This window comes from Nerophis ophidion, linkage group LG28 (assembly GCF_033978795.1).
Source record: "Nerophis ophidion isolate RoL-2023_Sa linkage group LG28, RoL_Noph_v1.0, whole genome shotgun sequence".
Classification (NCBI taxonomy): domain Eukaryota; kingdom Metazoa; phylum Chordata; class Actinopteri; order Syngnathiformes; family Syngnathidae; genus Nerophis; species Nerophis ophidion.
Window position 1 is genome coordinate 5,163,501 of NC_084638.1, and position 72,089 is coordinate 5,235,589.

The window sequence follows — 72,089 nt, forward strand, 5'->3', positions numbered from 1 at the left end:
TAGTTTGTCTCAGAAGACGTTTCGACAGACTCATTCCATGTGTATCAGTTCTATCTGAGGCACTCAGAATGATTTTTAACCAACACAACATCCCAGTACACTTCAAACCAGGCAACACCCTGAGACAGAGACTAGTACACCCTAAAGACCGGACACGCCATACCCTAAAAAAACAAGGGTATTCAAATGATCGCAACTGGACTCATTAGTTTGTCTCAGGAGACGTTTCGAACAGACTCATTCCATGTGTATCAGTTCTATCTGAGGAACTCAGAATGATTTTTAACCAACACAACATCCCAGTACACTTCAAACCAGGCAACACCCAGAGACAGAAACTAGTGCATCCCAAAGACCGGACACGCCATACCCTAAAAAAACAAGGGTATTCAATTGATCGCAACTGGACTCATCAGTTTGTCTCAGAAGACGTTTCGACAGACTCATTCCATGTGTATCAGTTCTATCTGAGGAACTCAGAATGATTTTTAACCAACACAACATCCCAGGCAACACCCTGAGACAGAGACTAGTACATCCTAAAGACCGGACAAGACAGACCCACAAAATCAAGGGTATTCAATTGATTGCAACTGGACTGATTAGTTTGTCTCAGAAGACGTTTCGACAGACTCATTCCAAATGTATCAGTTCTATCTGAGAAACTCAGAATGATTTTTAACCAACACAACATCCCAGTACACTTCAAACCAGGCAACACCCTGAGACAGAGACTAGTGCATCCCAAAGACCGGACACGCCAGACCCACAAAATCAAGGGTATTCAATTGACAGCAACTGGATTGATTAGTTTGTCTCAGAAGACGTTTCGACAGACTCATTCCATGTGTATCAGTTCTATCTGAGGCACTCAGAATGATTTTTAACCAACACAACATCCCAGTACACTTCAAACCAGGCAACACCCTGAGACAGAGACTAGTACACCCTAAAGACCAGACACGCCATACCCTAAAAAAACAAGGGTATTCAATTGATCGCAACTGGACTCATCAGTTTGTCTCAGAAGACGTTTCGAACAGACTCATTTCATGTGTATCAGTTCTATCTGAGGAACTCAGAATGATTTTTAACCAACACAACATCCCAGTACACTTCAAACCAGGCAACATCCTGAGACAGAGACTAGTACATCCTAAAGACTGGACACGCGAGTCCCACAAAAACAAGGGTATTCAAATGATCACAACTGGACTGAATAGTTTTCTCAGAAGACATTTCGACAGACTCATTCCATGTGTATCAGTTCTATCTGAGGCACTCAGAATGATTTTTAACCAACACAACATCCCAGTACACTTCAAACCAGACAACACCTTAAGACAGAGACTAGTGCATCCCAAAGACCGAACACGCCATACCCACAAAAACAAGGGTATTCAAATGATCGCAACTGGACTCATTAGTTTGTCTCAGGAGACGTTTCGAACAGACTCATTCCATGTGTATCAGTTCTATCTGAGGAACTCAGAATGATTTTTAACCAACACAACATCCCAGTACACTTCAAACCAGGCAACACCCTGGGACAGAGACTAGTACATCCTAAAGACTGGACACGCCAGACCCACAAAAACAAGGGTATTCAATTGATCGCAACTGGACTCATCAGTTTGTCTCAGAAGACGTTTCGAACAGACTCATTCCATGTGTATCAGTTCTATCTGAGGCACTCAGAATGATTTTTAACCAACACAACATCCCAGTACACTTCAAACCAGGCAACACCCTGAGACAGAGACTAGTACACCCTAAAGACCAGACACGCCATATCCTAAAAAAACAAGGGTATTCAATTGATCGCAACTGGACTGATTAGTTTGTCTCAGAAGACGTTTCGACAGACTCATTCCATGTGTATCAGTTCTATCTGAGAAACTCAGAATGATTTTTAACCAACACAACATCCCAGTACACTTCAAACCAGGCAACACCCTGAGACAGAGACTAGTACATCCTAAAGACTGGACACGCGAGTCCCACAAAAACAAGGGTATTCAAATGATCACAACTGGACTGAACAGTTCGTCTCAGAAGACATTGACAGACTCATTCCATGTGTATCAGTTCTATCTGAGGAACTCAGAATGATTTTTAACCAACACAACATCCCAGTACACTTCAAACCAGACAACACCTTAAGACAGAGACTAGTGCATCCCAAAGACCGAACACGCCATACCCACAAAAACAAGGGTATTCAAATGATCGCAACTGGACTCATTAGTTTGTCTCAGGAGACGTTTCGAACAGACTCATTCCATGTGTATCAGTTCTATCTGAGGAACTCAGAATGATTTTTAACCAACACAACATCCCAGTACACTTCAAACCAGGCAACACCCTGGGACAGAGACTAGTACATCCTAAAGACTGGACACGCCAGACCCACAAAAACAAGGGTATTCAATTGATCGCAACTGGACTCATCAGTTTGTCTCAGAAGACGTTTCGAACAGACTCATTCCATGTGTATCAGTTCTATCTGAGGCACTCAGAATGATTTTTAACCAACACAACATCCCAGTACACTTCAAACCAGGCAACACCCTGGGACAGAGACTAGTACACCCTAAAGACCAGACACGCCATATCCTAAAAAAACAAGGGTATTCAATTGATCGCAACTGGACTGATTAGTTTGTCTCAGAAGACGTTTCGACAGACTCATTCCATGTGTATCAGTTCTATCTGAGAAACTCAGAATGATTTTTAACCAACACAACATCCCAGTACACTTCAAACCAGGCAACACCCTGAGACAGAGACTAGTACATCCTAAAGACTGGACACGCGAGTCCCACAAAAACAAGGGTATTCAAATGATCACAACTGGACTGAACAGTTCGTCTCAGAAGACATTGACAGACTCATTCCATGTGTATCAGTTCTATCTGAGGAACTCAGAATGATTTTTAACCAACACAACATCCCAGTACACTTCAAACCAGACAACACCTTAAGACAGAGACTAGTGCATCCCAAAGACCGAACACGCCATACCCACAAAAACAAGGGTATTCAAATGATCGCAACTGGACTCATTAGTTTGTCTCAGGAGACGTTTCGAACAGACTCATTCCATGTGTATCAGTTCTATCTGAGGAACTCAGAATGATTTTTAACCAACACAACAGCCCAGTACACTTCAAACCAGGCAACACCCAGAGACAGAAACTAGTGCATCCCAAAGACCGGACACGCCAGACCCACAAAATCAAGGGTATTCAATTGACAGCAACTGAACTCATTAGTTTGTCTCAGAAGACGTTTCGACAGACTCATTCCATGTGTATCAGTTCTATCTGAGGAACTCAGAATGATTTTTAACCAACACAACATCCCAGGCAACACCCTGAGACAGAGACTAGTACATCCTAAAGACCGGACAAGACAGACCCACAAAATCAAGGGTATTCAATTGATTGCAACTGGACTGATTAGTTTGTCTCAGAAGACGTTTCGACAGACTCATTCCAAATGTATCAGTTCTATCTGAGAAACTCAGAATGATTTTTAACCAACACAACATCCCAGTACACTTCAAACCAGGCAAAACCCTGAGACAGAGACTAGTACACCCTAAAGACCGGACACGCCATACCCTAAAAAAACAAGGGTATTCAATTGATCGCAACTGGACTCATCAGTTTGTCTCAGAAGACGTTTCGACAGACTCATTCCATGTGTATCAGTTCTATCTGAGAAACTCAGAATGATTTTTAACCAACACAACATCCCAGTACACTTCAAACCAGGCAACACCCTGAGACAGAGACTAGTACATCCTAAAGACTGGACACGCGAGTCCCACAAAAACAAGGATATTCAAATGATCACAACTGGACTGAACAGTTTGTCTCAGAAGACATTTCGACAGACTCATTCCATGTGTATCAGTTCTATCTGAGGAACTCAGAATGATTTTTAACCAACACAACATCCCAGTACACTTCAAACCAGACAACACCTTAAGACAGAGACTAGTACATCCCAAAGACCGAACACGCCATACCCACAAAAACAAGGGTATTCAAATGATCGCAACTGGACTCAGTTTGTCTCAGGAGACGTTTCGAACAGACTCATTCCATGTGTATCAGTTCTATCTGAGGAACTCAGAATGATTTTTAACCAACACAACATCCCAGTACACTTCAAACCAGACAACACCTTAAGACAGAGACTAGTACATCCCAAAGACCGAACACGCCATACCCACAAAAACAAGGGTATTCAATTGATCGCAACTGGACTCACTAGTTCGTCTCAGAAGACGTTTCGACAGACTCATTCCATGTGTATCAGTTAAATCTGAGGAACTCAGAATGATTTTTAACCAACACAACATCCCAGTACACTTCAAACCAGGCAACACCCAGAGACAGAAACTAGTGCATCCCAAAGACCGGACACGCCAGACCCACAAAAACAAGGTTATTCAATTGATCACAACTGAACTCATTAGTTTGTCTCAGAAGACGTTTCGACAGACTCATTCCATGTGTATCAGTTCTATCTGAGGAACTCAGAATGATTTTTAACCAACACAACATCCCAGGCAACACCCTGAGACAGAGACTAGTACATCCTAAAGACCGGACAAGACAGACCCACAAAATCAAGGGTATTCAATTGATTGCAACTGGACTGATTAGTTTGTCTCAGAAGACGTTTCGACAGACTCATTCCAAATGTATCAGTTCTATCTGAGAAACTCAGAATGATTTTTAACCAACACAACATCCCAGTACACTTCAAACCAGGCAACACCCTGAGACAGAGACTAGTGCATCCTAAAGACTGGACACGCGAGTCCCACAAAAACAAGGGTATTCAAATGATCACAACTGGACTGAACAGTTTGTCTCAGAAGACATTTCGACAGACTCATTCCATGTGTATCAGTTCTATCTGAGGCACTCAGAATGATTTTTAACCAACACAACATCCCAGTACACTTCAAACCAGACAACACCTTAAGACAGAGACTAGTGCATCCCAAAGACCGAACACGCCATACCCACAAAAACAAGGGTATTCAAATGATCGCAACTGGACTCATTAGTTTGTCTCTGGAGACGTTTCGAACAGACTCATTCCATGTGTATCAGTTCTATCTGAGGCACTCAGAATGATTTTTAACCAACACAACATCCCAGTACACTTCAAACCAGGCAACACCCTGAGACAGAGACTAGTACATCCTAAAGACTGGACACGCCAGACCCACAAAAACAAGGGTATTCAATTGATCGCAACTGGACTCATTAGTTTGTCTCAAAAGACGTTTCGACAGACTCATTCCATGTGTATCAGTTCTATCTGAGAAACTCAGAATGATTTTTAACCAACACAACATCCCAGTACACTTCAAACCAGGCAACACCCTCAGACAGAGACTAGTGCATCCTAAAGACCGGACACGCCAGACCCACAAAAACAAATCTGGTGTATGCTATCCAGTGTACCTGATTCATAAATTGGGGAAACAAAACAACCACTAAGCCGACGGGCAAACTCTTCAGGGCAAGACTCAGGTGTCTACCTGCACCACAGGGAGAAACGGCACTCCTTTGAGAACAAAAAATGTACAGATTCTGGACAAGGAGGACGGATGGTACGAAAAAGGAGTGAGGGAAACCATCTCTGAACAGAGGAGGGGGTGTGCGACACCACCTGTCTCCCACATTCAACACTGTCCTTTCAATTCCTAAAAGACTCTGATTTAGCCTTCAACAAGTAACATTCTGGTCACAGACAAACTTCCTTTTATTGTCACTCAAATCTGAACTTTACAGTACAGATAAGAACAAAATTTTGTTGCATTAGCTCGTCGTGCAGGATAAAAGAGCAATAAGGTGCAGATATAAATAAATTAATTACTGTACAGATAAATATATTGCACTTCTGCACATGCATGCACATTTATGGATGTATGTTGTATCGTCTTTATATTCCAGCGAGTTGATATGTTTTTGGGGGTAATTAAGGGGATTATTATTGTTAGAATAATTGTTTCGAAGTTATCACAAAACGTTTGTCTGGTGAGAAGCAAAAGCTGTCTACCAAGAGTAAGGCTCGTAAAACTCCAGTGTAGGGGGGGAAGCAAGATGAAGGTGTTCCTGTTTCTTTCATGTATTATAATCAAAGAGAAATATATTGTCTGACCCAAGGACTATAAAAGCGAAGCAGGACCAGAATCCCCTGCAGGCGACCTCTTTCAACGGTTTTACACACCTCTTTTTGAAATATTTTACGACCTCTTCGTTGAACTGTTTTACCGATCTTTACTGTAAAGTGATTACGACCTTTTTTTTTTTTAATTGTTCTGTAACCAAAGGCAACGCTGTTTACGACCAACTTCCCTTTTGGAAGCAGCTGTGGTCATGTGGTCGGGGAAAGTCAAATAAAAGGAGGAGGCGTACAATCTTTCGCCAGAGCGTGCTAGAGATCGTACAAGAGTACAGTGTCCCGACGTCTCTTCTCAATTGAGCCAAATTGAATTCTGTCTCTGTTTGATTCTTTGCTTCTTGTCTTGTTTAATAGATGTCGTTAGTGTTTGAACCTGACAATTATGATGCGTTCAAGAGTCTTACGGCCTGAGGGAAGAAGCTGTTACAATATGCTAGAGGTTCTGCTACGGACCCTCCTACTAGAGTCCAGCAGTGAAAACAGTCCTTGGTGGGAGTGGGAGGAGTCTCTGCAGATTGTATGAGCCCTGGTCAGGCAGTTGCTTTTTGCGATTTCCTGGATAGGAGGAAGAGGAGTCCTGATGATTTTTTCCGCCGTCCTCACCACTCTCTACAGAGACTTCCAGTCTGAGGAACTGCAGGCTCCAGTCCAGACAGAGATGCAGTTGATCAGTAGGGTCTCTATAGTGCCTCTGTAGAATGTGGTGATAATTGGGGGAATAGCTGTGCTCTTTTCATCCGACGCAAAAAGTGCATGCGCTGCTGAGCTCTTTTTAAAGAGCTCCGGTGTGTAGGGACCAGGTCATATTGTCAGTTATCTGCACCCCCAGGAGCTTGGTGCTGCTTACGATCTCCGCTACTGTGCCGTTGATGAAGACGCTGACCAGAATGCCATTTGTTTACAACTAAACGCAATGCTTAGGATGACTATTTTGGACTGGTCGTAATCGATCCAGAGCGATAGTTATGCCACACAATACCTCAACGCTAACGAGGGGAAATTACACTTGCACGACTGTCATTGGCTTTGATAGTAGGATTTCTGGTTTGCATCAAAACAGTTGTATTTTTCACTACGATAGGGCAAAACCACCATTACCCAGGCACACCCTCTTGGTTTTGGAGTATAAATATTTGGGGTTTTGGCAGCAGCCGCTGAACTAGATCTGACCAATCTAAGTCTATGAGTACGAACTGATGAAACCTACTCGGATGACCGGCGAAACGTCTTCTAAGACAAACCAAACAGTCCATTTGTGATCGATTGAATGCCCTGAGATGATTAAGACATTATTAATTTTTCAGGTGATAAAAAGCTGCGGATGTTATTGACTTATTGTGTATGTTTAATTTCAAGTCCGAGTCCGCTATTACCGATTAATTTCTAACCCGATTACTCGGTTTCAGGGAGAGGGTCTCAAACGGACTATAGTTTCTCTTTGCTCATGTGGGCCTCAGACAATGATTTCAGTCTTGTCTGAGTTGGGCTGAAGAAAACAGTTCTGCATCCACGGGATCTGTTCAAACGGATCAACAGGCCAACGTTCACCTGCCATCCGTGACAAGTTCTGTGTCATCTAAATCAGTGGTCCCCAGCCTTTTTTCCACCAGGGACCGGTTTAATGCATGCATTATTTTCACAGACCGGCGTTTCACATGTGGCAGATTAAAAACAGCAAAAAAATTAGCATGAAAAATCAACTCACTAATGCTCAATAATGGGAGCCCTGGGCTTGTTTTTTAGCAAAAAGATGGTCGCCGGCACATTGATGGCATATACTATAAACCAGTGTTTCTTAACCATAGGGCCGGGGCCCAGTGTTGAGCAGCAAGCGTCCCCTAGAATGTAAGATGTGTTTTTTTCAGCTGTGGTCTGCAAAGGCAGCAGCGGTACTTAGTTCTAATACTCTTTTCTACCACTTGTGGCAGTAATCCATCCATTTCCTACCGCTTGCCCCTTTTAGGGTTGCGGGGGGTGCTGGAGCCAGCTATCTCAGCTGCATTCAGGCAGAAGGCGGTGTACACCCTGGACAAGTCGCCACCTCATCACAGGGCCAATACAGATAGACATGACAATATAAAATAACCAAAGTGAAATTCATATAGAGATTTCTTAAGCGCAGAAATTATGACTAAAGTGGTATTTTCATTTGCAGTTTAATTTTATTGACAGTTGAGTTAAAAAAAAAAACATTATTCATTTAGTTTATTTGTTTTAGCAGAACAATGTATATAGTACGTACATTTATTTTATCTAATCAGTCTGACCTAAGTCTAAGGTTTATTTGGTTAATTAATAATTTAATCTTTGTGATTAGCACATGCTTTTATATCGTTTTACAAGGTAGGGAACTGTAAGTAGTGATTTGGAGGTGGCCCTGGGTCCCTCTGTAGTGTATGTATTTTTTCAACTGTCGTCCGCAAAGGCCACAGCGGTACTTAGTTGTAATACACTTTTCTACCACTTGTAGCAGTAATGACAATATAAAGACAACCAGCGTGAAATTTCTTCAGCGCAAAAATTATGACTATAGTGGTATTTTCATTCGCACTTTTGACAGTTTCGTTAAAAAACATTAATTTAGTTTATTTTATCATAACAATGTATATTGTATGTACAATTATTTTGTCTAAGTCAGTCTGACCTAAACTTAGTTTAGTTGGCAAATTAATAATTTAATCTTTGTGATTAACATATACTTTTATATTATTTTACAAGGTCGGGAACTGTACATAGGTCAGGTATGTTATTGTATTTAGCCTGTAGAGCAACGGTCCCCAAACTACGGCCCACGGGCCGCATCCAGCCTGCCAGTGTACAAATCCGGCACGCGGGAAGTCCAAAGTTAAAACATTTTTTTTTTTTATTGTTTTTTTCAAATCTGTCCTTTGTAATCCATTTTCTACCGCTTGTAACTCTCGGGCAAGTCGTATCTAAAACGCATTTTCCCATCCATATGGTGACATCATCGCACTCTGAATGAATATGAATATGTATATATATATATATATATATATATATATATATATATATATATATACACACACATACATATATATATACACACACACACACACACCCCGGCCCCGCTTAATTTTTTTAACAAAATGCGGCCCCCCTGAGTCAAAAAGTTTGGGGACCCTTGCTCTAAAGGCTTAGTGGCCACATGCGTGGACAGCACCTCTTAGCTCTTATTTCCAAAATTGTGTACACTACTGAATTGGGGTCTTACGGCTGCGTATGTGAAAACTTATACTGCCATCTGGTGGTATCAGAAGAGTATAACATACAATGGAATTTGGAAAAAAAAGTGTAAAAATAAAAATGAGCATGTCACTAAACATGAAGTACACATTTGTGTACTTATGGACTAGGTACATCATATCAAAATCTTACTTTTTATTCTAATTAGGATCCAATAAGCCCAAATAGCAAATAAAAATTAAAATAAGCATTTAAACAAACAGCATGGGCCTTAAGATGTTTATATGATCAAATCATGAGTAAGATTACTAACTCAGTTTTAATCTTGGAGTGGGCCCCGCATGCCTCTGTAGTGTAGGTCAAACAGATTAAGAACACCTGCTGTATACAATGACCCTGCATATGAAAATAAAACTATTAAGGCTACAACCTGACACATTACCGTTGTATATGTTCATTAATGTGCATTTAATGTACTGTAACAAATGGCGACTTCCTGTCAGGAGTTGTAATATACATCTATAAACAAGCTTATTGCTGTGTTTGGTGGGACAGACGGTAGTTAAGTTGGAGAAAATGTGTTACTGTATTTCCTTGAATTGCTGCCGGGGCGCTAATTAATTTAAAACCTCTTCTCAGTCCGGCGTTTACCAAAGGCATGCGGTAAAGGCAAGCATGCGCTAATTATTTTAAAACATCTTCTCACTCCGGCGCTTACCAAAGGCATGCGGTAAATTTAGGCCTGCGCTTATAACTGAGTGTGATGTAAGGATACCATCATGAAAAGCACATTTGATAAAAAAAAACGTTATTATGGTCTTACCTTTACTTATAAATAAAGTCCATGCGCAGCTCCTTCTTATAAACAGCATCGATAACTTGTTTATAGAAGTCTTCCTTATCTTTCTTCAGTTTTAAAAGTCTCTCTGTCTCGATGGAGATCTTCCTTTATTACCTCCTGCTTCGATTGAAAGTCCAGTTTAGAAAACTTTTTTATTTTAGATATGTAATTCTCCATGTTAAAAGTGCAAGCGAGAGGAAAAAATAAACGATCGCTGCTCACTCTTGCTGCTTGTTGTCACTTCTTCTGCAGCAGAGTAGTCGCAAGAAGGATCACTAGCGCCCTCTACCACCAGGAGGCGGGAGTCATTTAATGACTCATATTTGACACACGCAGCTACGGTATATCAATAAAACCAAGCTGCTTACTGTTCTTTTAAGCATATTTAATAGCTTGGACCTTAAATCCTACTGAATAGCTCTTAATCTTCCCTTTATGAGATTTCAAATGATTGAAATCAGCCTCCTCCTTTTTGAAAATGATGACAGGTGAAGTGTCACTCGTGACGTGACGAGTTTGACCCGGCGGAAATTCTAATCATGCGCTAATTATTTTTGCGAAACCGGTTTGACACAGCAGTAGTTCTAGGCAGGCGAATACTATATACCCGGCGGCAATTCAAAGAAATACGGTAGTTTATAAATCAATTCATGTTTCTGTGCGGCCCGGTTGCAAATACGTCACGGACCGGTGGTTGGGGCCCACTGATCTGCATAGTTGTGATAGGACACATTGAGTCATAAATATGTCACATCATCTCGTGATTCTACCCAGCACCACCGGGCGTCATAACCGAACAGAGTAGCCATCTTCTCATCCTCTTCTGTTGTGTCAACATGTGTCACTTGCAACTTCTCATCAGCGCGTACGTCTCTCGGCGTAGTCGTGCGTTGAAGTAAAACGCCGCCGATGGGATCGGCACATGTTTTTATGCCAAGTGATGGCAGAGTGTCGGAGCACGGACCCTGCGAGTCTGAGAAATTGCTCGGGCTTTCTTCAGCGCTACCCCGGTCTGAATGATCAGCGGGGGCGTGTAGAGCGCCATCTGATGATTCTCCGTTAAAGCTTCCAGGCGGATTTTCAGGGTAGGTTGACCTTGGAATGTCCCTGTAAGAATACATGTCAAGAAGGAATTGGGCCCACATTTGATTAAGGGGAACTGCACTTTTCCCTGAGTTGTGACTATAGTTCAAAATCCTTATGTAAGACCACAACTTTTTTTCATGCATTATAAACCATAAATAAACTCTAGCAAGAGACAGCCAACAATGGAGCGAATGGAATTCGCTCTATTCCACTAATTCAGGGGTGTGCAAAGTGCGGCCCGCAGTTCACTTTTTAACGGCCCCACAGCCCAGTTAAAAATACGATTGAAAAAAAAAATTAAAACATAAAAAGTCTAATGAAAGAGCAAACAGGTGGAAAATAACAATAAAATATTGCAAAGTTTACTCGAATAACACAAAGCTGCCATGCAGGATGTTTCTTTTTTGTGAATTGAATTATATATTTATATAGCGCTTTTCTCTAGTGACTCAAAGCGCTTTACATAGTGAAACCCAATATCTAAGTTACATTTAAACCAGTGTGGGTGGCACTGGGAGCAGGTGGGTGAAGTGTCTTGCCCAAGGACACAACGGCAGTGACTAGGATGGCGGAAGCGGGAATCGAACCTGCAACTCTCAAGTTGCTGGCATGGCCACTCTACCAACCGAGCTATACCGCCCTAAAATCTCTGTCATTATGAATTATTGACCTATTCAAGGCTCCAAAAAAATCACATTAAACATTCCATTTTGAGATATATGTTTTGGGGGAAATTTTGCATGTTTTGTGTTTCCCATATATAAACAACAATACAACTTATAACTGACGGATAGATCTGAAGGTGATCTTGAGATTATTGTGTTAAAAGCAAACAGTAAAAAAATATATATAATTTATGTTTTTAAACACTTCAATGAGTAGAACCCTTTTTGATCCCAATAATTTAAATGTCATTTGTTTTAATGTGTTATTGCTCAAAAATATAAAAAATAAAATCAATGGTGTTATGAGTAATTGACCTTTTTAAGGCTCCATTTCTTATATAATCTCAATTTTTCCACTTAAAAATTTTATTGGGTGAAAATCTTGCATATTTTGGTTTTTTTCCATTAAACAAAAAGGGTTTTCTTTGACACAAAGAGCATACAACTTAAATCTTTAAAAATGTTATATTGACAGAATGACCTAGTGTTGATCTGGACATTTAAAACTTGAAAAAGAATACAAATAATAATACTGAATAATGACACATTTTGAATATTTTTTTGACCAAAATCCTATGGGGACTGAGTGGAGGCCTAAATGTATATTTTTTATACACATATTGTATTGTTTATTTAAAATCAAAAAAATATCAAAATGGCCCCCGCTTGCTTTGATTTTTCAGTGAGCTGCCCTCAGTGGAAAAAGTTTGAACACCCCTGCACTAATTGCATGGATTTTACTGACGTCACATTCGGCTCAAGTCCCTCCCCCCGTTAAATATGCGCGGTGGTCAAGTTAGCTCTGTTCTCAAAAGGTACGAGAAGCTGGGTCGATAAAACTTTATCAATATGTTTAATTATTTGAATTTGTTTTAACTATTAAATTAACCTAAAATATGACTTATTTTATCTTTGTGGAAAATATTGGACACAATGTGTTGTCAAGCTCATGAGATGGGATGCAAGTGGATTATTATTCAGTTTTTAAATGTTTGTATTTTTTTTTTTTATAAATGGCTGTGATGATTATGTAAATTAGGGATTTCTAATCACTGTTATGTTGGAATCCTTATTAATTTTGATACGGTTGTTGATATGATTCATTTTTGTTTGACTACTTTTGTGTCATGTTTGTGTGTCCTCTCAATTGCTCTGTTGATTGCTATTCTGAATGTTGCTGGGCCGGGTTTGGTTTTGTAATTGTGTTATTATTTTGTTGGATTGATTAATGAATAAAAAAAAGAAAAAAGAAAAAGAAAAAAAGACAAAGAAAAAGCCTTATGTGGGACAACAAAACATGTTTTTCTTTTTTTCATGCATTATAAATCATAAACGCTACCAAGAGTCACGCAACAATGGAGGGAATGGGATTCGCTCTATTCTGCCTATTGCTTGGATTTTACACCCCCCCCCCCCCCAAATATGTGCGGTGGTCAAGCTAGCTCTGTTCTCAATAGGTACTAGAGCAGGGGTCACCAACCTTCTTGAAACCAAGAGCTACTTCTTGGGTACTGATTAATGCGAAGGGCTACCAGTTTGATACACACTTAAATTGCCAGAAATAGCCAATTTGCTCAATTTACCTTTAATAAATAAATATATATATATATATATATATATATATATATATATATATATATATATATATATATATAGATAGGTGTGGGAAAAATCACAAGACTACTTCATCTCTACAGAACTGTTTCATGAGGGGTTCCCTCAATCATAAGATGATTGAGGGAACCCCTCATGAAACAGTTCTGTAGAGATGAAGTAGTCTTGTGATTTTTCCCACACCTACATATTGCGCTCTACCACGTTATCGAGCACTATTCTCTGGATAATCCAATCAAAACATACATACATACATACATACATACATACATACATATATATACATACATATATATACATACATATATATATATACATATATACATACATACATATATACATACATACATATATATATATATATATATATATATATATATAAATAAAATGGGTATTTTTCTGTCTTCTGTCGTACATTTTTTTTCCTTTTACGGAAGGTTTTTTGTTGAGAATAAATGATGAAAAAACACTTAATTGAACGGTTTAAAAGAGGAGAAAACAGGAAAAAAATGAAAATTAAATTTTGAAACATAGTTTATATTCAATTTCGACTCTTTAAAATTGAAACGGAAAAAAATGGAGAAAAACTAGCTAATTTTAATCTTTTTGAAAAAATTTAAAAAAGAATTTATGGAACATCATTAGTCATTTTTCCTGATTAAGATTAATTTTAGAATTTTGATGACATGTTTTAAATAGGTTAAAATCCAATCTGCACTTTGGTAGAATATATAACAAATTGGACCAAGCTATATTTCTAACAAAGGAAAATCATTATTTCTTCTAGATTTTCCAGAACAAAAATTTTAAAAGAAATTCAAAAGACTTTGAAATAAGATTTAAATTTGATTCTACAGATTTTCAAGATTTGCCAGAATATTTTTTTTTAAATATTAATCATAATAAGTTTGAAGAAATATTTCACAAATATTCGTCGAAAAAACAGAAGCTAAAATGAAGAATTAAAATATATTTATTATTCTTTACAATAAAACACATAAACGTACTTGAACATTGATTTAAATTGCCAGGAAAGAAGAGGAAGGAATTTAAAAGGTAAAAAGGTATATGTGTTTAAAAATCCTAAAATCATTTTTAAGGTTGTATTTTTTTCTCTAAAATTGTCTTTCTGAAAGTTATAAGAAGCAAAGTAAAAAAAGAAAGGAATTTATTTAAACAAGTGAAGACCAAGTCTTTCAAATATTTTCTTGGATTTTCAAATTCTATTTGAGTTTTGGCTCTCTTAGAATTAAAAATGTCAAGCAAAGCGAGACCAGCGTGCTAGTAAATAAATAACATTTTAAAAATAGAGGCAGCTCACTGGTAAGTGCTGCTATTTGAGCTATTTTTAGAACAGGCCAGCGGGCGACTCATCTGGTCCTTACGGGCTACCTGGTGCCCGTGGGCGCCGCGCTGGTAACCCGTGTACTATAGGCTGGGCCGATAAAACTTTATCAATATATTTCATTATTTTAACTGGCTCTAACTACTAAATCAACCTAAAATATGACTTATTTTATCTTTGTGGAAAATATTTTGCACCTGCATGGCGATATTGAAGGTCCATGCTCCTCCGCCGTCACCAGGCTGCTCAGACTTCCTGTCAAACTGCTGTCACAGCTGGCCAGGGTGGCACGCTCCAGCATCAACCAACGCATGGCCTCGATGCCCTCGTGCACGGACACCAGCTGGCGCAGAATCCTCACATCTGCGGAACGCAACCATCTCTGAGCGGAGAGTGAAGAAGGGAGGGAATGAGTTTATTTCCATACAGTATTTCAGTGAAGACCTCCTGATTGACACCAATGTGAACAAACTACTTTATTATGTTTTTATGACATCAAATTGATCGCATCTGGACTGTTAAGATTGTCATAGAAGACCTATCCTCCACAGAAAATGCCGTCTCAAGATGGGCAATATGGTCTAAAACAGGGGTGTCAAACGTACGGCCTGCGGGCCAAACAGGTTTTTATCCGGCCCGCAAGATAATAAATATAAAAATGAACCGCATTTGATTTATGTAAGAAACCGCTGTTCTTAATGTGTCCATTGGATGTCGCAATAGCAATTCAAGTCCAACCCACGTCACACATGACACTGTTTCAAGACGACGTCGTCAGCGGACTTTCAGTGGATGGCGCTACTCCAATCAGCGCAGGCTGGCGCACAATACTTTATTTTTTATTAAGAATTATCCAGTCAACGGATAAATAACGAAAACGGTAAGATGCAAACACTTAAGTGTTCCGAGCCCATGTTGTGATATCCTTTACACACTAATGTCACTTTTTGATGCAGTACCGACTGAGGGATCGAAAGTCCGTCATATCATCGCTTACGTGTACGGATTTCTTAAAGGGGAACATTATCACCAGACCTATGTAAGCGTCAATATATACCTTGATGGTGCAGAAAAAAGACCATATATTTTTTTAACCGATTTCCGAACTCTAAATGGGTGAATTTTGGCGAATTAAACGCCTTTCTGTTTATCGCTCTGGAGGGGATGACGTCTGAATTCGACGTCGCCGAGATAATACAGCCGCCATTTTCATTTTCGACCCATTGTAAACATTGGGTCTCAGCTCTGTTATTTTCCGTTTTTTCGACTATTTTTGGAACCTTGGAGACATCATGCCTCGTCGGTGTGTTGTCGGAGGGTGTAACAACACTAACAGGGAGGGATTCAAGTTGCACCGACGATGCGAAAGTGTCTGCCGCCAGACCCCCAATGAATGTACCGAAGTGGCTCCACATTTTACCGGCGATGACAGACATGGCACAGAGATGTATGGATAACCTGCAGATGCATTTGCAACGATAAAGTCAACGAAATCACAAAAGGTGAGTTTTGTGTATGTTGTTGACTTATGTGCTAATCAGACAAATTTGGTCGCGGCGTGACTGCCAGCTAATCGATGCTAACATGCTACCCTAATCGACGCTAACATGCTATTTACCGGCGGTACTAAAGCAGACATGGCACAGAGATGTATGGATAACCTGCAGATGCATTTGTAACGATAAAGTCTCAGAAATCACAAAGGTGAGTTTTGTTGATGTTGACTGCCAGCTAATCGATGCTAACATGCTATTTACCGGTGGTGCTAAAGCAGACATAGCACAGAGATGTATGGATAACCTGCAGATGCATTTGCAACTATATTACGTTTCCTTCCACCCACATTTAATGCGAAAAAAACACTTACCAATCGAAGGATTTAAGTTGCTCCAGAGTCACAAGATGCGAAAGTCCTGATCGTTTGGTCCGCACATTTTACCGGCGATGCTAACGCAGCTATTCGGCCATGCTATGGCTATAAATAACGTCAATAGCTATTCGCTCAATAGCTTCAGTTTCTTCTTCAATACTTTCATACTCCAACTATCCGTTTCAATACATGCGTAATCTGTTGAATCGCTTAAGCCGCTGAAATCCGAGTCTGAATCCGAGCTAATGTCGCTATATCTTGCTGTGCTATTCGCCGTTGTTGACGTCACAGGGAAATGGATAGTGGCATCGCAAATAGCGAAAATCAAGAACTTTAAAGCTTTTTTTAGGGATATTCGGAGACCGGTAAAATTTTGAAAAAAAATTTAAAAAATACAACATGCCACTGGGAACTGATTTTTATTGTTTTTAACCCTTTTAAAATTGTGATAAATGTTCCCCTTTAAGATTATCTAAACCTTTTAATGATATTGCAGACCGTAGATCAGGGGTCGGGAACATTTTGGGTTGAAAGAGCCATGAAAGCCAAATATTTTAAAACGTATTTCCGTGAGAGCCATGTTATATTTTTAACACTGAATAAAACTGTCAGGTTCAAACACTGATGACATGTTTTAAACAGACAAGAAGCAAGGAATTCAACAGAGATTGGATTCAATTTAGCTCAATGAGGAGAAACCCTTGGACCTGTACCCTTGTACAGTGTCGTCCCACAAGAGAATTCGATGCCTCCTAACCAATAAATGCGTGCATCTCATTCTTTTTAATAACATTGTTATTCTGAAGTTAACCAATAATAAATAAAATACTCTTGACCATTAATGCGACTTCTCGAACAGGTGCGGTAGAAACCGGATGGATGGATTAAAATGCATGAGAATGTTTTATATTTTGAACGTTATTTTTAACACTGTGATTACCAGCAGAATTATTCATTACTTATCGTGTTAAGCAACGTCAGCTAAGATTAATCTGAGAGCCAGATGCAATCATCAAAAGAGCCACATCTGGCTCGAGAGCCTTATGTTCCCTACCCCTGCCGTAGATGGTGAAATCCCTAAATTCCTTGAAATAGCTCGTTGAGAAATGTTCTTAAACCGTCGGACAAATTGCTCACAAAGTGGTGACCCTTGCCACATCCTTTTTTATATTTCATGGAAGCTGCTTTTATACCCAATCATGGCACCCATCTGTTCCCAATTAGCCTGTTCCACATAAGTGTTTGATGAGCATTCCTCGACTTTCTCCATCTTTTTTGCCACCTGTGCCAGCTTTTTTGAAACAATTCCAAATGAGCTAATATCTCCAAAAAAATAACTAAGTATAAAGAAGCATATCATTGTATTTGCAGTCTATTCAATTGAATATAAGTTGAAAAGGATTTGCAAATCATTGTATTAAGAGATATTTACCATTTCTTGCTTTAAGATGCTCAATTTGGAGGAAAGATCATCAGGAGGATGGCGCCGGTCCTCTGTCTCGCCGACGTCCGAGTCCACGTCCTCCCTCATCCAAAGCAGAAGACTTTCAGGTGTTTTCCTGCCAACTTTACCTTCCAGCTCCTTTAAATGTGGAAATGTAACATAAACCTCAGAGTCCTCGTCGGCCATGTTGCTTTCTTCCTTCCCGTTATGACGAGGCAACGGCGCTCAATTGAACGCCAGCAGGTGAGTCCTTTACTAAAAGTCCATTGAACAGCTACGGCCACGTAGCGAAATAAAAGCTCTTGTGCCGCCATTGAGAGCGTAGAAGATGCTGGTTTTTATGAAAAAAGGCGGCAAACAATGGCAGAAGCTTCATTATTGACACCTGCTGCCGTGTGCATGTGAGGAGTGCGCATGCGCCAGTAATGTTTATGGTACTGTCACGTGTCTACAAGCTGGCAACAGTTTACGTAAACAGCGGGCCACGATACTTTTCACTCGACATTTTTCCTTTTTTCTGTTACTTTAATTTGTTGATTATGTTTGTACTCTGAATAAAAAAATGTTTTTAAGTGAACAACATTTTAAAATATTTTACACTATAGAAGGGTTCGGATTTGTTTACATTTCCCACAATGCATTGCAGGTAAGGGCGGAAGTTACATTCCTAAAATGTGCCGATGTCGTTTGTTTAAATGTGATAAAATAATACAATTCTTCCCTGATTCCCAACGGGCTTTATTCCCCTTATTCACTGAGTTTTTAAATGACATAATTCCAAAAATGTATACGATATTCCTGTAGAAGTGTTGAAGAAGATGCTAAAAAAACGTACATTACTACTACTGCAGTGTAGTAGTGAGGAACTTGTAGGCTGCAATACATTTTATTCAACAGCAGAGGGAGACAAACATTGCTGCATCCATGGAGAAAAGTAACACTAGTTGCCAACATCTACATAAAACAATATGCTGAGCGCGCATGCGCCATCTACATAAAACAATATGCTGAGCGCGCATGCGCCAGTAATGTATAAAATAGGGTCACGTGACTACAAAACATCACTCACAACAGTTTTATCCAAACCGCAGGCCACGATACTTTTTACTCGGCATATTTCAATAATATTGAATTGTTATAGGATTTTTGTCTTTAATTTGCTGATTATGTTACATCAATTTAACATATTTTACACTATAGAGCAGGGGTCACCAACGCAGTGACCCCTGCCCGCTGGCCTGTTCTAAAAATAGGTCAAATAGCAGCACTTACCAGTGAGCTGCCTTTATTTTTTAAATGTTATTTATTTACTAGCAAGCTGGTCTCGCTTTGCTGGACATTTTTAATTCTAAGAGAGACAAAACTCAAATAGAATTTGAAAATCCAAGAAAATATTTTGAAGACTTGGTCTTCACTTGTTTAAATAAATTCATTTATTTTTTCACTTTGCTTCTTATAACTTTCAGAAAGACAATTTTAGAGAAAAAGTACAACCTTAAAAATGATTTTAGGATTTTTAAACACATATACCTTTTTACCTTTTAAATTCCTTCCTCTTCTTTCCTGACAATTTAAATCAATGTTCAAGTATTTTTTTTTTTTTTTTGTAAAGAATAATAAAAACATTTTAATTTAATTCTTCATTTTAGCTTCGGTTTTTTCGACAAAGGATATTTGTGAAATATTTCTTAAAACTTACTATGATTAAAATTCTGGCAAATCGCCAAATCTTTACAATCAAATTTAAATCGTATTTCAGAGTCTTTTGAATTTCTTTTAAAATTGTTGTTCTGGAAAATCTAGAAGAAATAATGATTTGTCTTTGTTAGAAATATAGCTTGGTCCAATTTGTTATATATTCTAACAAAGTGCAGATTGGATTTTAACCTATTTAAAACATGTCATCAAAATTTAAAATTAATCTTAATCAGGAAAAATGACTAATGATGTTCCATAAATTCTTTTTTTTATTTTTTTCTAAAATGATTCGAATTAGCTAGTTTTTCTCTTCATTTTTTTTCAGTAGAATTTTGAAATGTAAAGAGTCAAAAGTGAAGCAAAACTATGTTTCAAAATTTAATTTTAATTTTTTTGTATTCTCCCCCCTTTTTAAACCATTCAATTAAGTGGAGTTTTTTTTCCATCCTTTATTCTCTACAAAAAAAACCTTCCGTAAAAGGAAAAAAAAATGTACGACGGAATGTAGTTTGTTTTTTCCCAAATTATTGGTCTTTGAAGGTGAAAAGCTTAGGCATAATTATTGTTCTTGATCATAATTTAAATATAATTGCCAATCCATCCAATACATTGTGGCATTTATCTATAATTTAATAGTGTTAATATGGACAAAACAGATAAAAGTTGAAAATAACTATCAAACTTTTGCATTTTTAACAGATATTCAGCTTGTTTATTTTCTTTTAGGTTTGAAATCATTGTCTTTCAGAAGAACAAATGGGTTCTCTTTAATAGATGAACATGTTCTTCTTATTTACTGTTACATATACTGTAATATTGTACATGGTAATTGTTATATATTATACAAAAATATATCAGTATATATTATATAATGTATATATAATATGTAAAGATTACATATGTTATATTTTATATTGCTACTTCGGTGCATTTTTAGTCTAATTCACACCTGCATTATTCTTTCCATCTGCGGGGAGGCGGAACCGACGGCGGCAAGGAGGCGGAGAATGCGGCGGAGCGGAGAGGCGGGGCGGGCTGGGAGCGACGCCGCCGCAATCTAAATCAGCACACACACTCCGGGACACAATTAATTCATCTCCTCCTGCTGTATAAAAAGGGGAGAAGGAGGAGCGATCAAGGCAGAAGGAGTAGGAGAACAAGCAGCAGAAAGTGACGAGCGAAAACGGCCGAGAGCGAGCCGAAGACAGAAAGCGAGGGGCGAGCAGCAGAGGAGGAGCTGAAAAGCAACCCGGCAAAAGACTTGATTATTGAAAAATAAAAGAGTCAAACCTGCTCAAGAGAGATGTCCTTCCTGGGTGGTCCATGCAACCCACACGACGACGGCTTGAATCTGTCACACCAGCCTTTGTAACTGAGCTACTTTGTGGAAAAATTTTCCTTGTGGATCATTTAAAGTTTGTCTAAGTTATTTAATAAACAATTTATGTCAGGATACCACATTGAGGCTGTTGGCTTGACCCAAGGATGCAGAGACGGTAGGGAAAAACAATTATCACGTTATTAAAAAAATATTTAAACAAATATATCATTTTAAAATATGTACATGTATATATGGGGAGCATGTGGAACAGGGGTAAGTGCCTGTGCCTCACAATACAAAAGTCCTGGGTTCGATCCCCGGGCTGTATAAAAAGGGGAGAAGGAGGAGCGATCAAGGCAGAAGGAGTAGGAGAACAAGCAGCAGAAAGTGACGGGCGAAAACGGCCGAGAGCGAGCCGAAGACAGAAAGCGAGGGGCGAGCAGCGGAGGAGGAGCTGAAAAGCAACCCGGCAAAAGACTTGATTATTGAAAAATAAAAGAGTCAAACCTGCTCAAGAGAGATGTCCTTCCTGGGTGGTCCATGCAGCCCACACGACGACGGCTTGAATCTGTCACACCAGCCTTTGTAACTGAGCTACTTTGTGGAAAAATTTTCCTTGTGGATCATTTAAAGTTTGTCCAAGTTATTTAATAAACAATTTATGTCAGGATACCACATTGAGGCTGTTGGCTTGACCCAAGGATGCAGAGACGGTAGGGAAAAACAATTATCAAGTTATTAAAAAAATATTTAAACAAATATATCATTTTAAAATATGTACATGTATATATGGGGAGCATGTGGAACAGGGGTAAGTGCCTGTGCCTCACAATACAAAAGTCCTGGGTTCGATCCCCGGGCTGTATAAAAAGGGGAGAAGGAGGAGTGATCAAGGCAGAAGGAGTAGGAGAACAAGCAGCAGAAAGTGACAAGCGAAAACGGCCGAGAGCGAGCCGAAAACGGCCGAGAGCGAGCCGAAGACAGAAAGCGAGGGGCGAGCAGCAGAGGAGGAGCTGAAAAGCAACCCGGCAAAAGACTTGATTATTGAAAAATAAAAGAGTCAAACCTGCTCAAGAGAGATGTCCTTCCTGGGTGGTCCATGCAACCCACACGACGACGGCTTGAATCTGTCACACCAGCCTTTGTAACTGAGCTACTTTGTGGAAAAATTTTCCTTGTGGATCATTTAAAGTTTGTCTAAGTTATTTAATAAACAATTTATGTCAGGATACCACATTGAGGCTGTTGGCTTGACCCAAGGATGCAGAGACGGTAGGGAAAAACAATTATCACGTTATTAAAAAAATATTTAAACAAATATATCATTTTAAAATATGTACATGTATATATGGGGAGCATGTGGAACAGGGGTAAGTGCCTGTGCCTCACAATACAAAAGTCCTGGGTTCGATCCCCGGGCTGTATAAAAAGGGGAGAAGGAGGAGCGATCAAGGCAGAAGGAGTAGGAGAACAAGCAGCAGAAAGTGACGGGCGAAAACGGCCGAGAGCGAGCCGAAGACAGAAAGCGAGGGGCGAGCAGCGGAGGAGGAGCTGAAAAGCAACCCGGCAAAAGACTTGATTATTGAAAAATAAAAGAGTCAAACCTGCTCAAGAGAGATGTCCTTCCTGGGTGGTCCATGCAGCCCACACGACGACGGCTTGAATCTGTCACACCAGCCTTTGTAACTGAGCTACTTTGTGGAAAAATTTTCCTTGTGGATCATTTAAAGTTTGTCCAAGTTATTTAATAAACAATTTATGTCAGGATACCACATTGAGGCTGTTGGCTTGACCCAAGGATGCAGAGACGGTAGGGAAAAACAATTATCAAGTTATTAAAAAAATATTTAAACAAATATATCATTTTAAAATATGTACATGTATATATGGGGAGCATGTGGAACAGGGGTAAGTGCCTGTGCCTCACAATACAAAAGTCCTGGGTTCGATCCCCGGGCTGTATAAAAAGGGGAGAAGGAGGAGTGATCAAGGCAGAAGGAGTAGGAGAACAAGCAGCAGAAAGTGACAAGCGAAAACGGCCGAGAGCGAGCCGAAAACGGCCGAGAGCGAGCCGAAGACAGAAAGCGAGGGGCGAGCAGCAGAGGAGGAGCTGAAAAGCAACCCGGCAAAAGACTTGATTATTGAAAAATAAAAGAGTCAAACCTGCTCAAGAGAGATGTCCTTCCTGGGTGGTCCATGCAACCCACACGACGACGGCTTGAATCTGTCACACCAGCCTTTGTAACTGAGCTACTTTGTGGAAAAATTTTCCTTGTGGATCATTTAAAGTTTGTCTAAGTTATTTAATAAACAATTTATGTCAGGATACCACATTGAGGCTGTTGGCTTGACCCAAGGATGCAGAGACGGTAGGGAAAAACAATTATCAAGTTATTAAAAAAATATTTAAACAAATATATCATTTTAAAATATGTACATGTATATATGGGGAGCATGTGGAACAGGGGTAAGTGCCTGTGCCTCACAATACAAAAGTCCTGGGTTCGATCCCCGGGCTCAGGGTCTCCTAGACAAGATCTTTGCTGGATTTTTTTACTTGATATTTAATGTTGTCATGAGTGTTAAGTAATTTATTTAAAAAAGGAACTAATTAATGTATAGTTGATAAAGGCCTTGAATGTGCTTTGGTGACGGTTTCTCTCCTTGTCTACAAACAGGGTATTGACTTGTTGTCAATCATTCCCCCGTAGTAGTTAAAGTTGTGTGTGTGTTAGAAACGCTGTTAATATGGAACGGCATTATGCCTGACACTGGTTGTCACTTATCTCCTTTTCGTCCCTGTTTCTCGTTTACTATGCAAAACTCAAAACCAGTGAAGTTGGCCCGTTGTGGAATTTGTCCATAAGAACAGAATAAAATGATTTGCAAATTATTTTCAATGTATATTCAATTGTAAAGACAGCAAAGACAAGATATTTAATGTTCAAACTGAGAAACTTAATTTGTTTTTGCAAATAATCATTAACTTAGAATTTAATGGCAGCAACACAAAATAAGCAGGGGCGTCCTTGATAACGTTGCTTAGATGGCAACATATATTGCTCCAAAACCTGTATTAGTGGTGCCTTCACAGATGTGTAAATTACCCATGCCTTGGGCACTAATACACCCCCATACCATCACAGATGCTGGATTTTGAACTTTGCGCCTATGACAATCCGGAAGGTTCTTTTACTCTTTGTTCCGGACAACTCAACATCCACAGTTTCCAAAAACAATTGGAAATGTGGACTCGTCAGACCACAGGAACACTTTTACACTTTGCATCAGTCCATTTTAGATGAGCTCGGGCCCAGCTAAGCCGGCGACGTTTCCGGGTGTTGTTGATAAATGGCTTTCGCTTTGCATAGTAGAGTTTTAACTTGCACTTACAGATGTAGCGACCAGAAAACACTGTCCCTAGAAAATTATCTTTGAAAAACTCATGACGGTGGCTCAAGGGACACAGCATAGTGACGACAGTACACATAAGCATAAGTCAGCTGGAGCCCAACACAGGGATAAAAGAGCCCCAGCTCTATTTTAGCTTCATCTGACGTCACATGTACAAAGATAAGACCTTCTGAGGGAAAGTTCTGTGGTCAGATGAAACAAAAAGTGAGCGGTTAGACCACAATCCCCAGCAATACGTTTGAAACGAAAAGGTGAGGCGTTTAATCCCAGGAACACAATTCCTACCGTCAAGCATGGTGGTGGTAGTAATACGCTTTGGGCCTGTTTTGCCGCCAATGGAACTACTGCTTTACAGAGAGTAAATGGGACAAGGAAAAAGGTTTCCTCTTGTTTGTTCAACCTGAAGTCTTGCCTACAATAATTTGTTTTACGTTTATATTTTTTATTTGTATATAGAAAAACATTAATAGTCCCAGGTGTACTGTTAAAATGTTGGTTACCGTACATTAAATACGGAAATAGTTGTCCTCTTGTTCGCCCAACTTAAAGTGTTGGTTGCACTTTATTCAAATTAGATGTGAATCCATTAATTGGCCGTGATAACATGAATGTGCAGTAAATGAGTGTCTCCATGGTGAAAGCCTCGTAGAGTACACACAAAAACCTCATTTAAATAAGGCAGTCCGGACCACAGGCAGTCTTAGTAGATCTCAGGCAACACACCCACTAACAGCACACACTATTTTATAATTTTGTACATGCTAGGTCATAGTTTGTACACACTAATAGTACAAACTAGTTTATACTTTGTACACACTAATAGTACACACCCTTTTACACTTTGTACACACTAATAGTACACACTGTTTTATACATTGTGCACACTATGTAATAGTTTGTACACACTCATAATACAAATGAGTTTATAGTTTGTACACACTAATAGTACATACTAGTTTTATAGTTTGTACACACTTATAGTACATACTAGTTTTATAGTTTGTACACACTTATAGTACACCCTAGTTTATAGTTTGTGCACTTATAGTAGACACTAGTTCATAGTTTGTACACACTAATAGTACACACCCTTTTACACTTTGTACACACTAATAGTACACACTGTTTTATAAATTGTGCACACTATGTAATAGTTTGTACACACTCATAATACAAATGAGTTTATAGTTTGTACACACTAATAGTACATACTAGTTTTATAGTTTGTACACACTTATAGTACACCCTAGTTTATAGTTTGTGCACTTATAGTAGACACTAGTTCATAGTTTGTACACACTAATAGTACACACCCTTTTACACTTTGTACACACTAATAGTACACACTGTTTTATAAATTGTGCACACTATGTAATAGTTTGTACACACTCATAATACAAATGAGTTTATAGTTTGTACACACTAATAGTACATACTAGTTTTATAGTTTGTACACACTTATAGTACACCCTAGTTTATAGTTTGTGCACTTATAGTAGACACTAGTTCATAGTTTGTACACACTAATAGTACACACCCTTTTACACTTTGTACACACTAATAGTACACACTGTTTTATACATTGTGCACACTATGTAATAGTTTGTACACACTCATAATACAAATGAGTTTATAGTTTGTACACACTAATAGTACATACTAGTTTTATAGTTTGTACACACTTATAGTACACCCTAGTTTATAGTTTGTGCACTTATAGTAGACACTAGTTCATAGTTTGTACACACTAATAGTACATACCCATTTATACTTGTACACACTTACAGTACACACTAGTTTATACTTTGTACACACTAATAGTAGATACTAGTTTTTAGTTTGTACACACTATCAGTACATACTGTTTTACAGTCTGTACACACTAATAGTACACACTATATCATAGTTTGTACATACATATAGCACATACTAGTTAATTGTTTGTACACTTATAGTACACACTAGTTTATAGTGTGTACACACTTATAGTACAAACTATATTATAGTTTGTACACACTTATAGTACACAATATTTTATAGTTTGTACACACTAATAGTACACACTATATCATAGTTTGTCCACTCTTATAGTACGTACAATTTTATAGTTGGTACACACTAATAGTACACACTATTTTATAGTTTGTACACACTAATAGTACATACTAGTTTTAGAGTTTGTACACACTAATAGTACACCCTTGTTTATAGTTTGTACACACTTATAGTACACACTATATTATAGTTTGTACACACTTATAGTACACATTATTTTATAATTTGTACACACCAATAGTAAACACTATATCATACTTTGTCCACACTTATAGTACACACTATTTTATAGTTTGTACACTAATAGTACCCACTAATAGTACACACTAGTTTATAGTTTGTACACACTAATAGTATACACTATTTTATAGTTTGTACACACCAATGGTACACACTATATCATAGCTTGTCCACACTTATAGTACACACTGTTTTATAGTTTGTACACACTAATAGTACATACTAGTTGACAGTTTGTACAAACTTATAGTACACACTATTTTATAGTTTGTACACACTAATAGTACACACTAGTTTATAGTTTTTACACACTATTTTATAGTGTGTACACACCAATAGTACATACTATATCATAGTTTGTCCACACTTACAGTACATACAATTTTATAGTTTGTACACACTAATAGTACAAACTAGTTTATAGTTTGTACACACTTATGTACACACCAATAGTACACACTATATCATAGTTTGTCCACACTTATAGTACACACTATTTTATAGTTTGTACACACTAATAGTACACACTAATACTACACACAAAGTTATAGTTTGTACACACTTATAGTACACACTTGTTTATAGTTTGTACACACTCTTCTATAGTTTGTACGCACTAATAGTACACACTAGTTAATAGTTTGTACACACTAATAGTACACACCATTTTATACTTTGTACACACTTATATTACACACTTATTTATAGATTGTACACACTAATAGTACACACTAGTTAATAGTTTGTACACACTAATAGTACACACTAAGTTATAGTTTGTACACACTTATAGTACACACTAGTTTATAGTGTGTACACACTCCAATAGGTTGTACCCACTAATAATACACAATAGTTAATAGATTGTACACATTAATAGTACACACTAGTTTATAGTTTTTACACACTTATAGTACACCCTATTTTATAGTGTGTACACACCAATAGTACACACTATATCATAGTTTGTCCACACTTATAGTACACACTATTTTATAGTTTTTACACACTAATAGTACACACTAATAGTAGACACTAATTTATAGTTTGTACACATTTATAGTACACACTATAGTTTGTACACACTATTCTATAGTTTGTACCCACTAATAGTACACACTAGTTAATAGTTTGTACACACTAATAGTACACACCATTTCATACTTTGTACACACTTATAATACACAGTTATTTATAGATTGTACACACTAATAGTACACACTAATTTATAGGTTGTACACACTTAGTACACATTAATTCATAGTTTGTCCACACTAATACTACACACTATATCATAGTTTGCCCACACTTATAGTACACACTATTTTATAGTTTTTACACACTAATAGTACACACTAATTTATAGTTTGTACACACTTATAGTACACACTAGTTTATAGTCTGTACACACTCTTCTATAGTTTTTACCCACTAATAGTCCACACTAGTTAATAGTTTGTACACACTAATAGTACAAACCATTTTATACTTTGTACACACTTATAATACACACTTATTTATAGATTGTACACACTAATAGTACACGCTAGTTTATAGTTTGTACACACTAATAGTACACACTATTTTATAGTGTGTACACACCAATAGTACATACTATATCATAGTTTGACCACACTTATAGTACACACTATTTTATAGTTTGTACACATTAATAGTACACACTAGTTTAGTTTGTACACACTTATAGTACACACTATTTTATAGTTTGTACACATTAATAGTACACACTAGTTTATAGTGTGTACACACTTATTTTATAGTTTGTACACACTAATAGTACACACTATTTTATAGTTTGTACATAATAGTTTATAGTTTGTACACACTATTTTATAGTTTGTACACACTAATAGTACACACTATTTTATAGTTTGTACATAATAGTTTATAGTTTGTACACACTAATAGTACACACTAGTTTACAGTTTGTACACACTATTTTATAGTTTGTACACATTAATAGTACACACTAGTTTATAGTGTGTACACATTTATTTTATAGTTTGTACACACTAATAGTACACACTATTTTATAGTTTGTACATAATAGTTTATAGTTTGTACACACTATTTTATAGTTTGTACACACTAATAGTACACACTATTTTATAGTTTGTACATAATAGTTTATAGTTTGTACACACTAATAGTACACACTAGTTTACAGTTTGTACACACTATTTTATAGTTTGTACACATTAATAGTACACACTAGTTTATAGTGTGTACACATTTATTTTATAGTTTGTACACACTAATAGTACACACTATTTTATAGTTTGTACATAATAGTTTATAGTTTGTACACACTATTTTATAGTTTGTACACACTAATAGTACACACTATTTTATAGTTTGTACATAATAGTTTATAGTTTGTACACACTAATAGTACACACTAGTTTACAGTTTGTACACACTTATAGTACACACTATTTTATAGTTTGTACACACTAATAGTACACACTGTTTTATAGTTTGTACATAATAGTTTATAGTTTGTACACACTAATGTACCCACTATTTTATAGTTTGTACACACCAATAGTACACACTATATCATAGTTTGTACACACCAATAGTACACACTATATCATAGTTTGTACACACCAATAGTACACACTATATCATATTTTTTACACACTAATAGTACACACTAGTTTATGGTTTGTACACACTATTCAATAGTTTGTACCCACTAATAGTACACACTAGTTGATAGTTTGTACACACTAATAGTACACACCATTTTATACTTTGTACACACTTATAGTACACACTTATTTATAGGTTGTACACACTAATTCATTGGTTGTACACACTTAAAGTACACATTAGTTCATAGTTTGTCCACACTAATAGTACACACTATATTATACTTTGTACACACTTATAGTACACACTAATTCAGAGTTTGTACACACTGTTTAGCGCCCGCTATTTGGATCAGGCCCTTAGACCTTGGTTGACTTTTCAGCTTCCTCTTCTGGTCTAAGCTCCTCCCCCACTACTCCTTGCTCCGCCTCTCTCTCACCAGGAGGGGGCTGGCCGTCAGGCAGAGTCCACCCTCTGAAAGTCGGGCTGATGGGGAAGTTCCTGAGGCAGCGCGCCCGCCGGATGAGCGCCATCCCCACAGGAAGGTCGTAGGAGGAGGACGGGGACGACAAAGACCTCCACTCCAGGAGACCGCGCTCTTGTCTAGAACCTGGCGACACACCAAACCACAACGTCTGACCGTGTTGTAGTCTTCCGGTCCACCATAATACAAGTGGACATTGTCCCTCAGACCAAGGTCTTCATATCAAGGACAACAAGTCACCTGGAATGGTATTATCCAAGCAGAAAGCCAGGAAACCCCCAACAAACATCTCGGTGGACAGAAGGACCGTCAGGATTTGATTCAGTTCTGCCAGACCTGCAAGGACACAGAGGTTCCACATAAAACCCATCTCATCCACGACCGCTTTCAGTGATTTCCAGCGTGGCACTGTCATAGGATGCCACCTGTGCAACAAATCCAGTCGGGAAATTTCCTCGCTCCTAAATATTCCAAAGTCAACTGTCGTTTTTTTTTATAAGGAATTGGAAGATTTTGGGAACAACAGCAACTCAGCCACGGAGTGGTAGGCCACGTAAACTGACCGAGAGGTGTCGGCGGATGCTTTCTGCACAGTCAGTTGCTACAGGGCGCCAAATTTCATGTGACCTTCCAATTAGCCCACGTACGGTACGCAGAGAGCTTCACGGAATGGGTTTCCATGGCCGGGCAGCTGCATCTAAGCCATAAATCACCAAGTCCAATGGAGTGGTGTAAAGTACGTCGCCACTGGACTCTCGAGCAGTGGGGACACGATCCCTAGAGTGATGAATCACACTTTTCCATCTGGCAATCTGATGGACCAGTCTGGGTTTGGAGGTTGCCAGGAAAACGGTACAAATCCGACTGGATTGTGCAGAGTGTGAAATTTGGTGGAGGGGTTGTAATATTTTTAATTTTGATTTCTATTTCTTTTTTTATATGGTTTTACCATTTAAAATCGTTTTTAATCATACTTATTTTTATTTAGTTTTTATTTATTTTTTTATCCAGTCATCGGTGGAGCTAAGGATACTATTTGAATATTATTTTTAATATTGTTGTGCAGCACTTTGGAAACGTTGATGTGGTTTAAATGTGCTACACAAATAGTGGATTGGATTAGGAGGACTCATGGTGTTCAGATGGCGACTTGTCCAGGGTGTACACCACCTTCCGCCCAAATGCAGCTGAGATAGACTCCAGCATCCCCCGCAACCCCAAATAGGAATTATGGTGTGGGGTGGTTTTTCACAGGTTGGGCTTGGCCTCTTAAGTCCAGTGAAAGGAACTTTGAACGCTCCAGGATACCAAAACATTTTGGACAATTCCATGCTCCCAACCTTGTGGGGACAGTTTGGACCGGGTCCCTTCCTCTTTCAACATGACTGTGCACCAGTGCACAAATTAAGGTCCACAAAGACATGGATGACAGAGTGAACTTGACTGGCTTGCACAGAGTCCTGACCTGTCCCTGATAGAACACCTTTTGGGATGAATTAGAACGGAGACTGAGAGCCAGGCCCTCAGTGTGTGACCTCACCAATACGCTTTTGGAATATAACGCACTCCGCAACCTTGTGGACACCCCCTCACCAGAAGAGTTGAAGCTGTATTAGCTGCATAAGGTGGACAGACATCATATTGAACCCCATGGGTTAGGAATGGGATAGCACTTCAAGTTCATATGCGAGTCAGGGCAGGTGGCCAAATACTGTACTTTTGGCAATACAGTGTATGTTGTGACGGAGATAGATATCTACATATATCCATATTTTAGAGTTATTTCTTTATATTCATAGTCATATTTTAAAACAGCTAGTGTTCTTCCATTTGTTCTCTTTCTGTTTGCCTGCAAGTAAACTGTGTGTTAGCCTTGAAGCTTTGAAATGTAGGAAGTTGGAGTACTCCCTAAATAGTTTATCTTTAGTTGAACAAAGAAGTAGTGTCTTCCCGTTTGGGAGTTAGATCAATTTGGGCAATGGGATTGAAAGGTTGTATCTAGATTGGTCTCCCAAAGCTTTGGTAATAAAATATCAGGATAAGCAACTCTGTCTCGGATTGACTTAAAACCAGCGTATGTGTCATCGAAAGAATCTGGGGGGTGAGGGGTGACCGGCGGAAGAACTGGTCCAACGCAACAGAACCCATCTCCTTGACGACGGACTGGCATACCTGTGTTGATGGACTTGGGGTGTGTGTCCAGGTATGCTGGCAGCGTCAGTCCAAAGAACATGGAGAAGCCCAGAACAAAAAGGTTTCTGGACGAGTTGAGATCCACCAGCTGCAGGTTGGACAGACCAACAGCCGTGATCATACCTGACAAATGTGATGTACAAATGACAATATATATGTCTAAGTCCTCATCATTTTAGAAAAAGGCCATTCCGAGGTGAGACTCACCAAAGAGCGTGCAGAACATCCCTCCCAGGATGGGGTCCGGCAGAGACGCAAACAAGGCCGTGAACTTCCCAACGGATCCCAACAGCAACATGATGGCCGCTCCGTACTGGACCACTCGCCTGCTCCCCACCTGCTCAGTCATTCACAAACAGGGACGGGGCAAGGGTCACCGCTTTGTAAACAAATGTGTGAGGCAAATTGTCGAACAGTTTAAGAACAACATTTCTCAATGAGGTATTGCAAGGAATTTAGGGATTTCACCATCTACGTTCCGTGATATCATCAAAAGATTCAGAGAATCTGGAGAAATCACTTAATGTAAGATATGATATAACGAACCTTCGACCCCTCAGGTGGTACTGCATCAAAAAGTGGCATCAGTGTGTAAAGGATATCACCACAAGGGCTTAGAAACACTTCAGAAAACCACTGTCAGTAACAACAGTTTGTCGCTACATCCGTAAGTGCAAGTTAAAACTCTACTATGCCAAGGAAAAGCCATTTATCAACAACACCCAGAAACGCCGCCGGCTTTGCTGGGCTCGAGCTCATCTAAGATGGACTGATGCAAAGTGGAAAAGTGTTCTGTGGTCTGACGAGTTCACATTTCACATTGTTTTTGGAAACTGTGGACGTCGTGTCCTCTGGAACAAAGAGGAAAAAAAAACATCCGGATTGTTATAGACGCAAAGTTGAAAATCCAGCATCTGTGATGGTATGGGGGTGTATTCGTGCCCAAGGCATGGGTAACTTACACATCTGTGAAGGCACCATTCTGCTGAAAGATACATACATGTTTGGAGCAACATATGTTGCCATCCAAGCAACGTTATCATGGACGCCCCTGTTTATTTCAGCAAGACAATGCCGAGCCATGTGTAATAGTGGTTCTTTGGTCAAAACGTTGCATAAGTATGTTTTACAGATCATCTTCAAGCCGCTTTCTGCGCCGTTTTGTGGGCGGTCTTATTTACGTGGCTTACCTTCGACAGCATCTTCTCCCCGTCATCTTTGTTGTCTATGCGACGTCAAGGCTTGGTTAGCCCAGAATTTTTTAATAATGAATGAGGAAAAAAACGGAAATTTTAGTTTCTGGTCCAGCCCTCACTGACTTGGGACCATTACAAAATTATGTGTCCCAAGGTCACCAGCCTTGGCGTCACTATAGACGGCGATTTTAAACTTGACAAACACAATGGCGTTTTAAAATCGTGTTTTTATCATCTTCGTCTTTTAGCAAAGGTAAAACCGTTTTTATCTTTTAACCTTTTTTGAACAAGTCGTGCATGCTTTTATTTCAAGTGGCCTGGACTACTGCAATGCACTTTATGCTGGCATTAGCCAAAAAGCTCTCTCCCGGTTGCAGTTAGTCCAGAACGCGGCAGCACGACTTTTAACAGGGGCCAGGAAACGCCAGCATATAACCCCAATCCTTGAGAGTTTGCACTGGCTCCCTGTTCATTTTAGAATAGATTTTAAAATCTTGCTGTTTGTTTTTAAAGCTGTACATGGACTGGCAGCTCATTATATCTCGGACCTCATCCAAATTTACAATCCTGCGTGCGCTCTGAGGTCCGAAAGCCAGTTCCAGCTCATGGAGCCCAAGACCAGACTTAAAACCAGGGGAGACAGGGGCCTTCTCTGTGGTCGGCCCTAAGCTGTGGAACACTCTGCCCCTCCATGTTCGAACTGCTCCCACAGTGAACTCTTTTAAGTCTCGTCTTAAGACTCATTTTTATTCTTTGGCTTTTAACACTACGTGAGTTGTGTGGCCCTCTGTTGCCCTCTGTGTTTTAAAATTTTGATTTCTATTTACTGTTTTTAATCATATTTATTTCGTATTGGTTTTATATGTATTTATTCTTATTTGTTGTTTTTATTCAGTCATTGGTGGAGCTCAGGATAGTATTTGAATGTTGTTTTTAACATTGTTGTGAAACATTTTGTTGTTTAAATGCGCTATATAAATAAAGTGGATTGGATTGTAGCGGTGTAGCGTGCAAGGACGGGAGTGGAAGAAGTATGAAAAGATGGCGCTAAATGTTTTAATGACATTCAGACTTCACTTCAATCAATAAAGGAACAGCAATCTCCTCATCCGGAAACAACAACAAGTGACCCATGAAAAACTGTCCAACCAGAACTCTCTAATAACTAAAGTTCCTTGGGTGAATAATGTATACTCACTACACCGGTATGTTTGAGCGCTTTCATGGCAAGTTTACTAACAGATATAAGAACTTTACACTACGTTTTATTAGAAATGTCAACAGCGGAGGAAGAATGTCTCATAACAAGAAGACAGAGAAAAAGAACTACGGTGTCGGCACGGACTAAAAAGGCGGAGGCGCGCCATATCTCAGGCCTTATGCAGATCCCAAATACAGATCAGCAGGTAGCAGAAGGTAAGAAAAATTGCTTTTGCATAATATGGCGAAACAAAACGGCAGATAATATGTCTTACCTGTTTAAAGTGCAGACAATCCATCAAGCGATGTGGCTTCATAGCTTACCAAAGTCATACTAAAACATTTTTTGGGATTGAGCGCCATGTATAATGTTCTATATTTTCAATGGAACATATAAAATAAAATGTTGGTGTTGTTTACTCTGCCATGTGCTTTGTGGACTTGGAGAAGGCATTGGACCGTGTCCCTCGGGAAGTCCTGTGGGGAGTGCTCAGAGAGTATGGGGTATCGGACTGTCTTATTGTGGCGGTCCGTTCCCTGTATGATCAGTGTCAGAGCTTGGTCCGCATTGCCGGCAGTAAGTCGAACACATTTCCAGTGAGGGTTGGACTCCGCCAAGGCTGTCCTTTGTCACCCATTCTGTTCATAACTTTTATGGACAGAATTTCTAGGCGCAGTCAAGGCGTTGAGGGGTTCCGGTTTGGTAACCGCAGGATTAGGTCTCTGCTTTTTGCAGATGATGTGGTCCTGATGGCTTCATCTGACCGGGATCTTCAGCTCTCGCTGGATCGGTTCGCAGCCGAGTGTGAAGCGACCGGAATGAGAATCAGCACCTCCAAGTCCGAGTCCATGGTTCTCGCCCGGAAAAGGGTGGAATGCCATCTCCGGGTTGGGGAGGAGACCCTGCCCCAAGTGGAGGAGTTCAAGTACCTAGGAGTCTTGTTCACGAGTGAGGGAAGAGTGGATCGTGAGATCGACAGGCGGATCGGCGCGGCGTCTTCAGTAATGCGGACGTTGTACCGATCCGTTGTGGTGAAGAAGGAGCTGAGCCGGAAGGCAAAGCTCTCAATTTACCGGTCGATCTACGTTCCCATCCTCACCTATGGTCATGAGCTTTGGGTCATGACCGAAAGGATAAGATCACGGGTACAAGCGGCCGAAATGAGTTTCCTCCGCCGTGTGGTGGGTCTCTCCCTTAGAGATAGGGTGAGAAGCTCTGCCATCCGGGAGGAACTCAAAGTAAAGCCGCTGCTCCTTCACATCGAGAGGAGCCAGATGAGGTGGTTCGGGCATCTGGTCAGGATGCCACCCGAACGCCTCCCTAGGGAGGTGTTTAGGGCACGTCCAACCGGTAGGAGGCCACGGGGAAGACCCAGGACACGTTGGGAAGACTATGTCTCCCGGCTGGCCTGGGAACGCCTCGGGATCCCCCGGGAAGAGCTAGACGAAGTGGCTGGGGAGAGGGAAGTCTGGGTTTCCCTGCTTAGGCTGTTGCCCCCGCGACCCGACCTCGGATAAGCGGAAGATGATGGATGGATGGATATTGCGTCTACATGTATATATTATGTTTGACTGCCATTTACTGGTCATACTTATCATTACACCATGTACCAAATAACATTGCTTCAAGGTCGGTATGCAAATCCAGAATTATTCCGCATCGGGTTATAAGGCGCACTGACGAGTTTTGAGAGAGAAAAAAAGTATTTTAAGAGCGACTTATAGTCAGGTAAATACGGTACCTTAGTTATGCCAAGAACCCCAATATTTGGGCTGGAGGAGGTGGAGCCATTTCCAGTCCCTAAAAGTCCGGCGATGATACAACACAGTCCCTCTGTGAAGATTCCTCTGCAACAAAAAAAACTACATGGAACACCTGCCCAGGTAAGTCCGGTTCATTCCTTGCCTCACCTGTTGATCGCATGGACCGGAGGCGGAGCCGCCCCGGAGAGACGAGCACAGGCGTAATAATCACCAATGGACTCTACGATGCCTGCCATGGTCGCGCTGAACATTCCCAACACCCCCGCCAGCGTTACCACAGGCAACCCCCACTGGCCTATGAGGGGTCAAGTGACATGTTTCAGTTAGCCTGTTCCGTGCCAGCATGGCGATGTGGTTTGTCTCACAGGGATAAGGAACTCTGAACCAGGGAGATGAAGTCATGATGTCACCGCGCGCGTCGGTCCTGGCTTTGTATCCGTAACGTTCTGGGTCCGAGGGTAGGAGGTTGGTGAGGGTGAAGATGTAACAAAGCAGCCAGACCAGCATGATGGCGAGTATGATCTGGACACAAACGGACACCTTCAGACGGGACGAAGTCTACGCCTTACTAGACACTTGCTGTGAGGTTGTTGGTTTTTTTTACGGGAAACATTTTGAAGACGTAGACTTTGGTGAACCGCAGTCCTTTCTTCTTGCTATAGACCGGCACAGAGAGTGAAGTTTCCCGCAAGTACTGAGCAAACAGTACAATGAGGAGAATACACCTGGAAAGCCAAGAAAACAAGGTAAGGTATATTCACGTTATGTCTGTATTTATGATAACCAATGAAAGGGAGGTCTGGGTCACACAGCGCTGAGAAGCCCCAGTGGGAACCGGCCCGGTCTCCTGCTGTGGAAAACACAGACAGGCCGATCAGCGACACGGTGGGCGTGATCGTGAGCGGGCCGATGTATTCCAGCAGTATCCCTGGCAGTCCCAGAAGACCAATCAGGAGCTCCACGGTGCTTGACACAATGATGGCGCCCTGAATCTGCAAGACAATTATTAAGAATGATGTCACGGTTGGGTCGCATGTTTATGCGTGGGTCGTTCTCCCAGGATGCTGACGGAAACTCCGGAGGCAAAATGCAGGTAAGGAAAATTATTTATTCCTCATAAATTAGTCAATGTACCAAGTCGGCCTGTACGGTATACTGGTATTTGTATAGTACCGCGATGCTAATTAATAATTTTCGGTACTATATCGTCTCTAAAAAGTATTGGTCCCGCACCCCGCCTTTGCCCGGATCGTCGTCACGTCTGGTTTACGAGCAGATGAGCATGTTCGGCGGCACACGATCACGGAGCACTTACAGGCAGAAACAGTGTGTAGACAGAAAAGGGAGAACGTACAGCAAATAAGGAAGCCAGGCAGAGTGTGGCGAACAACGGGAATAAGTAGCTCTCCGATTAGTGCCCGGCAGCATTAATCCGAGGCAGGGGAACATACTCAGTTACCCATGGTAACCAAAACACACAAATTCAGAGGTGCTGAAAACAGAACTGAGAGGGTCAAAACTAAACAAAACATGATCCGGGCAACGGATCATGCCAAATGATACTGCAACAATAACAAAGGTACACACAAGACAAAGTTGCTAATAATCAAAGCTAACTGTCACTAACGGGCAAATTTACTAAATAACTTAAGTAAAGCTAATTGAGCAGTTTTTCATTTTTTTCCTTTACTTGGTGAGGTGACGACTTGTCCAGGGTGTACGCCGCCTCCCGCCCGATTGTAGCTGAGCTAGGCTCCAGCGTCCCCCACGACCTCGAAGGGAATAAGTGGTAAAAAATGGATGGATGGATGTTTACCATCCTCACGCAGTAATTTTAATGCACTGCCAATGTAGCTTGTAGTTACAGCGCTGTACACTCGACGGGAGTGCGCATCGTAACTGTGCGGCGGCTCTGTTCAACCAGAGAAGAAGACACAAGAAAATAGGAACGGTGGGAAAAAAGGGTTGCACAGTAAAGTTTGTCAACTTGTTGAAGGAGTTACTACATTTTTAGAGCCGAATGTTCGTGTTCATTCAAACACGAGACGACAACAATGGTGGCGTCGTGCTTAGACTTGGAGCGGCTGAGAGGCAGGGTTTGGTTAGGCGGGAACGACCCCACCTTTGTGAACTTAAACTGGTTTGTTCCTCGACAGCACCCGCTCCTTTGGTCACGCATCACCCAGTTAGGACCGACTGCTTCTTTCACTTAAAAAATAAAGGGCCGCCTTCACCCTTCCTCACCTACTGTGCTGCTGAAACCATCACCTACGCCTTCATAGAGTCCATTACTGGCCGCTTCCTCACTCACACCGGCTCCAGCCACTACATCACCCCCGTTCTACAAAACCTCCACTGACTTCCAATTTAACATGGTATATAGTTTAAAATACGCCTACTCCCTTTCAGAGCACTACACGATCTACCTCACAAACCTTCTCCACCTGCACTCCCCAAACCGTCTTCTCTGCTCCTTTGATGCCAACCTCTAGTCCCCGCCCTCAGTGGCCAACCTCACGTCTCCACTTTTATTGGCCAACCTCCCTTCCCCACCCCGATTGGCCAACCTCCAGTCCTCGCTTTCAATGGCCAACCTCATGTCTCCACTTTTATTGGCCAACCTCCCGTCCCCGCCGCCATTGGCTAACCTCCAGTCCTCGCCCTCAATGGCCAACCCCCCCGTTCCCGCTCCTAATGATCAATTGCTTGTCCCAGCCCTCAATGGCCAACCTCCCGTACCCACCTTTAATGGCCAACCTCTAATCCCCACTCCCTTTGGCCAACCTCCAGTCCTCGTCTTCAATTGCCAACCTTTTGTCCTCGCTCTCCATGGCCAACATCCCCATCTCCACTTTTATTGGCCAACCTCCCGTCCCCGCCCCCCTTTGGTCAACCTCCAGTCCTCGCCTTCAATGGCCTCCCGTCCCCATCCCCATTGGCTAACCTCAAGTTCTTGGCCAAAGTCCCGTGCCCGCCCTCACTGACCAATTGCTTGTCCTACCCTCAATGGCCAACCTCCTGTCTCCACTTTTATTGGCCAACCTCCCGTTCCCGCCCCCTTTGGCCAACCTCCAGTCCTCGCCCTCAATGGCCAACCTCCTGTACCCACCTTTAATGGCCAACCTCTAATCCCCACTCCCTTTGGCCAACCTCCAGTCCTCGTCTTCAATTGCCAACCTTTTGTCCTCGCTCTCCATGGCCAACATCCCCATCTCCACTTTTATTGGCCAACCTCCCGTCCCCGCCCCCCTTTGGTCAACCTCCAGTCCTCGCCTTCAATGGCCTCCCGTCCCCATCCCCATTGGCTAACCTCAAGTTCTTGGCCAACGTCCCGTGCCCGCCCTCACTGACCAACTGCTTGTCCTAGTTCTCAATGGCCAACCTCCTGTCTCCACTTTTATTGGCCAACCTCCCGTTCCCGCCCCCTTCGGCCAACCTCCAGTCCTCGCCTTCACTGGCCAACCTTTTGTTGTCGCTCTAAATGGCCAAACTCATGACTCCATTTTTATTGGCCAACCTCCCGTCCCCGCCGCCATTAGCTAACACCCTGTCCTCTCCCTCTATGGCCAACCCCTCGTCAAAGCCCTCAATGAGCAACTGCTTTCTCCAGCCCACAATGGCCAACCTCATGTCTCCACCTTTATTGGCTAACCTCTCGTCCCTGCCCCCATTGGCTAACATCCAGTCTTCGCCCTCAATGGCCAATTCCCCATCCCCTCCTTTAATCACCAACCTCCCATCCCTTCCCCCATTTGCCAACCTCTAGCCCTCGCCTTTAATGGCCAACCTCATGTCTCCACTTTTATTGGCCAACCTCTCGTCCCTGCCCCCATTGGCTAACATCCAGTCCTCGCCCTCAATGGCCAATCCCCCGTCCCCTCCTTTAATCACCAACCTCCCATCGATCTCCCATTGGCCAACCTCCAGTATATCGCCTTTATTGGCCAACCTTTTGTCCTCACTCTCAATGGCGAACCTCATGTCTCCACTTTTATTGGCCAACCTCTCGTCCCCGCCCCCATTGGCCAACCTCATGTCTCCACTTTTATTGGCCAACTTCCCGTTCCAGCCCCCATTGGCTAACCTCCAGTCCTCGCCATCAATGGCCAACTACTTGTCCCAGCCCTCAATGGCCAACCGCCTGTACCCACCTTTAATGGCTAACCTCCCATACCCGACCCCACAGGCCAACCTCCAGTCCTCCCTTCAATGGCCAACCTTTTGCCCATGCTCTCAATGGCCAACCTCATGTCTCCACTTTTATTGGCCAACACCCCCCCCCCCCCACCACCACCACCACCATTTGGTAACCTCCAGTCCTCGCCCAGGGCTTCACGGTGGCAGAGGGGCTAGTGCGTCTGCCTCACAATACGAAGGTCCTGCAGTCCTGGGTTCAAATCCAGGCTCGGGATCTTTCTGTGTGGAGTTTGCATGTTCTCGCCGTGAATGCGTGGGTTCCCTCCGGGTACTCCGGCTTCCTCCCACTTCCAAAAACATGCACCTGGGGATAGGTTGATTGGCAACACTAAAATTGGCCCTAGTGTGTGAATGTGAGTGTGAATGTTGTCTGTCTATCTGTGTTGGCCCTGCGATGAGGTGGCGACTTGTCCAGGGTGTACCCCGCCTTCCGCCCGATTGTAGCTGAGATAGGCGCCAGCGCCCCCCGCGACCCCAAAAGGGAATAAGCGGTAGAAAATGGACAGTCCTCGCCCTCAATGGCCAACCCCCCGTCCCCGCCATCAATGACCAAACTGCTTGTCCCAGCCCTCAATGGCCAACCTCCTGTCCCCACCTTAAATGGCCAACATTTTGTCATCGGCCCCTCAATGGCCAACCCACCGTCCCTTCTCTAATACAGATACAAACATATATACATACATACATATATACATACAGTTTAGCTATATATATATATATAATTTCCTTTCCTTTGTGTGGTTAGTTTTACAGTGACTTCATTGTTCAAGTTATTTTTTCATTTCTAATTCAAAGGACTGTGTCTATATTTAGGAATCAGAATTGCAACGTTCAGAGATGGCAGAATAAAGTGTAGCCTGTGTTAACTTGTACAAGAAGCAGCAATATCTGAAAAATATATGCATCATTACTATTTTATTATACATACCTGCACTGAGTGCCTATGACATATTGGCCACGATCCAAGCCACGCCCCTACTGCCACTTATAGTGGCTATCTCGGGGGAAATCCGGTACTAGGTACTATAAATATTACTTCACACTTCCTGGCGTCAGTTGGTTGTTTTTATGTCAACAATAAAACAGAAACTGAGGCACAAACTCATCAAGGTAATTACTTACCTCTCTGATACGAGGTTGCCAAATGTGGGAGGTGTCGATTGGAAGACTTCCGTTCCCGTAAATCTCCTCTGAAAACACACACAAACAGTTGGTGAAGTCCTCCTAAAGCCTGGTTGATGTTTCTTTGGAAGCTGCCAGAACCAATGAATGAAACCGGTCTCACCATCACTTGGACAACTCCAGCGGTCCAAACCGAGAATGGCCTGTGCAGGAACCAGGAAAGCCAAAGCAGATGCTTGGAACAGCGGCAATCTTCACAAGAACAACAAACAATTAAAGCTGCAAGCAGCGATGGATGGGACCGCTTTGGCTGCTGCCCCCGCGACCCAAGCCCAGATAAGCGGTTACATACTGGGAACGATAGGAAAAAAAAGAAAAAAATAGGTCTAGCACGGCGGCTATCTTAGAAATGTTTTTTAGCATAGCGGTTCTCTGAAGGCTAATAAAATCAAAACCGGACCATTCATTGTCTTTACCGTAGCATAAAAAGTGCAGATACGCCACAACAGTCAGGCACCATATGTAAGTACCCAAAATAAAGACTCGACATACAAAGAAATTCAATCGGAGCAGAAACATAGGAGGAAACGGTATTAAAACATGGGTACGGCTAGTAGGTACTATTAGCAAACAGATAAGACTTACCAACTCGGTGTAATATCTTAACATCGACACACTCTGTCGTCTCAATTCGGCACCTATAAGTTTACAATTAGTTGTAAAATGTTGGACGGTTGTTTTTACGATATGCAGGCAAACGACAACTTTAAAACATACCGGCTTAGCTACGGCACCTGGCAGCCATCTTGGTATAGACGATCACAGCCTCTCCCTCACAAATGTCGGTGCGTGCGCACCAGCAGCAGACGGTACGGAAAAAAACGGGAAAAAAACGTCTCCCTCACTGCGTCTGCGCATGGCGGGCATCTTTGAAATGGTTTTCAGCACAGCGGTTCTTTGAAGGCCGATAAAATCAAAACCGTAGCAGTATTAAAAACTCTTTCATCAACTTTTAATCAGAAGGGTTCAATCTCTCTCCTGTGGTAGTTTGAAGCAGACATGACAAACGCGCTCAGAGGAGATAATTTTTGAAAAAAGGTGACCGGTTTTTACAAAACTTTTGTTTTGAAGGGGGGATTGCAATCTTCCTGTTGATTTTTGCAGGGAATTGTCAATATATGAAATGTAGGTCTAAGTGAGACCTACATAGAGGTTTTTGTTTCATGTCTGTATGACATTCCTACTGGAAGTTATAGGTAGTTTTGTCTGTGTTTTCTTCCTAGGAGCAGTTTTGTCTGTGTTTTCTTCCTAGGGGGCGCTAGAGCGCAATTTTGAGTTTTGGGGTTAGGTTTTTTTGTTTAGATCGCAATTTTCGCCAGTCCCTGTCCTGATGTGTGTGTCCAGTTTGGTGAGTTTTGAAGCATGTTAAGGGGGTCAAATTACAGCTCAAAGAGGCAAAGATGAGTGTTTTTACAAAACTTTTGTTTTGAAGGGGGAATTGCAAACTTCCTGTTGATTTTTGCTGAAGGATGTCAGTTTATGAAATGTAGGTCTAAGTGAGACCTACATAGATGTTTTTGTTTCATGTCGCTATGACATTCCTACTGGAAGTTACAGTTTTGTCGCAATGTTCGCCAGTCCTGATGTGTGTGTCAAATTTGGTGAGTTTTGAAGCATGTTAAGGAGGTCAAATTACAGCTCAAAACTGCAAAAAAATAATAAAGAAAGAAAGAATAAAACGCTAGAAATTCAATAGGGTCCTCTGTCCCAAAGGGACATTCGGTCCTTAATAAGGAATATTTCTGGTGGACTCTATCAAGTGTTTTGTTGGGTCCGGAATTTCCTGAGTGGACTGTCAGACCTTGATGTGTTGAAATGAAATGAGGCATTACCTGACTCCGACTGTGGTCTGGATCAGGGTGGTGACTCCGACGGTGGTGAAAATGGTTCCAATCAGTTGACTGATAGTGTTCTGGTCTTGGCCCACGCACATGGCCTCGGCCAGGAGAAACGGCACCGCCACGGTGCCGCTGAAGCACGTCAGGTAGTGCTGGCGACACAGGAAATATGAGGACATCATGGGACTGAACTGATGGTCCAGTTCAGAAGGACTGATCCAGTTTAGTTCAAGTAGTACCTGCAGTCCCAGGAGAATACACAAGTACCAGGGTGGGACGTCCTCGATGGTGTAAATCATGTCCGTGGATGAATTTGGCTCTTTTTTTGCATTGAGGCTCCGCCCTCGTGGAAGGTGATCCTGACCCTGATTGGACACAAAACCTCCAAACTGAATTATGTTACTCTTCAAGTGTATTTTGAGCTATGACGCAGGGGGGTTCAAACTTTTTGAATCGGGAGACGCATTGGGCTAAAAATGTGTTTTTTCCATATTATGGTTTGTAACTTGTTTTACACCATGACTAGGGAAGGTTGTTTGCATTTATGGTATAATTAAAGGTTATTAATGTGAATTACCCACATTGTCCACTCGATGGCGACTAAACGTCAGCATCAAAATGTACGCAATCTCCCTGCGGGTAAGATTCCTTATTAACTCCTGACGTCCCGTGGGCCAAATGGACGTCTACGGGCCGTGATTTGGACACCCCTGGAATCTTGACTGTCACGTTTAACAACCAACTAAGTGTCCCAGTGACCCAGAAAGACCAAAACATGATTATGGAATTATTTATATTTTTTTTGTACCATGACTAAGGAAGGTTGTTTGCATTCAGGACTTAACTAAAGGCTGATGTGAATTACTCACGTTGCCCATTAGATGGCGACTAAACGTCAAAATTATAAAAATGTACGCAGTCTTCCAGTGGGTAAGATTCTTCATTCAATCAATCAATCAATCAATGTTTATTTATATAGCCCCAAATCACAAATGTCTCAAAGGACTGCACAAATCATTACGACTACAACATCCTCGGAAGAACCCACAAAAGGGCAAGGAAAACTCACACCCAGTGGGCAGGGAGAATTCACATTCAGTGGGACGCCAGCGACAATGCTGACTATGAGAAACCTTGGAGAGGACCTCAGATGTGGGCAACCCCCCCCCCCTCTAGGGGACCGAAAGCAATGGATGTCGAGCGGGTCTAACATGATACTGTGAAAGTTCAATCCATAGTGTCTCCATTAACTCCTGAGGTCTCGTGGGCCAAATTTAAGACGTCGGCGGCGGGCCGAGATTTGGACACCCCTGTGCGACAGTCACGGAATTTTAACTGTCACGTTTAACAATCAACTAAGTGTCCCATTGACCGAGAATGACCGAATCATGAACGTGTAATTTCTTAAAAATTTTTGCACCATGACTTGGGAAGGTTGTTTGCATTCAGAACATAACTAAACGGTCATTGACGTGAATTACTCACGTTGTCCACTATCAAAATGTACGCAATCTCTCTGTGGGTAAGATTCCTTACTAACTCCTGACGTCTCATGGGCCGAATTGAAGACGTCGGCAGTGGGACGTGATTTGGACACCCCTGTCCTACGGCCATAGAATCTTGACTGTCACGTTTAACAACCAACCAAGTGTCCCAGTGACCGAAAAAGACCAAACCATGAACATGTCATTTTTTATTTTTGCACCATGACTAGGGTAGGTTGTTTGCATTCAGAGAATAATTAAAGGTCATTAATGTGAATTAATCACGTTGTCCACCAGATGGCGACTAAACATCAAAATGATCAAACTATCAAAATGTACGCAATCTCCCTGTGGGTAAGATTACTTACTAACTCCTGAAGTCTCATGGGCCAAATTGAAGACGTCGGCGGCGAGCCGTGATTTGAACACCCCTGTGCCACGGCCACATAATCTTGACTGTCAAGTTGAACAACCAACCAAGTGTCCCAGTGACCGAGAAAGACCGAACCATGAACATAGAATTATTATATTTTTTCTGCACCATGACTAGGGAAGGTTGTTTGCAATCAGAACATAACTAAAGGTTATTGAAGTAAATTATTTTCTTTGTCCACTAGGTGGCGACTAAATGTAAAAATGCTCAAACTATCAAAATATACGCAATCTTCCTGTGGGTAAGATTTGGACACCCCTGTGCTACGGCCATAGAATCTTGACTGTCACGTTTAACAACCAACCAAGTGTCCCAGTGACAGAGAAAGACCGAACCATGAACATGTCATTTTGTAATTTTTTTTTGCACCATGACTAGGGAAGGTTGTTTGCATTCAGAGATAATTAAAGGCCATTGATGTGAATTACTCGCCTTGTCCACCAAATGGTGACTAAACGTCAAAAGGATCAAACTATCAAAATGCACGCAATTTCCCTGTGGGTAAGATTCTTTATTAACTTAGAATCTTAACTGTCACGTTTAACAATCAACCAAGTATCCCAGTGACCGATAAAAGACCGAACCATTATATTTTTTCTGCACCATGACTAGGGAAGGTTGTTTGCAATCAAAACATAACTAAAGGTTATTGAAGTAAATTATTTGCTTTGTCCACTAGGTGGCGACTAAATATAAAAATGCTCAAACCATCAAAATATACGCAATCTTCCTGTGGGTAAGATTTGGAAACCCCTGTGCTACGGCCAAAGAATCTTGACTGTTACGTTTAACAATCAACCAAGTGTCCCAGTGACGGAGAAAGACCGAACCATGACCATGTCATTTTGTAATTTTTTTTTGCACCATGACTAGGGAAGGTTGTTTGCATTCAGAGATAATTAAAGGCCATTGATGTGAATTACTCGCCTTGTCCACCAAATGGTGACTAAACGTCAAAAGGATCAAACTATCATGTGGGTAAGATTCTTTTTTAACTTAGAATCTTAACTGTCACGTTTAACAATCAACCAAGTATCCCAGTGACCGATAAAAGACCGAACCATTATATTTTTTCTGCACCATGACTAGGGAAGGTTGTTTGCATTCAGAACATAACTAAAGCTCATTGAAGTAAATTACTTGCTTTGTCCACTAGGTGGCGACTAAATGTAAAAATGCTCAAACCATCAAAATATACGCAATCTTCCTGTGGGTAAGATTTGGACACCCCTGTGCTACGGCCATAGAATCTTGACTGTTACGTTTAACAACCAACCAAGTGTCCCAGTGACGGAGAAAGACCGAACCATGACCATGTAATTTTGTAAAATTTTTTTGCACCATGACTAGGGAAGGTTGTTTGCATTCAGAGATAATTAAAGGCCATTGATGTGAATTACTCGCCTTGTCCACCAAATGGTGACTAAACGTCAAAAGGATCAAACTATCAAAATGCACGCAATTTCCCTGTGGGTAAGATTCTTTTTTAACTTAGAATCTTAACTGTCACGTTTAACAATCAACCAAGTATCCCAGTGACCGATAAAAGACCGAACCATTATATTTTTTCTGCACCATGACTAGGGAAGGTTGTTTGCAATCAGAACGTAACTAAAGGTTATTGATGTGAATTACTCATGTTGTCCACTAGATGGTGACTAAACGTCAAAATGATCAAACTATCAAAATATACGCTATCTACCTGTGGGTAAGATTTACACGAACCTGTGCTACGACCATAGAATCTTGACTGTCGTGTTTAACAATCAACCAAGTGTCCCAGTGACAGAGAAAGACCGAACCATGAACATGTAATTTAGTAATGTTTTTTGCACCATGACTAGGGAAGGTTGTTTGCATTCAGAACATAACTAAAGGTTATTGATGTGAATTACTCACGGTGTCCACTAGATGGCGACTAAACATAAAAAGGATCAAATTATCAAAATGTACGCAATCTCTCTTTGGGTAATATTCTTTATTAACTTAGAATCTTAACTGTCACGTTTAACAATCAACCAAGTATCCCAGTGACCGATAAAAGACCGAACCATTATATTTTTTCTGCACCATGACTAGGGAAGGTTGTTTGCAATCAGAACATAACTAAAGGTTATTGAAGTAAATTATTTGCTTTGTCCACTAGGTGGCGACTAAATGTAAAAATGCTCAAACTATCAAAATATACGCAATCTTCCTGTGGGTAAGATTTGGAAACCCCTGTGCTACGGCCAAAGAATCTTGACTGTTACGTTTAACAATCAACCAAGTGTCCCAGTGACGGAGAAAGACCGAACCATGACCATGTAATTTTGTAAATTTTTTTTGCACCATGACTAGGGAAGGTTGTTTGCATTCAGAGATAATTAAAGGCCATTGATATGAATTACTCGCCTTGTCCACCAAATGGTAACTAAACGTCAAAAGGATCAAACTATCAAAATGCACGCAATTTCCCTGTGGGTAAGATTCTTTATTAACTTAGAATCTTAACTGTCACGTTTAACAATCAACCAAGTATCCCAGTGACCGATAAAAGACCGAACCATTATATTTTTTCTGCACCATGACTAGGGAAGGTTGTTTGCATTCAGAACATAACTAAAGGTCATTGAAGTAAATTACTTGCTTTGTCCACTAGGAGGCGACTAAATATAAAAATGCTCAAACCATCAAAATATACGCAATCTTCCTGTGGGTAAGATTTGGACACCCCTGTGCTACGGCCATAGAATCTTGACTGTCACGTTTAACAACCAACCAAGTGTCCCAGTGACGGAGAAAGACCGAACCATGAACATGTCATTTTGTAAATTTTTTTTTGCACCATGACTAGGGAAGGTTGTTTGCATTCAGAGATAATTAAAGGCCATTGATGTGAATTACTCGCCTTGTCCACCAAATGGTGACTAAACGTCAAAAGGATCAAACTATCATGTGGGTAAGATTCTTTTTTAACTTAGAATCTTAACTGTCACGTTTAACAATCAACCAAGTATCCCAGTGACCGATAAAAGACCGAACCATTATATTTTTTCTGCACCATGACTAGGGAAGGTTGTTTGCAATCAGAACATAACTAAAGGTTATTGAAGTAAATTATTTGCTTTGTCCACTAGGTGGCGACTAAATATAAAAATGCTCAAACTATCAAAATATACGCAATCTTCCTGTGGGTAAGATTTGGAAACCCCTGTGCTACGGCCATAGAATCTTGACTGTCACGTTTAACAACCAACCAAGTGTCCCAGTGACAGAGAAAGACCGAACCATGAACATGTCATTTTGTAATTTTTTTTTGCACCATGACTAGGGAAGGTTGTTTGCATTCAGAGATAATTAAAGGCCATTGATGTGAATTACTCGCCTTGTCCACCAGATGGCGACTGAACATCAAATTGATCAAACTATCAAAATATACGCAATCTCCCTGCGAGTAAGATTTGGACACCCCTGTGCTACGGCCATAGAATCTTGACTGTCACGTGTTAACAATCAACCAACCGAGAAAGACCAAACCATGAACATTACATAATCCTGAGGCATGAATGAATGAATGACTCTGTGAAATATCAATGAAATCTTTGAGTCCACCCGCAACCAAGAATATTTGTGAACATGAATGATTGACTTACCTTCGAGTCATCTTCGGTTTCCCTGGCAGCCATGCGAAGCAGCGACGAGGAGAAGGCGATGGCGGTGGCTCTTCCAGTCCGATGTTTAATCTCTGTGGACTTTCACCTGAAACAAACTTTCTCATCAATTAGTCTGTGTTGAGGTGTGTCCCCTGATCAATGATTACACTAAACAAAGGCTGTAAATTCATTAATTTTTTTAAAAGGGCAGGACGATAGCCAAGGACAAGGACAAGTTGTCCTCAACTACGGCACATGGCAACCGTATGCCTTGACCGCCGTACCACACGCTAACGTGGTTCCTGTCAAGTGACTCAAGGGGGCGGAGCCCTACTGAGCCCGAGCCTTCAAGGCGAGATCCATTGATCCGCATCGGTCTTTGGAAATTTTACTTACTTTAATTAGGACTGATAGTCGGCCAATGGCAGCACAGGAGGTCAGCGGCCCTTCAAAGAGGCGGAGCTTGTTATAGTCGATGTTTGCACAACAAAGTGATAACTCACCTTTGTCTTAAAGATGCTTCCTTCTTCGGAGATATCTCGATCCAAACTGCTCGTAACATTCCTAACCCGCTGGCTAGCTACATTTTCCAAAATCTCGGTGGTAGCTTAGCTACTTTTTGAACGAGTAGCGATTTCTTAGCTATTTCTAACCAAAGAGAGACAAATGACTGTGAATCCAGGCCCCCCCAAAAATATGTAGAAGATACAATGACCTGGGTGAATGAGAATACGGAGAAAATACGGAGAAAATCCACAATGATTGTTCGTAGGATTAGTCACAATTGGCTAAAGTTAGGGCGAAACGTTACGGACTGGCCAATCAGAGCCAAGATAAGGCGGGTCATTGAAACTAGTGAGCAAAATCATAACAGACATGCACTTTTGTGGAGACGGAGATAGAGGGACGCTTCAAGCTGGGGACTCAATAAAAAAACATTTTTAAATGGCAGAGGGATTCTCTGGTTTTTTTTTTATATACGGGAGGTAGAAAAAATTAATAACATTATAGGGGTGAGACAAAGAAAAGGCAAAATGACAGATAGTTAATAGCAACGGAACCTTATTGGGTCATTTTATACACTCTAAGTTACATTATTATTGCTATTATACATGTGGGCCAGTAGTTAGAAATCCCCTCAAATGAGGGTCAGTAGCTTAAATCGGCGTAATTTAACTACATTTTGCAGTAGCTTAGCTACTTTCTTCATGAGTAGCTTAACCTGTAGATTAGGTACTGTTATTTTATTATTATTTTTCCTGAATAAATGATAAATGGGCTGTACTTGTATAGCGCTTTTCTACCTTAAAGGTACTCAAAGCGCTTTGACACTACTTCCACATTTACCCATTCACACACACATTCACACACTGATGGAGGGAGCTGCCATGCAAGGCGCCAACCAGCACCCATCAGGAGCAAGGGTGAAGTGTCTTGCTCAGGACACAACGGACGTGACGAGGTTGGTACTAGGTGGGGATTGAACCAGGGACGCTCGGGTTGCACACGGCCACTCTCCCACTGTGCCACGCCGTCCCCTGAAGGAATAAATAAAGTACTATCTACAAACCCCGTTTCCATATGAGTTGGGAAATTGTGTTAGATGTAAATACAAACGGAATACAATGATTTGCAAATCCTTTTCAACCCATATTCAGTTGAATATGCTACAAAGACAACATATTTGAAGTTAAAACTGATTAACATTTTTTTTTTGTTTGTTGCAACAAAATTATTAATTTTAGAATTTGATGCCAGCAACACGTGACAGAGAAACTGGGAAAGGTGGCAATAAATACTGATAAAGTTGAGGAATGCTCATCAAACACTTATTTGGAACATCCCACAGGTGTGCAGGCTAATTGGGAACAGGTGGGTGCCATGATTGGGTATAAAAGCAGCTTCCATGAAATGCTAAGTAATTCCCCAACAAGGATGGGCTGAGGGTCACCACTTTGTAAGCAAATTGTCAAACAGTTTGAGAACAACATTTCTCAACGAGCTATTGAAAAGAATTTAGGGAATTTACCATCTACGGTCCGTAAAATCATCAAAAGGTTCAGAGAATCTGGAGAAATCACTGCACGTAAGCGATGATATTACGGACCTTTAATCCCTCAGACGGCACTGCATCAAAAACCAACATCAGTATGTAATGGATATCACCACATGGGCTCAGGAACACTTCATAAAACCACTGTCAGTAACTACAGTTGGTCGCTACGTCTGTAAGTGCAAGTTAGAACTCTACTATGCAAAGCGAAAGCCATTGATCAAACACACCCAGGAACGCCGCTGGCTTCGCTGGGCCCGAGCTCATCTAAGATGGACTGATGCAAAGTGGAAAGGTGTTCTGTGGACTGACAAGTCCACATTTCAAATTGTATTTGGAAACTGTGGACGTGGTGTCCTCCGGAACAAAGAGAAAAATAACCATCCGGATTGTTATAGGCGCAAAGTTCAAAAGTCAGCACCTGTGATGGTATGGGGGTGTATTAGTGCCCAAGGCATGGGTAACTTACACAACTGTGAAGGCACTATTAATGCTGAATGGTCCATACATGTTTTGGAGCAACATATGTTGTCATCCAAGCAACGTTATCATGGACGCCCCTGCTTATTTCAGCAAAACAATGTGAAGCCACGTGTTACAACAGCGTGGTTTCGTAGTAAAAGAGTGCGGGTACTTTCCTGGCCCGCCTGCAGTACATACATGTCTCCCATCGAAAATGTGTGCCGCATTATGAAGCGTTAAATACGACTAAAGCTCTACATAAAACAAGAATGGGAAATAATTCCACTTTCAAAGCTTCAACAATTACTTTCCTCAGTTACCAAACGTGTATTGAGTGTTGTTAAAAGAAAAGGTGATGTAACACAGTGGTGAACATGCCCTTTCCCAACTACTTTGGCAAATGTTGCAGCCATGAAATTCTAAGTTAATTATTATTTGCAAAAAAAAAAATTAAAGTTTACGAGTTTGAACATCAAATATCTTGTCTCTGTAGTGCATTCAACTGAATATGGGTTGAAAAGGATTTGCAAATCATTGTATTCTGTTTATATTTACATCTAACCCAATTTCCCAACTCATATGGAAACGGGGTTTGTATTAGGTAGCTTACATCAATGCTACAAGCTACAAAAAGAGAATATTGACTGCGAATCCAGGACCCCCCAAAAATATGGAGAAAAGATATTGATTCGGATGAAAGAGAACAACCATACATACGGAGAAAATCGATGATGATTGGTTGGTGTTTGTAGGACGAGTCACAATTGGCTAAGGTTAGGGCGAAACATTACGGACTGGCCAATCAGAGGCAAGATCAGGCAGACAGTCACACACTTATGTCTCATGACGAGGGAGTCGGAGATAGAGGGACGCTTCAAGCTGGGGACTCAAATAAACTCCACACATATTTATCTCCCGCAGATTAGATTTTGTCCTTCAATGATGAAGATGACGTCCAGGAAACCCACGATAATGTGTGTCCTTGGCCATATTTAGAGAAAAAAATGCCTAAAACCAACAGACGGGCACTTAATTTACATGATGACAAGGGAGTCGGAGATAGAGGGACGCTTCAAGCTGGGGACTAAAAAAAAAAAAACCCACACATATTTATCTCCCGCAGACTAGATTTTGTCCTTTAGTGATGAAGATGACATCCAGGAAACCCACGATAATGTGTGTCCTTGGCCATATTTAGAGAAAACAATGCCTAAAACAACAAGACAGGCACTTATGTCTCATGACAAGGGAGTCGGAGATAGAGGGACGCTTCAAGCTGGAGACTAAAAAAAAAACTCCACACATATTTATCTCCCGCAGACTAGATTTTGTCCTTTAGTGATGAAGATGACATCCAGGAAACCCACGATAATGTGTGTCCTTGGCCATATTTAGAGAAAAAAATGCCTAAAACCACAAGACAGGCACTTATGTCTCATGACGAGGGAGTCGGAGATAGAGGGACGCTTCAAGCTGGGGACTCAAAATAAACTCCACACATATTTATCTCCCGCAGATTAGATTTTGTCCTTTAGTGATGAAGATGACGTCCAGGAAACCCACGATAATGTGTGTCCTTGGCCATATTTAGAGAAAACAATGCCTAAAACCACAAGACAGGCACTTATATCTCATGACGAGGGAGTCGGAGATAGAGGGACGCTTCAAACTGGGGACTAAAAAAAAAAACCCACACATATTTATCTCCCGCAGACTAGATTTTGTCCTTTAGTGATGAAGATGACGTCCAGGAAATCCACGATAATGTGTGTCCTTGGCCATATTTAGAGAAAACAATGCCTAAAACCACAAGACAGGCACTTATGTCTCATGACAAGGGAGTCGGAGATAGAGGGACGCTTCAAGCTGGGGACTCAAAATAAACTCCACACATATTTATCTCCCGTAGATTAGATTTTGTCCTTTAGTGATGAAGATGACGTCCAGGAAACCCACGATAATGTGTGTCCTTGGCCATATTTAGAGAAAACAATGGCTAAAACCACAAGACAGGCACTTATGTCTCATGACGAGGGAGTCGGAGATAGAGGGACGCTTCAAGCTGGGGACTAAAAAAAAAACCCCACACATATTTATCTCCCGCAGATTAGATTTTGTCCTTTAGTGATGAAGATGACGTCCAGGAAACCCACGATAATGTGTGTCCTTGGCCATATTTAGAGAAAAAAATGCCTAAAACCACAAGACAGGCACTTATGTCTCATGACGAGGGAGTCGGAGATAGAGGGACGCTTCAAGCTGGGGACTAAAAAAAAAAACCCACACATATTTATCTCCCGCAGACTAGATTTTGTCCTTTAGTGATGAAGATGACGTCCAGGAAACCCACGATAATATGTGTCCTTGGCCATATTTAGAGAAAACAATGCCTAAAACCAACAGACAGGCACTTATGTCTCATGACGAGGGAGTCGGAGATAGAGGGACGCTTCAAGCTGGAGACTAAAAAAAAAAACCCACACATATTTATCTCCCGCAGACTAGATTTTGTCCTTCAATGATGAAGATGACGTCCAGGAAACCCACGATAATGTGTGTCCTTGGCCATATTTAGAGAAAACAATGCCTAAAACCACAAGACAGGCACTTATGTCTCATGACAAGGGAGTCGGAGATAGAGGGACGCTTCAAGCTGGAGACTAAAAAAAAAAAACCCACACATATTTATCTCCCGCAGACTAGATTTTGTCCTTCAATGATGAAGATGACGTCCAGGAAACCCACGATAATGTGTGTCCTTGGCCATATTTAGAGAAAACAATGCCTAAAACCACAAGACAGGCACTTATGTCTCATGACGAGGGAGTCGGAGATAGAGGGACGCTTCAAGCTGGAGACTAAAAAAAAAACCCCACACATATTTATCTCCCGCAGACTAGATTTTGTCCTTTAGTGATGAAGATGACGTCCAGGAAACCCACGATAATGTGTGTCCTTGGCCATATTTAGAGAAAACAATGCCTAAAACCACAAGACAGGCACTTATGTCTCATGACGAGGGAGTCGGAGATAGAGGGACGCTTCAAGCTGGGGACTCAAAAAAAACCCACACATATTTATCTCCCGTAGATTAGATTTTGTCCTTTAGTGATGAAGATGACGTCCAGGAAACCCACGATAATGTGTGTCCTTGGCCATATTTAGAGAAAACAATGCCTAAAACCACAAGACAGGCACTTATGTCTCATGACGAGGGAGTCGGAGATAGAGGGACGCTTCAAGCAGGAGACTAAAAAAAAACCCCCACACATATTTATCTCCCGCAGATTAGATTTTGTCCTTTAGTGATGAAGATGACGTCCAGGAAACCCACGATAATGTGTGTCCTTGGCCATATTTAGAGAAAACAATGCCTAAAACCACAAGACAGGCACTTATGTCTCATGACGAGGGAGTCGGAGATAGAGGGACGCTTCAAGCTGGAGACTAAAAAAAACCCCCACACATATTTATCTATCGTAGATTAGATTTTGTCCTTTAGTGATGAAGATGACGTCCAGGAAACCCACGATAATGTGTGTCCTTGGCCATATTTAGAGAAAACAATGCCTAAAACCACAAGACAGGCACTTATGTCTCATGACGAGGGAGTCGGAGATAGAGGGACGCTTCAAGCAGGAGACTAAAAAAAAACCCCCACACATATTTATCTCCCGCAGATTAGATTTTGTCCTTTAGTGATGAAGATGACGTCCAGGAAACCCACGATAATGTGTGTCCTTGGCCATATTTAGAGAAAAAAATGCCTAAAACCACAAGACAGGCACTTATGTCTCATGACGAGGGAGTCGGAGATAGAGGGACGCTTCAAGCTGGGGACTCAAATAAACCCCACACATATTTATCTCCCGCAGATTAGATTTTGTCCTTCAGTGATGAAGATGACGTCCAGGAAACCCACGATAATGTGTGTCCTTGGCCATATTTAGAGAAAAAAATGCCTAAAACCAACAGACAGGCACTTACAGTATGTTAAATGACGAGGGAGTCAGAGACAGAGGGACGCTTCAAGCTGGGGACTCAAAATAAACTCCACACATATTTATCTCCCGCAGACTAGATTTTGTCCTTCAATGATGAAGATGACGTCCAGGAAACCCACGATAATGTGTGTCCTCGGCCATATTTAGAGAAAACAATGCCTAAAACCAACAGACGGGCACTTATGTCTCATGACGAGGGAGTCGGAGATAGAGGGACGCTTCAAGCTGGGGACTAAAAAAAAAACCCACACATATTTATCTCCCGCAGATTAGATTTTGTCCTTTAGTGATGAACATGACGTCCAGGAAACCCACGATAATGTGTGTCCTTGGCCATATTTAGAGAAAACAATGCCTAAAACCACAAGACAGGCACTTATGTCTCATGACGAGGGAGTCGGAGATAGAGGGACGCTTCAAGCTGGGGACTAAAAAAAAAAAAACCCACACATATTTATCTCCCGTAGATTAGATTTTGTCCTTTAGTGATGAAGATGACGTCCAGGAAACCCGTGATATTGTGTGTCCTTGGCCATATTTAGAGAAAACAATGCCTAAAACCACAAGACAGGTACTTATGTCTCATGACGAGGGAGTCGGAGATAGAGGGACGCTTCAAGCTGGGGACTAAAAAAAAACCCCACACATATTTATCTCCCGCAGATTAGATATTGTCCTTCAATGATGAAGATGACGTCCAGGAAACCCGCGATATTGTGTGTCCTTGGCCATATTTAGAGAAAACAATGCCTAAAACCAAAAGACAGGCACTTATGTCTCATGACGAGGGAGTCGGAGATAGAGGGACGCTTCAAGCTGGGGACTAAAAAAAACAACCCACACATATTTATCTCCCGCAGACTAGATTTTGTCCTTTAGTGATGAAGATGACGTCCAGGAAACCCACGATAATGTGTGTCCTTGGCCATATTTAGAGAAAACAATGCCTAAAACCACAAGACAGGCACTTATGTCTCATGACGAGGGAGTCGGAGATAGAGGGACGCTTCAAGCAGGAGACTAAAAAAAAACCCCACACATATTTATCTCCCGCAGACTAGATTTTGTCCTTTAGTGATGAAGATGACGTCCAGGAAACCCACGATAATGTGTGTCCTTGGCCATATTTAGAGAAAACAATGTCTAAAACCAAAAGACAGGCACTTACAGTATGTTAAATGACGAGGGAGTCAGAGACAGAGGGACGCTTCAAGCTGGGGACTCAAAATAAAATCCACACATATTTATCTCCCGCAGATTAGATTTTGTCCTTTAGTGATGAAGATGACGTCCAGGAAACCCACGATAATGTGTGTCCTTGGCCATATTTAGAGAAAAAAAATGCCTAAAACCACAAGACAGGCACTTATGTCTCATGACGAGGGAGTCGGAGATAAAGGGACGCTTCAAGCTGGGGACTCAAAATAAACTCCACACATATTTATCTCCCGCAGATTAGATTTTGTCCTTTAGTGATGAAGATGACGTCCAGGAAACCCACGATAATGTGTGTCCTTGGCCATATTTAGAGAAAAAAATGCCTAAAACCACAAGACAGGCACTTATGTCTCATGACAAGGGAGTCGGAGATAGAGGGACGCTTCAAGCTGGGGACTCAAAATAAACTCCACACATATTTATCTCCCGCAGATTAGATTTTGTCCTTTAGTGATGAAGATGACGTCCAGGAAACCCACGATAATGTGTGTCCTTGGCCATATTTAGAGAAAAAAATGCCTAAAACCACAAGACAGGCACTTATGTCTCATGACAAGGGAGTCGGAGATAGAGGGACGCTTCAAGCTGGAGACTAAAAAAAAACCCCCACACATATTTATCTCCCGTAGATTAGATTTTGTCCTTTAGTGATGAAGATGACGTCCAGGAAACCCACGATAATGTGTGTCCTTGGCCATATTTAGAGAAAACAATGCCTAAAACCACAAGACAGGCACTTATGTCTCATGACGAGGGAGTCGGAGATAGAGGGACGCTTCAAGCTGGGGACTCAAAATAAACTCCACAAATATTTATCTCCCGCAGATTAGATTTTGTCCTTTAGTGATGAAGATGACGTCCAGGAAACCCACGATAATGTGGGTCCTTGGCCATATTTAGAGAAAAAAATGCCTAAAACCACAAGACAGGCACTTATGTCTCATGACGAGGGAGTCGGAGATAGAGGGACGCTTCAAGCTGGGGACTCAAAATAAACTCCACACATATTTATCTCCCGCAGACTAGATTTTGTCCTTTAGTGATGAAGATGACGTCCAGGAAACCCACGATAATGTGTGTCCTTGGCCATATTTAGAGAAAACAATGCCTAAAACTAAAAGACAGGCACTTACAATATGTTAAATGACGAGGGAGTCGGAGATAGAGGGACGCTTCAAGCTGGGGACTAAAAAAAAAACCCCACACATATTTATCTCCCGCAGACTAGATTTTGTCCTTTAGTGATGAAGATGACGTCCAGGAAACCCACGATAATGTGTGTCCTTGGCCATATTTAGAGAAAAAAATGCCTAAAACCACAAGACAGGCACTTATGTCTCATGACGAGGGAGTCGGAGATAGAGGGACGCTTCAAGCTGGGGACTAAAAAAAAAAACCCACACATATTTATCTCCCGCAGACTAGATTTTGTCCTTTAGTGATGAAGATGACGTCCAGGAAACCCACGATAATGTGTGTCCTTGGCCATATTTAGAGAAAACAATGCCTAAAACCACAAGACAGGCACTTATGTCTCATGACAAGGGAGTCGGAGATAGAGGGACGCTTCAAGCTGGAGACTAAAAAAAAAACCCCACACATATTTATCTCCCGCAGACTAGATTTTGTCCTTTAGTGATGAAGATGACGTCCAGGAAACCCACGATAATGTGTGTCCTTGGCCATATTTAGAGAAAACAATGCCTAAAACCACAAGACAGGCACTTATGTCTCATGACGAGGGAGTCGGAGATAGAGGGACGCTTCAAGCTGGGGACTAAAAAAAAAACCCCACACATATTTATCTCCCGCAGACTAGATTTTGTCCTTTAGTGATGAAGATGACGTCCAGGAAACCCACGATAATGTGTGTCCTTGGCCATATTTAGAGAAAACAATGCCTAAAACCACAAGACAGGCACTTATGTTTCATGACGAGGGAGTCGGAGATAGAGGGACGCTTCAAGCTGGGGACTAAAAAAAAACCCCACACATATTTATCTCCCGCAGATTAGATTTTGTCCTCCAATGATGAAGATGACGTCCAGGAAACCCACGATAATGTGTGTCCTTGGCCATATTTAGAGAAAAAAATGCCTAAAACCACAAGACAGGCACTTATGTCTCATGACGAGGGAGTCGGAGATAGAGGGACGCTTCAAGCTGGGGACTCAAAAAAAACCCCACACATATTTATCTCCCGCAGATTAGATTTTGTCCTTTAGTGATGAAGATGACGTCCAGGAAACCCACGATAATGTGTGTCCTTGGCCATATTTAGAGAAAACAATGCCTAAAACCACAAGACAGGCACTTATGTCTCATGACAAGGGAGTCGGAGATAGAGGGACGCTTCAAGCTGGAGACTAAAAAAAAACCCCCACACATATTTATCTCCCGTAGATTAGATTTTGTCCTTTAGTGATGAAGATGACGTCCAGGAAACCCACGATAATGTGTGTCCTTGGCCATATTTAGAGAAAACAATGCCTAAAACCACAAGACAGGCACTTATGTCTCATGACGAGGGAGTCGGAGATAGAGGGACGCTTCAAGCTGGAGACTAAAAAAAAAACTCCACACATATTTATCTCCCGCAGACTACATTTTGTCCTTTAGTGATGAAGATGACATCCAGGAAACCCACGATAATGTGTGTCCTTGGCCATATTTAGAGAAAACAATGCCTAAAACCACAAGACAGGCACTTATGTCTCATGACGAGGGAGTCGGAGATAGAGGGACGCTTCAAGCTGGGGACTCAAAATAAACTCCACACATATTTATCTCCCGCAGATTAGATTTTGTCCTTTAGTGATGAAGATGACGTCCAGGAAACCCACGATAATGTGTGTCCTTGGCCATATTTAGAGAAAAAAATGCCTAAAACCACAAGACAGGCACTTATGTCTCATGACAAGGGAGTCGGAGATAGAGGGACGCTTCAAGCTGGGGACTCAAAATAAACTCCACACATATTTATCTCCCGCAGATTAGATTTTGTCCTTTAGTGATGAAGATGACGTCCAGGAAACCCACGATAATGTGTGTCCTTGGCCATATTTAGAGAAAACAATGCCTAAAACCACAAGACAGGCACTTATGTCTCATGACAAGGGAGTCGGAGATAGAGGGACGCTTCAAGCTGGAGACTAAAAAAAAACCCCCACACATATTTATCTCCCGTAGATTAGATTTTGTCCTTTAGTGATGAAGATGACGTCCAGGAAACCCACGATAATGTGTGTCCTTGGCCATATTTAGAGAAAACAATGCCTAAAACCACAAGACAGGCACTTATGTCTCATGACGAGGGAGTCGGAGATAGAGGGACGCTTCAAGCTGGGGACTCAAAATAAACTCCACAAATATTTATCTCCCGCAGATTAGATTTTGTCCTTTAGTGATGAAGATGACGTCCAGGAAACCCACGATAATGTGGGTCCTTGGCCATATTTAGAGAAAAAAATGCCTAAAACCACAAGACAGGCACTTATGTCTCATGACGAGGGAGTCGGAGATAGAGGGACGCTTCAAGCTGGGGACTCAAAATAAACTCCACACATATTTATCTCCCGCAGACTAGATTTTGTCCTTTAGTGATGAAGATGACGTCCAGGAAACCCACGATAATGTGTGTCCTTGGCCATATTTAGAGAAAACAATGCCTAAAACTAAAAGACAGGCACTTACAATATGTTAAATGACGAGGGAGTCGGAGATAGAGGGACGCTTCAAGCTGGGGACTAAAAAAAAAACCCCACACATATTTATCTCCCGCAGACTAGATTTTGTCCTTTAGTGATGAAGATGACGTCCAGGAAACCCACGATAATGTGTGTCCTTGGCCATATTTAGAGAAAAAAATGCCTAAAACCACAAGACAGGCACTTATGTCTCATGACGAGGGAGTCGGAGATAGAGGGACGCTTCAAGCTGGAGACTAAAAAAAAAACCCCACACATATTTATCTCCCGCAGACTAGATTTTGTCCTTTAGTGATGAAGATGACGTCCAGGAAACCCACGATAATGTGTGTCCTTGGCCATATTTAGAGAAAACAATGCCTAAAACCACAAGACAGGCACTTATGTCTCATGACGAGGGAGTCGGAGATAGAGGGACGCTTCAAGCTGGGGACTAAAAAAAAAACCCCACACATATTTATCTCCCGCAGACTAGATTTTGTCCTTTAGTGATGAAGATGACGTCCAGGAAACCCACGATAATGTGTGTCCTTGGCCATATTTAGAGAAAACAATGCCTAAAACCACAAGACAGGCACTTATGTCTCATGACAAGGGAGTCGGAGATAGAGGGACGCTTCAAGCTGGAGACTAAAAAAAAACCCCCACACATATTTATCTCCCGTAGATTAGATTTTGTCCTTTAGTGATGAAGATGACGTCCAGGAAACCCACGATAATGTGTGTCCTTGGCCATATTTAGAGAAAACAATGCCTAAAACCACAAGACAGGCACTTATGTCTCATGACGAGGGAGTCGGAGATAGAGGGACGCTTCAAGCTGGGGACTCAAAATAAACTCCACAAATATTTATCTCCCGCAGATTAGATTTTGTCCTTTAGTGATGAAGATGACGTCCAGGAAACCCACGATAATGTGGGTCCTTGGCCATATTTAGAGAAAAAAATGCCTAAAACCACAAGACAGGCACTTATGTCTCATGACGAGGGAGTCGGAGATAGAGGGACGCTTCAAGCTGGGGACTCAAAATAAACTCCACACATATTTATCTCCCGCAGACTAGATTTTGTCCTTTAGTGATGAAGATGACGTCCAGGAAACCCACGATAATGTGTGTCCTTGGCCATATTTAGAGAAAACAATGCCTAAAACTAAAAGACAGGCACTTACAATATGTTAAATGACGAGGGAGTCGGAGATAGAGGGACGCTTCAAGCTGGGGACTAAAAAAAAAACCCCACACATATTTATCTCCCGCAGACTAGATTTTGTCCTTTAGTGATGAAGATGACGTCCAGGAAACCCACGATAATGTGTGTCCTTGGCCATATTTAGAGAAAAAAATGCCTAAAACCACAAGACAGGCACTTATGTCTCATGACGAGGGAGTCGGAGATAGAGGGACGCTTCAAGCTGGGGACTAAAAAAAAAAACCCACACATATTTATCTCCCGCAGACTAGATTTTGTCCTTTAGTGATGAAGATGACGTCCAGGAAACCCACGATAATGTGTGTCCTTGGCCATATTTAGAGAAAACAATGCCTAAAACCACAAGACAGGCACTTATGTCTCATGACAAGGGAGTCGGAGATAGAGGGACGCTTCAAGCTGGAGACTAAAAAAAAAACCCCACACATATTTATCTCCCGCAGACTAGATTTTGTCCTTTAGTGATGAAGATGACGTCCAGGAAACCCACGATAATGTGTGTCCTTGGCCATATTTAGAGAAAACAATGCCTAAAACCACAAGACAGGCACTTATGTCTCATGACGAGGGAGTCGGAGATAGAGGGACGCTTCAAGCTGGGGACTAAAAAAAAAACCCCACACATATTTATCTCCCGCAGACTAGATTTTGTCCTTTAGTGATGAAGATGACGTCCAGGAAACCCACGATAATGTGTGTCCTTGGCCATATTTAGAGAAAACAATGCCTAAAACCACAAGACAGGCACTTATGTTTCATGACGAGGGAGTCGGAGATAGAGGGACGCTTCAAGCTGGGGACTAAAAAAAAACCCCACACATATTTATCTCCCGCAGATTAGATTTTGTCCTCCAATGATGAAGATGACGTCCAGGAAACCCACGATAATGTGTGTCCTTGGCCATATTTAGAGAAAAAAATGCCTAAAACCACAAGACAGGCACTTATGTCTCATGACGAGGGAGTCGGAGATAGAGGGACGCTTCAAGCTGGGGACTCAAAAAAAACCCCACACATATTTATCTCCCGCAGATTAGATTTTGTCCTTTAGTGATGAAGATGACGTCCAGGAAACCCACGATAATGTGTGTCCTTGGCCATATTTAGAGAAAACAATGCCTAAAACCACAAGACAGGCACTTATGTCTCATGACAAGGGAGTCGGAGATAGAGGGACGCTTCAAGCTGGAGACTAAAAAAAAACCCCCACACATATTTATCTCCCGTAGATTAGATTTTGTCCTTTAGTGATGAAGATGACGTCCAGGAAACCCACGATAATGTGTGTCCTTGGCCATATTTAGAGAAAACAATGCCTAAAACCACAAGACAGGCACTTATGTCTCATGACGAGGGAGTCGGAGATAGAGGGACGCTTCAAGCTGGAGACTAAAAAAAAAACTCCACACATATTTATCTCCCGCAGACTACATTTTGTCCTTTAGTGATGAAGATGACATCCAGGAAACCCACGATAATGTGTGTCCTTGGCCATATTTAGAGAAAACAATGCCTAAAACCACAAGACAGGCACTTATGTCTCATGACGAGGGAGTCGGAGATAGAGGGACGCTTCAAGCTGGGGACTCAAAATAAACTCCACACATATTTATCTCCCGCAGATTAGATTTTGTCCTTTAGTGATGAAGATGACGTCCAGGAAACCCACGATAATGTGTGTCCTTGGCCATATTTAGAGAAAAAAATGCCTAAAACCACAAGACAGGCACTTATGTCTCATGACAAGGGAGTCGGAGATAGAGGGACGCTTCAAGCTGGGGACTCAAAATAAACTCCACACATATTTATCTCCCGCAGATTAGATTTTGTCCTTTAGTGATGAAGATGACGTCCAGGAAACCCACGATAATGTGTGTCCTTGGCCATATTTAGAGAAAACAATGCCTAAAACCACAAGACAGGCACTTATGTCTCATGACAAGGGAGTCGGAGATAGAGGGACGCTTCAAGCTGGAGACTAAAAAAAAACCCCCACACATATTTATCTCCCGTAGATTAGATTTTGTCCTTTAGTGATGAAGATGACGTCCAGGAAACCCACGATAATGTGTGTCCTTGGCCATATTTAGAGAAAACAATGCCTAAAACCACAAGACAGGCACTTATGTCTCATGACGAGGGAGTCGGAGATAGAGGGACGCTTCAAGCTGGGGACTCAAAATAAACTCCACAAATATTTATCTCCCGCAGATTAGATTTTGTCCTTTAGTGATGAAGATGACGTCCAGGAAACCCACGATAATGTGGGTCCTTGGCCATATTTAGAGAAAAAAATGCCTAAAACCACAAGACAGGCACTTATGTCTCATGACGAGGGAGTCGGAGATAGAGGGACGCTTCAAGCTGGGGACTCAAAATAAACTCCACACATATTTATCTCCCGCAGACTAGATTTTGTCCTTTAGTGATGAAGATGACGTCCAGGAAACCCACGATAATGTGTGTCCTTGGCCATATTTAGAGAAAACAATGCCTAAAACTAAAAGACAGGCACTTACAATATGTTAAATGACGAGGGAGTCGGAGATAGAGGGACGCTTCAAGCTGGGGACTAAAAAAAAAACCCCACACATATTTATCTCCCGCAGACTAGATTTTGTCCTTTAGTGATGAAGATGACGTCCAGGAAACCCACGATAATGTGTGTCCTTGGCCATATTTAGAGAAAAAAATGCCTAAAACCACAAGACAGGCACTTATGTCTCATGACGAGGGAGTCGGAGATAGAGGGACGCTTCAAGCTGGAGACTAAAAAAAAAACCCCACACATATTTATCTCCCGCAGACTAGATTTTGTCCTTTAGTGATGAAGATGACGTCCAGGAAACCCACGATAATGTGTGTCCTTGGCCATATTTAGAGAAAACAATGCCTAAAACCACAAGACAGGCACTTATGTCTCATGACGAGGGAGTCGGAGATAGAGGGACGCTTCAAGCTGGGGACTAAAAAAAAAACCCCACACATATTTATCTCCCGCAGACTAGATTTTGTCCTTTAGTGATGAAGATGACGTCCAGGAAACCCACGATAATGTGTGTCCTTGGCCATATTTAGAGAAAACAATGCCTAAAACCACAAGACAGGCACTTATGTTTCATGACGAGGGAGTCGGAGATAGAGGGACGCTTCAAGCTGGGGACTAAAAAAAAACCCCACACATATTTATCTCCCGCAGATTAGATTTTGTCCTCCAATGATGAAGATGACGTCCAGGAAACCCACGATAATGTGTGTCCTTGGCCATATTTAGAGAAAAAAATGCCTAAAACCACAAGACAGGCACTTATGTCTCATGACGAGGGAGTCGGAGATAGAGGGACGCTTCAAGCTGGGGACTAAAAAAAAGAACCCACACATATTTATCTCCCGCAGATTAGATTTTGTCCTTCAATGATGAAGATGACGTCCAGGAAACCCACGATAATGTGTGTCCTTGGCCATATTTAGAGAAAACAATGCCTAAAACCACAAGACAGGCACTTATGTCTCATGACAAGGGAGTCGGAGATAGAGGGACGCTTCAAGCTGGGGACTAAAAAAAAACCCCACACATATTTATCTCCCGTAGACTAGATTTTGTCCTTTAGTGATGAAGATGACGTCCAGGAAACCCACGATAATGTGTGTCCTTGGCCATATTTAGAGAAAACAATGCCTAAAACCACAAGACGGGCACTTATGTCTCATGACGAGGGAGTCGGAGATAGAGGGACGCTTCAAGCTGGAGACTAAAAAAAAAACCCCACACATATTTATCTCCCGCAGACTAGATTTTGTCCTTTAGTGATGAAGATGACGTCCAGGAAACCCACGATAATGTGTGTCCTTGGCCATATTTAGAGAAAAAAATGCCTAAAACCACAAGACAGGCACTTATGTCTCATGACAAGGGAGTCGGAGATAGAGGGACGCTTCAAGCTGGGGACTAAAAAAAAGAACCCACACATATTTATCTCCCGTAGACTAGATTTTGTCCTTTAGTGATGAAGATGACGTCCAGGAAACCCACAATAATGTGTGTCCTTGGCCATATTTAGAGAAAACAATGCCTAAAACCACAAGACAGGCACTTATGTCTCATGACAAGGGAGTCGGAGATAGAGGGACGCTTCAAGCAGGAGACTAAAAAAAAAAACCCACACATATTTATCTCCCGCAGACTAGATATTGTCCTTCAATGATGAAGATGACGTCCAGGAAACCCACGATAATGTGTGTCCTTGGCCATATTTAGAGAAAACAATGCCTGAAACCACAAGACAGGCACTTATGTCTCATGACGAGGGAGTCGGAGATAGAGGGACGCTTCAAGCTGGGGACTAAAAAAAAACCCCACACATATTTATCTCCCGTAGATTAGATTTTGTCCTTTAGTGATGAAGATGACGTCCAGGAAACCCACGATAATGTGTGTCCTTGGCCATATTTAGAGAAAACAATGCCTAAAACCACAAGACAGGCACTTATGTCTCATGACGAGGGAGTCGGAGATAGAGGGACGCTTCAAGCTGGAGACTAAAAAAAAAAACCCCACGCATATTTATCTCCCGTAGACTAGATTTTGTCCTTTAGTGATGAAGATGACGTCCAGGAAACCCATGATAATGTGTGTCCTTGGCCATATTTAGAGAAAACAATGCCTAAAACCACAAGACAGGCACTTATGTCTCATGACGAGGGAGTCGGAGATAGAGGGACGCTTCAAGCTGGAGACTAAAAAAAAAACTCCACACATATTTATCTCCCGCGGATTAGATTTTGTCCTTTAGTGATGAAGATGACGTCCAGGAAACCCACGATAATGTGTGTCCTTGGCCATATTTAGAGAAAAAAATGCCTAAAACCACAAGACAGGCACTTATGTCTCATGACGAGGGAGTCGGAGATAGAGGGACGCTTCAAGCTGGGGACTAAAAAAAAAAACCCACACATATTTATCTCCCGTAGATTAGATTTTGTCCTTTAGTGATGAAGATGACGTCCAGGAAACCCACGATAATGTGTGTCCTTGGCCATATTTAGAGAAAACAATGCCTAAAACCACAAGACGGGCACTTATGTCTCATGACGAGGGAGTCGGAGATAGAGGGACGCTTCAAGCTGGGGACTAAAAAAAAAACCCCACACATATTTATCTCCCGCAGATTAGATTTTGTCCTTTAGTGATGAAGATGACGTCCAGGAAACCCACGATAATGTGTGTCCTTGGCCATATTTAGAGAAAAAAATGCCTAAAACCACAAGACAGGCACTTATGTCTCATGACGAGGGAGTCGGAGATAGAGGGACGCTTCAAGCTGGTTACTAAAAAAAAACCCCACACATATTTATCTCCCGCAGATTAGATTTTGTCCTTTAGTGATGAAGATGACGTCCAGGAAACCCACGATAATGTGTGTCCTTGGCCATATTTAGAGAAAAAAAATGCCTAAAACCACAAGACAGGCACTTATGTCTCATGACGAGGGAGTCGGAGATAGAGGGACGCTTCAAGCTGGGGACTCAAAATAAACTCCACACATATTTATCTCCCGCAGATTAGATTTTGTCCTTTAGTGATGAAGATGACGTCCAGGAAACCCACGATAATGTGTGTCCTTGGCCATATTTAGAGAAAACAATGCCTAAAACCACAAGACAGGCACTTATGTCTCATGACGAGGGAGTCGGAGATAGAGGGACGCTTCAAGCTGGGGACTAAAAAAAAAACCCCACACATATTTATCTCCCGCAGATTAGATTTTGTCCTTTAGTGATGAAGATGACGTTCAGGAAACCCACGATAATGTGTGTCCTTGGCCATATTTAGAGAAAAAAATGCCTAAAACCACAAGACAGGCACTTATGTCTCATGACGAGGGAGTCGGAGATAGAGGGACGCTTCAAGCTGGGGACTAAAAAAAAAAAAACCCACACATATTTATCTCCCGTAGATTAGATTTTGTCCTTTAGTGATGAAGATGACGTCCAGGAAACCCGTGATATTGTGTGTCCTTGGCCATATTTAGAGAAAACAATGCCTAAAACCACAAGACAGGCACTTATGTCTCATGACGAGGGAGTCGGAGATAGAGGGACGCTTCAAGCTGGGGACTAAAAAAAAACCCCACACATATTTATCTCCCGCAGATTAGATATTGTCCTTCAATGATGAAGATGACGTCCAGGAAACCCGCGATATTGTGTGTCCTTGGCCATATTTAGAGAAAACAATGCCTAAAACCAAAAGACAGGCACTTATGTCTCATGACGAGGGAGTCGGAGATAGAGGGACGCTTCAAGCTGGGGACTAAAAAAAACAACCCACACATATTTATCTCCCGCAGACTAGATTTTGTCCTTTAGTGATGAAGATGACGTCCAGGAAACCCACGATAATGTGTGTCCTTGGCCATATTTAGAGAAAACAATGCCTAAAACCACAAGACAGGCACTTATGTCTCATGACGAGGGAGTCGGAGATAGAGGGACGCTTCAAGCAGGAGACTAAAAAAAAACCCCACACATATTTATCTCCCGCAGACTAGATTTTGTCCTTTAGTGATGAAGATGACGTCCAGGAAACCCACGATAATGTGTGTCCTTGGCCATATTTAGAGAAAACAATGTCTAAAACCAAAAGACAGGCACTTACAGTATGTTAAATGACGAGGGAGTCAGAGACAGAGGGACGCTTCAAGCTGGGGACTCAAAATAAAATCCACACATATTTATCTCCCGCAGATTAGATTTTGTCCTTTAGTGATGAAGATGACGTCCAGGAAACCCACGATAATGTGTGTCCTTGGCCATATTTAGAGAAAAAAAATGCCTAAAACCACAAGACAGGCACTTATGTCTCATGACGAGGGAGTCGGAGATAAAGGGACGCTTCAAGCTGGGGACTCAAAATAAACTCCACACATATTTATCTCCCGCAGATTAGATTTTGTCCTTTAGTGATGAAGATGACGTCCAGGAAACCCACGATAATGTGTGTCCTTGGCCATATTTAGAGAAAAAAATGCCTAAAACCACAAGACAGGCACTTATGTCTCATGACAAGGGAGTCGGAGATAGAGGGACGCTTCAAGCTGGGGACTCAAAATAAACTCCACACATATTTATCTCCCGCAGATTAGATTTTGTCCTTTAGTGATGAAGATGACGTCCAGGAAACCCACGATAATGTGTGTCCTTGGCCATATTTAGAGAAAACAATGCCTAAAACCACAAGACAGGCACTTATGTCTCATGACAAGGGAGTCGGAGATAGAGGGACGCTTCAAGCTGGAGACTAAAAAAAAACCCCCACACATATTTATCTCCCGTAGATTAGATTTTGTCCTTTAGTGATGAAGATGACGTCCAGGAAACCCACGATAATGTGTGTCCTTGGCCATATTTAGAGAAAACAATGCCTAAAACCACAAGACAGGCACTTATGTCTCATGACGAGGGAGTCGGAGATAGAGGGACGCTTCAAGCTGGGGACTCAAAATAAACTCCACAAATATTTATCTCCCGCAGATTAGATTTTGTCCTTTAGTGATGAAGATGACGTCCAGGAAACCCACGATAATGTGGGTCCTTGGCCATATTTAGAGAAAAAAATGCCTAAAACCACAAGACAGGCACTTATGTCTCATGACGAGGGAGTCGGAGATAGAGGGACGCTTCAAGCTGGGGACTCAAAATAAACTCCACACATATTTATCTCCCGCAGACTAGATTTTGTCCTTTAGTGATGAAGATGACGTCCAGGAAACCCACGATAATGTGTGTCCTTGGCCATATTTAGAGAAAACAATGCCTAAAACTAAAAGACAGGCACTTACAATATGTTAAATGACGAGGGAGTCGGAGATAGAGGGACGCTTCAAGCTGGGGACTAAAAAAAAAACCCCACACATATTTATCTCCCGCAGACTAGATTTTGTCCTTTAGTGATGAAGATGACGTCCAGGAAACCCACGATAATGTGTGTCCTTGGCCATATTTAGAGAAAAAAATGCCTAAAACCACAAGACAGGCACTTATGTCTCATGACGAGGGAGTCGGAGATAGAGGGACGCTTCAAGCTGGGGACTAAAAAAAAAAACCCACACATATTTATCTCCCGCAGACTAGATTTTGTCCTTTAGTGATGAAGATGACGTCCAGGAAACCCACGATAATGTGTGTCCTTGGCCATATTTAGAGAAAACAATGCCTAAAACCACAAGACAGGCACTTATGTCTCATGACAAGGGAGTCGGAGATAGAGGGACGCTTCAAGCTGGAGACTAAAAAAAAAACCCCACACATATTTATCTCCCGCAGACTAGATTTTGTCCTTTAGTGATGAAGATGACGTCCAGGAAACCCACGATAATGTGTGTCCTTGGCCATATTTAGAGAAAACAATGCCTAAAACCACAAGACAGGCACTTATGTCTCATGACGAGGGAGTCGGAGATAGAGGGACGCTTCAAGCTGGGGACTAAAAAAAAAACCCCACACATATTTATCTCCCGCAGACTAGATTTTGTCCTTTAGTGATGAAGATGACGTCCAGGAAACCCACGATAATGTGTGTCCTTGGCCATATTTAGAGAAAACAATGCCTAAAACCACAAGACAGGCACTTATGTTTCATGACGAGGGAGTCGGAGATAGAGGGACGCTTCAAGCTGGGGACTAAAAAAAAACCCCACACATATTTATCTCCCGCAGATTAGATTTTGTCCTCCAATGATGAAGATGACGTCCAGGAAACCCACGATAATGTGTGTCCTTGGCCATATTTAGAGAAAAAAATGCCTAAAACCACAAGACAGGCACTTATGTCTCATGACGAGGGAGTCGGAGATAGAGGGACGCTTCAAGCTGGGGACTAAAAAAAAGAACCCACACATATTTATCTCCCGCAGATTAGATTTTGTCCTTCAATGATGAAGATGACGTCCAGGAAACCCACGATAATGTGTGTCCTTGGCCATATTTAGAGAAAACAATGCCTAAAACCACAAGACAGGCACTTATGTCTCATGACAAGGGAGTCGGAGATAGAGGGACGCTTCAAGCTGGGGACTAAAAAAAAGAACCCACACATATTTATCTCCCGTAGACTAGATTTTGTCCTTTAGTGATGAAGATGACGTCCAGGAAACCCACGATAATGTGTGTCCTTGGCCATATTTAGAGAAAACAATGCCTAAAACCACAAGACGGGCACTTATGTCTCATGACGAGGGAGTCGGAGATAGAGGGACGCTTCAAGCTGGAGACTAAAAAAAAAACCCCACACATATTTATCTCCCGCAGACTAGATTTTGTCCTTTAGTGATGAAGATGACGTCCAGGAAACCCACGATAATGTGTGTCCTTGGCCATATTTAGAGAAAAAAATGCCTAAAACCACAAGACAGGCACTTATGTCTCATGACAAGGGAGTCGGAGATAGAGGGACGCTTCAAGCTGGGGACTAAAAAAAAGAACCCACACATATTTATCTCCCGTAGACTAGATTTTGTCCTTTAGTGATGAAGATGACGTCCAGGAAACCCACAATAATGTGTGTCCTTGGCCATATTTAGAGAAAACAATGCCTAAAACCACAAGACAGGCACTTATGTCTCATGACAAGGGAGTCGGAGATAGAGGGACGCTTCAAGCAGGAGACTAAAAAAAAAAACCCACACATATTTATCTCCCGCAGACTAGATATTGTCCTTCAATGATGAAGATGACGTCCAGGAAACCCACGATAATGTGTGTCCTTGGCCATATTTAGAGAAAACAATGCCTGAAACCACAAGACAGGCACTTATGTCTCATGACGAGGGAGTCGGAGATAGAGGGACGCTTCAAGCTGGGGACTAAAAAAAAACCCCACACATATTTATCTCCCGTAGATTAGATTTTGTCCTTTAGTGATGAAGATGACGTCCAGGAAACCCACGATAATGTGTGTCCTTGGCCATATTTAGAGAAAACAATGCCTAAAACCACAAGACAGGCACTTATGTCTCATGACGAGGGAGTCGGAGATAGAGGGACGCTTCAAGCTGGAGACTAAAAAAAAAAACCCCACGCATATTTATCTCCCGTAGACTAGATTTTGTCCTTTAGTGATGAAGATGACGTCCAGGAAACCCATGATAATGTGTGTCCTTGGCCATATTTAGAGAAAACAATGCCTAAAACCACAAGA

At 41.6% G+C, this 72,089-nt stretch overlaps 2 protein-coding genes across 3 annotated transcripts; both read right to left on the bottom strand.

Annotated features, from left to right (window-relative positions):
* Positions 1-9,600: 9,600 nt before the first annotated feature.
* LOC133545081 (leucine rich adaptor protein 1-like) lies at positions 9,601-18,681 on the bottom strand. Its single transcript, XM_061890404.1, has 3 exons — positions 18,274-18,681; positions 15,169-15,353; positions 9,601-11,368 (listed from the first exon to the last, which is right to left on the bottom strand). Exons 1-3 carry the CDS (start codon positions 18,469-18,471, stop codon positions 10,999-11,001), a joined length of 753 nt encoding a protein of 250 aa, XP_061746388.1. The 5' UTR covers positions 18,472-18,681; the 3' UTR covers positions 9,601-10,998.
* Positions 18,682-29,648: 10,967 nt separating this feature from the next.
* On the bottom strand, positions 29,649-50,858 carry LOC133545126 (solute carrier family 23 member 1-like). Of its 2 annotated transcripts, none has more exons than XM_061890478.1 (14): positions 49,236-50,856; positions 43,923-44,048; positions 43,678-43,835; positions 41,949-42,037; positions 41,786-41,853; positions 37,277-37,458; positions 37,071-37,191; positions 36,832-36,988; positions 36,614-36,761; positions 36,445-36,550; positions 32,514-32,643; positions 32,286-32,429; positions 30,354-30,449; positions 29,649-30,239 (listed from the first exon to the last, which is right to left on the bottom strand). In XM_061890478.1, exons 1-14 carry the CDS (start codon positions 49,266-49,268, stop codon positions 29,989-29,991), a joined length of 1,809 nt encoding a protein of 602 aa, XP_061746462.1. In that variant the 5' UTR covers positions 49,269-50,856; the 3' UTR covers positions 29,649-29,988. The 2 variants fall into 2 exon arrangements, with proteins under 2 accessions (XP_061746462.1, XP_061746463.1); XM_061890479.1 differs by having other exon boundaries at positions 30,103-30,239; positions 32,286-32,394; positions 49,236-50,858.
* Between the last annotated feature and the right edge of the window lie 21,231 nt (positions 50,859-72,089).

Coding starts and splice junctions, on each gene's coding strand:
- LOC133545081 (XM_061890404.1), bottom strand. CDS start 18,471: ATGGCCGACGAGGACTCTGAGGTTTATGTTACATTTCCACATTTAAAG. Junction 15,354..18,273: donor GCATCTTAAAGCAAGAAATG/GTAAATATCTCT, acceptor CTCTCCGCTCAG/AGATGGTTGCGTTCCGCAGA. Junction 11,369..15,168: donor CCTTCAATATCGCCATGCAG/GTGCAAAATATT, acceptor GTATTCTTACAG/GGACATTCCAAGGTCAACCT.
- LOC133545126 (XM_061890478.1), bottom strand. CDS start 49,268: ATGGCTGCCAGGGAAACCGAAGATGACTCGAAG. Junction 44,049..49,235: donor AAACCGAAGATGACTCGAAG/GTAAGTCAATCA, acceptor GTGTCCAATCAG/GGTCAGGATCACCTTCCACG. Junction 32,430..32,513: donor GATGTTCTGCACGCTCTTTG/GTGAGTCTCACC, acceptor CACATTTGTCAG/GTATGATCACGGCTGTTGGT.